The 59,128-nt window shown below is 48.5% G+C and overlaps 1 protein-coding gene across 1 annotated transcript; it reads left to right on the top strand.

The window, feature by feature from the left end:
* The first annotated feature begins 4,898 nt into the window (after positions 1–4,898).
* Positions 4,899–35,477, top strand: MMP17 (matrix metallopeptidase 17 (membrane-inserted)). The gene is made up of 10 exons (XM_010581753.1): positions 4,899–5,012; positions 11,485–11,617; positions 13,583–13,709; positions 20,856–21,139; positions 24,258–24,434; positions 24,569–24,668; positions 26,886–26,968; positions 31,140–31,292; positions 33,623–33,880; positions 35,149–35,477. The coding sequence occupies exons 1-10, from the start codon at positions 4,899–4,901 to the stop codon at positions 35,475–35,477; spliced, it is 1,758 nt and encodes a 585-aa protein (XP_010580055.1).
* Positions 35,478–59,128: the final 23,651 nt, after the last annotated feature.

The raw sequence follows: 59,128 nt of genomic DNA, 5'->3' as shown, positions 1-59,128 counted from the left end.
GGGGGGGGAGGGCTTTTTTTTTTTTTTTTTTTTTTTTTTTAATCTGCCACTGTTCAGTGGGTAATTTCTTCCAGCTAGTGCAGCCTGTGGGGCTTTCCTGGAGTACTTCTGCAGAGTTCCTGGTGTTTGTACCTGAGGGCTGGTCATCTAAGAACTGTGATATTATTGCTTCCTTTGATTTAATAGCCTTGTTCGTGAACAGAAGGCTCCTTTTTTTTCTGTTCGCCAGTTGCCCACAGCATCAATAATTGTTCAAGACACTTGTACAGCTAATAGAAAGAGCCTGTCAACAAGAAAAGCTCATTGTAATACCGCTGTTTTAAAGAGATTGGGGGAAGCAGCAAAGCCAACCAGGTAGCAAATGTGTTGTTCCTATAGTCACATAGATCCAGGGACAGGAGACATAAGTGGGGCTTAATCCTCTCCCAAATGGATGCTCAATTTCACACCCCAGCACAGCTTCTGATTTATAGATTTCTTAACGTCACAATATTTTCATTGCTAAAAACTAAAGGGGAAGATGCAGCTAGGACCCAATCTAAAAGCTGCTGAGGTAAATACAGGGACTGTGGCTGTTGTTAGCAGCCCTTGGACCAGTCCTAGCACAGAGCGCGGTAATAACAGCGTTTGAATTCCCAGTTTGCAGAGGACTAGAGGATTTCTGCAATCTCTTGAAAGGGATATTGAGCCACACTGTCAGCATATTTAAACAGGCAGCCTGTGTCCTGAGGTTATCTTGAAAACCAAGCCTACCTAGCTGGAGAGAAGCGCGATGCTACAAGGGGAAGGAAGGCAGCAAGCCACTGATCTCTGAGCTAATGAGCGGCGGAGAGACGGGCAGCTGAGCTGATTTATCAAGGTAAAATGTTGTTGGCTGCTGTAAAATGGGGAAACATTTAAGCTGTGCTGGAGCTTCAGCTCTGAAGCCTGGGATGGAGGCTGAGGGCTGTGAGCGAGGATGTGGATGGGCCAAGGTAAACTCTGGTGTTAGCGGTCATGCTGCAGAGAGAAAGTCAGGTCTGGAGTCCATCCTGGAGAAGACACTGTCCTAATAAAAGATCCAATAAACGGAGTTAGAGAGAGATTTGTTTTGATGTATAGCAGTCTGCTCAGTTAGCTACCAGACGTGGTTTGTTTAATGACTGAAACCGAAAGAGTAGGAGCTCATCTCGGTGAGACTGGGAGAGAATATAGATTAACGCCATTGTGTTCTCAATGCGTCATTGACTTTCCCTACGTACCATAAGCAAACGTGCCGTTCAGGTCCAATGAGATGGACAGGCTCATTAAGCAAAACCAGGACCTCTAAAGTCACCCCCTAGGAGAGCTGTGCTGTGTATTCTCACTTTGGTAAAGAGCAATTTGTACTTCTTTTTTAAAAGAATTCATCGTTTTCTTGCTCATCTTGGTCCCAATCCAGCTGGAAGACAGGAGTGTTTAGAAGTTCTCTGCACAGTCTGCTTGGGTGATGTCAACAGCCCCATGTCAGCTACTTGGGAGGCTCGGAGATTTTAATTAAATGTCCGAAAATCTGTGTGCTGAGATGAACCAAACCCCCAGAGAGCTCATCTTGCAGAGCCTACCCCTTGTATGCAGGGCAGGCGTCCCAGCTCCTGTGGTGGAGAGGGCTTGGGGACCCTCCTGACGGAGGATTCCCCTTGGCAAGGGACACAGCAGCCGCCCTCCCTGCCAACCCTCCTGCCTTATGGATGAGACAAGGTGGAGGAGGGCGGCCAGAGGAGGGTCAAGGCATGCTCTGTTCCCCCCGTCCATCTCCAGCAGATGTTTCCTGAGGAGCACCGTCCAGCTGGCTCTGCTTACAGCAGCCCCCCGGCAGCTTTGGACTCTGATGAGCCTTGTGCAAAATCCTCCAGGAAACCATGGACATTCCCATGTCCTGTGCCCAGAAAACCCGGAATTTGCAAAGTCTTGGCTTTGATTTTTCTTCATACAGAGAGGATGTGATTTCAGGGATGAGGCAACCTCTCACCATGATTTATTGCGCTGTGTTGAGCAGGGAAACCTCTTCCCTGGCTACGTGTGGACAGCAGCCCAGTACACGGGGAGGAGAGTTCTCCTGGGCTTACAAATGCTGTAAGAACTGTATCTGGTGACATCTAATTTAACCCTGGCACACCAGATCTGAGGTTAGATTTGATCCAGCCGTGCCTGCCGGCATGCTCAGAGCACATCAGCGGGTGATGCTGGTGGGGAAGGGGGGTACCAGGGGGACGTGCTCCCCAGCTCTGGGGACCCGCTGGCTGCTGGGCTCCAGCACGGAGGGGAGCCAGCATCCAGGCGAAACGCCTGTCCTGGGGTTTTGTGCGAGCTGTGAACAGTGGAGATCATCATCCGCAGCTGCTTCAAGAGCGGTGGGTGGCAGGTCTCATGGATTCCAGTTGCTCCATCGCTCACACTGGAATTGGGTTTTTTCCTCTACCCTGCTTAGCCACTCTCCGTCCTACCTGGACTTTTGGGTCGAAGTCGTACTCTGGTTTGTCCTGTGTAAATGGAGCCGGAGCGAGCCTGTGAATTAACCCAACAGCCACTACACTCCATGATGCAGACGAAGCTGAGCACAGCCTGGCTTCCAGCAGCACAGATGCTCTAAAGTGGATTTTTAAAGCACATCCAAACTCTGCTGCCGGTATTTATGTGCCATATGTTGCAGTGGTAATTACTTGTGCTTCTCAATGGAATAGAGTATTGGGGTTGTTTAGATCCCCCCCAGTGTGGTTACTGGCCTCCGGGCCCACCAGAGGACTAGAAGTCATCGCATTTTGGTTTTTAATGCAAGCGCTGGCACTGTCCTATGTAGTGAGCAGGGCTGGGGGTATTCAGGGAGAGCCAAAGTCCCAAGTTTGCTGTTCAGCCCAGGATCTGGCAGGCAGCATCTGTCACCGGGACACGGTGCTGCCAGGTGAGAGCTTCTGGTCTGCTGCAAACAGCCTCCAACTACGCCCGCACGAAAGGAGCAGGGCGATTTTCACAAACTGTGCTAAGCAATGAGTTACATGGCTTAGAGCTACTTTTGCAGCAAGATAAAAGAATGCTAATTCAGTCATTTACCTGACTTCCCCTCACAGTTCAACAGACTATTCTACGCCAGAACTTTCTTCTTTTCCTTCCTAAATAACTCATTGATGACAAAGGATGCTTCAGCTCAACAGGCAGCATTATGCAAAACTAGGGCTGATTTAAAAACAAAAAACTATTCCCGTTGAAATTCTTTTTTGAGGTCATGTGGAGTTTCAATTACACACAGATTTTTTACACTGTTCATTGCCTTTGAATGGAAATCTTCAGAATGTGCTGGGAAACCTCTAGTGATTGAAGGCCTCCCTAAAGTCCTGGTGTGTTAAATCTCCACCAAGAAAAATACACATTTATGTTGAAAATACAGAATAAACTGTACCTTGTTTACATGTTTTGTCACTTTTTCTTACTCTGAAAAGCAACCTAAACCAGCTGTAGGAAACAGTGTTCTGTGCTGCACTGTTCTGCCTGCCTTCTATGGGTGGGAATTGGTTCTTTGATCTTCAGTTCAAAGACATTGAAAAGGCTGTTTCTGTGGTCTGCAGAGAATTTCCTTCTGCTTCTACAACATGTCTTGATTAACTCTGTGTTTCTGGGAATGCCTTCAATATCCATCCAACCAACGAGATGCTTAGACCTCGTGTAACATCTACCGCAGAGTGGATGAAATTTGCTTCCAAATCACGACAGCCTTCTTCTGTGCCCACCTCGCCTGGCAGAGGACGTCATCCCCCAACGCCCAGGAAAGCGGCAACGCAAGCAGAGCCCTTGCAAATGAGCATCTGAGGCTACAAGCGAGACCTGATCACGTCTGAGAAGACCCGCAGGCAGCCAAGTTGGCATCCAGTTGCTGGCTGGGAAGCCAGCCGCGCCGGAGCGGAGGTGCTCTCTCTGCTGGAATTTTAATGACCTGGATGTCCCAGGTCCAGTGTCATCAAGTGGTTTGATCCGTCCCTTGCCAAGGGACCTGCTAGCTTCGGGATGTGTAGGTTGTGGCCTTTTGCAACGCCGCTGTTGTTAACCTAATCGAACATTTAAAGCAAGGGGGAGGGAGAGGAAATCATTAGCAGCTGCATTAACTTCTACCCTGGATTCTGTGCACAGCGTTCGCTCGAATTAAATAGCTGTTTGGATTCAAGCGACTCCTCCAGCGTGAGCTAATGAAACCGGTCCTGCGGTTCAGTGGTGGCGTCAACCAAAATCCTGGTTGTAATCCAAACTGCAGTTTTTTTTCTCCTAATGAATTAATCAGCTGATTACGTGCACGCGATAGCTCATTAGAGAGGTGCATGGCAACCTTTGGAAGGAAATTATTGGCTTTGTGCGGCCCGGAGGCCGTTACATCGCAGGAACACGCTCCTTGGAGTATTGCAGCACCATATGTGTTGCTCTAATTAATGGGCGTTGTTCCTGGGGTCGTTTGATCTCAGGAAAATGACTGTAAAAATTTTAATACTGTAAACCTTCGAAAACTTGGAAGAAAAACTCAAACAGCCAAAAGCAATTTCCCTTTAATCTAGCTTGTGGTGGTGGTGATTTTTTTTAATTTCTTTTTTTATTTTAAAAGCTTCCACTCTATTTAATGGTAGCTGCAGAGATAAAGTGAAGTGTAATTTGGAAATTAGTTCCGGCTGTTTGAGTTGTAGCTTTATTTTAGTAATCTGGGTCATTAATTTTGTTGAATAGTGTGTTCGGATTTTTCCTCCCTTGTGTGCGCGAAGCACAACCGCACCCAGGGTATAAAGGGACTTCGGTCAGGAAAGGGAGGTTTCAAAATCCTCTGTCCCCTGGGTGACCCTACAAAAACAAAGCCTGTTTCTCTGTGGTTATCCGGTGTGGACAGCAGGAGATGAGTGGCGGAGATGAGCGCTGGGGCGGTTTATGCTCCTGCTGCAGCCAGGGACGTTGGACACGGCGGGGAGGGACCTCACCGGGGCTGCCCCCGCCGGAAAGCCGAGGGCTGGATTCACGTCGGGGTAAGGGTTTAGGCTCTCAGCCATGACAAGAGCCTTTTTAAATGATTAAGGAGCCAAGGGTGCACTTTAGTAAAGCTTTTCAAGGAATATGAACAAAAGGGATCTTTTGAGTGAAAAAAACATGCTTCTGCTCAAGCCTTGGACTGCCCTGAAAATTTGGAAATTGGGATATACCAGCATCCTCTCCGTGCAGCCAAAGAGTCTCCAGAGGTGCGTTGCAAGTCACCGTTAGCGTGGCTCCTCGCTGCAGAGAGGCACCTGGGGCAACGCCGGTGGCCGTGGCACGGACCAGGGAGAGGTGCCCACGGGTGTCAGAACCGACAGCTCTTGGAGAGCGTTGTGGGTGCTGCTTGCACCCCGGACAACAGGGGCGTGAATTTAAACCCAGTTTCCTCCTCTGGCGTGGGTGGGGTGGGGAGTGTGGGATGCTGGTGCAAAGCTTAGGGTCCGGTCTAGGAACCTGCAGAGGATCCAGGGACTGGGGGTAAAGCTCTGCTCTTCTCTCTGCTTGGCAATGTGGCAGGTAAACCGAGAACAACGATCTACATCCCTGAGCAAAGGGAGTGTTACAAACTCTGCAGGATTAAGGCTGGTTTTTTCCCCTGTATGTTTATGCAACAACAAGCAAAAAAAAATTTGGGGGCTAAGCTTTAGAAATGTGGTCATTATAATAATACAAGAGTAGGCAGAAGCATGGAACTGGCTTGGGTAGAGTTTTTCTGCTTGTCCTGATTTCTTTTTTGCTGTTTATCCTGTTTATCCTCTCCTTGTTATCCTGAACTAGTTTGTCTTCTTGTAAACGCCAACCTACGACCCTTAAAAAGAAATCATCAGGAAGAAAACTTGCTGACGGAGTCTTTTTTTGCCTGTGGCAGTTGAATAAGCCCATCAGCTTATATAATATTAATATTTGTAAAAGCAAACCTACGGAGCTCATAAATCTTCCATAAAAGAGGGACAATATCTACATCTATTTTAAAATTAAGCAGGTAAGTAGGTTCTAGGAAAAAAGGGTATAGATACAAAGGAAGTGAATAGATGAAAGAAATGAAATTGCCATTTTAATCTGAAAACTGGCTCTGCATAAGTGATACCAGAGGCTTCACTGCTGCTAGAGCCAGCACTTGGCTCTGGGTCATCACTTGGCCCTGGAAAGCCCCAGTTCCTGGCTGCTGCCACAGCAGTGTTGCTCCCTGGTATTCCATTCAAGTGGGTGAAGGAATAAAAAAAAAGTCCAAAATTGAAGCAGGGCTTGTTTGCAGGGGAGAAGAGGACTTAATTAGCATTTTTTTCTAACTTTGTGCCTTTTCCAAAAGAAAAAAAAAATCACGTGAAGAAAAAATTCTGCAGTTTTAGATTCTGCTTACCATTTTTGGAGGCAAGAAGCAGGCTTTTCTCCATTATGCTATGCCACAGCACTATGGGAACCCAAATGAGAAAAAAATAATAGAGCTTATTTTTAGCCAACCAGGTGAGCAATCCGTCTCCAAATACGCACACAGAGCAGCTCCGTGGAGGAACGATGCTGCTGCGTCACCATTGACACAGTCCCTTTTCAAAGGAAAACTGTGCTTTGAAGCAGTTGCCTTAAGACATCTTATATTGGGTACCACCTGCAGTGGGATGGGAGGGGTAAAATCAAACCTTTTAAAGGTTGTAGGGATATAAGGGAAAGAAAAACTCCTTTCAGTTTTTCTTCATTTCTTGAGTTGTGTTGTCCGTGGATGGCTGGTCCCATGAGACCACAGGGGATGGGACATGGGCAGCACCTGCGGAGCCTCCGGTCCTGGTGCCTCGGTCCCGAGAGGTGAACATGTCGCGATGGCTTTTCCCCACTGTCCGGGACACGGCATGAGTCCCGCCATCCCGTGTGGGGCAGGGTGGGATCTCCAGCCCCACAGAGGGATGGTGTTTTGTCAATAAACATCCCGGCTGTGGTTTTTAAGGGGTATGTATGTGCTTCTGCTCAGTGCTGAGCAGCGTGAGGGCTCTCGCCGGCAGCTGTGTTTATTCGGTGCAGTGGAGGGGAGCTGCAGATGGATGGGTGTCTTTGGACATTTTTGCCAGGCATGCAGCTCTTCCTTTTTTCTTTCTTTTTTTCCCCTGGCCCTGAGCACAATGGGAAACCTTTAATTCTGTATTGCTCAGTGGTGGAGCTGGACCAGAAGAGTCATCATGGACTGGGCTCAGTCCCTCCAGCTTCCCCCAGCCCCATCTTTGGGGGTGCTGCTGCTCCCAGCACCAGCGAAGTCCATCGTGTGGGTCCACTTTTGGCGATGGCAGTGAAACACGTTGGCCGGGTCTGACCCGGCAGCCCCCCGCAGTTGAGGATGGAATTCCCAGTGCAGGACCGATAGATGGGAGACTAGGGATGTCTATTGCAAGTATTTTATAGATGAGGAATTGGGGGCCAGAAGCAAAATGAGGTGATTCCCACAAAAACTGAGCTGGGATCCCGTTAGCCCCAGACCAAGGTATGTACTCTGGGCCATGGCATGAGCTATGTAGTGCAGCCACGCTTGTTCCCAGATCGTCTCGGGGCTGGAGGATGGTCAGACTTTGGCTCAATCTGAATTTTTGGGTGAAGCAATTTTTTTCCTTTTAAAACAAGGAGTTGCTGGAGCTGAATCTTCTCATGGGATTAGGTCAATTCATTCAGCACAGCACATTTTTAGGGAAAAGTTCTTATCATGCTAACTCAGGCAAGAAAAATGTTCAAAGAATTTCAGCATTCAGCTCAAATCACTGCTTCATTTAAACATTTTAAGCTAATGAGTTGGGGAAAAAAGCCTTTTTTTATTAAAAAAAAGTTAAATAAGAAGGGAACATGTTGAAGTTATCTCAGTGGAAAATGTTTTCATATTTTCATCTATGGAAGTTTATGAGTTTAGCTTTTGTTTTAAGTAAGGACAAGAAAATATCTGAAAAGCTTTCACAGGGCACACAGATAATTAGCCAGACAATTCCTGCTGGTCTTTCTCATCTCCAAATCCAGCTGCATTTTCCGTAATGAAATTTTCTGCCACAGCAAAGGTGGAATGTGAAAGTTCAATATTATGGATCAGCTTTGCTTATGAGGAGAGAGGAAACAGGCCAGAACCTGTACGCTGGAAAAGAGATGAATGAGAGTAATATCACAGAGGACTATAAAATTATGGAGAATCTGAGTAAGGCATGATAAACATGATGGTCTACATGAAAAATCACATTCAGGAAAATCAGTGCTTGCAAGGTGGATCAGGTGAAGGGTTTGTGATTTTTGTCCATTCCTTCCATCTTTTCTTTTGCTCTGGGGTGTCCAGTTGTGTTTGTGCTTTTTCCGTCCCTTTGGATTAAGAGAGAAGATCTTGCCCCAGCTGCAGCCAGAGCAGCAGGACCTTTGCTGGACCTCACTGTGCCTTTGCTTTCCCCAGCCTTTTGCTGCCACCTCCATCTCCAGGAGGACCTGAGCAAACCTGTGTTATGTACATCTCCAGCATAGCTTCAGCTCCTCTGTCATTAGAGAATAAATGACACTTGTCTCCACGGCTGGGGAAGAAACCAAATTAAACCCCACCATCCTCAGCAATTGATGGGCTGGCTGCCGAGCTCCACGTCGCAGCCAATTTCTCATAAACAATCAAGGGCGAATTGTATCTCTAATTTCTGTCACAAATGTTTTTGCTATGCAAAGGGACAAATAGGAGCAGGGAGAAGAGGAGAGAGTGCTTGGCCTGGCCTTCAGCCTGACGGCGAGGGAAAGCTGTGACGATGCTGACACGCAGCTGGCAAGCTGGTGGCTAATGGAGTTGCATCAAGCAACAAGAAATGGCCAGATAAGCTGCTTTCTCTGGCTGTAATTACACACCACTCTGCTAAAATAAGGCAACCGTGAAGGAGGGTGAGGAGGGAAGTAAATTACCAGTGAGAAACCCAGCACAGGAGACCATGTTCCCCAATAGAGAGCCACACCAAGTGTGGGGAGGTGTGTTATAAAGCTCTGTAAGTGTGACATTCTTTAACTGGGTTTGCCAGAGAGGGACTGGGGATGCTGTGGCATTCGGGTGGCCGCTGCAGGTGACACCAAGCTATACGACATTCAGATTGTAGCGATAAGCAGGTACTGACTTTTGGCACTAATCTGACTACAATGAATTTGTGGCGTATTGACCGCAGTGGAAGTCTAGATCAATATCAGTCTTCAAGAGGCTCAATAGATCAATGTTTCTTTGATACAGATAAAGAAAATAAAGGGTAGGTGTTTATGGCATTCCCTGCATGTGGTATTATTATTCTTTGCTGATCCTTCTGCCGAGGTGGGGGAGGGGAGCGAGAAGGAAGGTAAGAAAGGATTTAGAACGATAATTCACCAGACATTTAAAAAGCAGTTGTAAGAAGGAGATTTATGGCAATTTTTTCATCAGTTTTAGGCTGAAAAGAGGAAAAGAAAGATCTTCATAAGAATGTATCGTCCTTTGAGAGACAAATTCCTATCAAATAATGGTCTTGGGTTTAATGAGGCACCCATGGCAGGGTGATCGCTGGCATGGGGCTGTGCTTGCTTAGGCTTTGGCAAAGAGGGACACACGGGTGTTTCACAGGTCCCCACTGCTTTCTGGTGGTAGAGACGCCCACACCTGGCTCTAAACGCTTTCAGGCAACTGGCAGGGAGATGGTTAAACCAGGGCACATGGAAATGCTGGAGAGGAGGGCACAGAGAGAAAAGCCATTTTTTTCTCTGCTTAAATAAACCAGACGGCCCTGCTCGGGGCTGCGGGTGACTGAGGTTTCAGCTTCGCCAGTAAGCCAGTCCTCACACTTCTGGTGCTTCTGGGGTGAGCATGACTGCAGATTTATCCCTTTGAATAAATAATCTGAAGTTTACAAACCTGCTGCCATCATCAGTGGGATTTTCTTACAGTGTTTTATAAAAAATCCATTTATGTAGGTTTTGGGGTTTGTTTTTTTTTTTTTAAATGACGAGGGCCATCAATCAGCAGGGATGAGTTTTTGGCATTGGCCAAACTTTAGGGGAAGGCTGCTGCAGGGTTTTCCTCTGCTCCCTGTCCCCATACCCCTCCCTGCTGCACTGGAGGGCAACAGCACTGCTGGGAAACCGCTGGGTCTCGCTGGGGCGGCATTTCGGTTCCTGGAAGCTGAAACTTTGTGGCTGCAGCATCATGTTGCCTGGGAACTGGTGGAAGGGGACCAAGTCGAGGTCCCACCACACATGGTGGACTCTGAGGAAGTGGCTTGGCATGTTACGACTCCATGGTGTTTTTCTCCAGAGGGCTCAGTTTTGTATCAATGCTGAGGTCATCCGCCTTGGCTCTCGGATGACTGTATGGGTCAGAGTGGGGTTGGGGACTTCACGGTTGGGTTTGTTTCCAGTCAAAATCCTAGTGTTGTGAATGTCAAGGTAAAACAAGTCACTCTCATAGAATTATTTAGGTTGGAAAAGATCCTTAAGATCATTGAGTCCAGCCGTTAACCTAACGTCCTCAAACTATTAGGGTGCATTGAGGGGACTTGGACCTCAGGGATGTCCTCATCCCTGTGTCCCAGCTCATCTCCACTGGATGAAGGGAGCCTCTGCCAAGCTGTTTGCATCCTTAATGCACTGCAATCTCAAAGCTCAGCCACCCCAGTCATTCATGGACTAGAAAGCAACGGGAGATCGCAGCAAGTCAATTAATGTCACAGCAGGATGATAGTGTTGTGGCAGATTAGCTGAAGGGACCTGGAGAGCAGGCACAGCTCTTGTGCCGGCATGGGGACATGGAAGGACTTGCAAAGGGCACTTGGCCACAGAGGTGTTCCCCATGCTGGCAGGGAGGAGAAAAGGTCCCCTCCTGTCACCCACCCCTCATGGGAAGCTGTGACCTTACTGTGGTGCCTGTGGGGGACAGCAGAAAGTTTAAAGCCCAGCACATATGGTCGGAGAGGTCCGACCAAGACAAAGTTGGGCAAAACCCAGCTGCAGCCTCGGCCAGAGGCCGGCGAGGTTCCTCCATCAGACCCGGGGACCGTCCCCAAGACCCTCGTGGGCCCCCACTGGAAGTGAGGTCCCAAGGGAGGTGGCATTGCCTGGCCCTCACAACGAGCGGTTTTCCTCCCCTTGCTGTGCTCAGCCCTGCAACAAGTTTCCAGTAAGAGCTGCCAGTGTCCGAGGGGAGAATCAAAGGCGCCTGTGTGACCCTCGGGTTGGGGCTCTGCTGCTGCTGCTGCTATCAAAGATGGTCTGCAGCTGGGTGGCAAAATTAGATGTCACCCTTGGAATGTGTGAAGGTCGCCAGATCGCATTACTGAAGTGATGTGTACAGATCCGTCCTGACATGTCCATTTGTTAGCAGTTCGATGGAGAAGTCAGGTATAAATGTGTAAATGGGAAAAGGATTTCCGAGCAGAATGGATGGGACCTTTGGAGCATTTTTCCCTGCGTACGTATTTCCTTCCTTTCCTTTTCTCATTCTGCCCTCTTCTCGTTTCATAGGACTGGCTGACAAAATTTGGGTATCTGCCTCCTCCGGATCCTGTCACAGGACAACTGCAGACGCAGGAGGAGCTCACCAAGGCCATCACTGCCATGCAGCGGTTTGGGGGGCTCGAGGCGACGGGGGTCCTAGGTCAGTGGCTCATGATCCCTTCTCTCTCCGGTGCAGAGGGATGCAGGGATGGCTCCTTGCAGGTCCGGGGACGAGAGGGCACTTGGCGCTGAGTTGTGGAGTAGCATCATCTCCAGGAAAAGCTCACATGGGGGTAACATATGGCCCAGTTTACAGCTGTAAGAGTAATTACATGGCTCAGGTGCTTTGTTGCCTTGTGCTTTCAAGAACCTGAGGCAAGCAATTATTTCACCAGACCCACACACCCTTGGGGTTCCTGTCGTGCTTAAAATAGCTTAAAATAGCTCTTGGTGTATTCAAACAAAAAAAGAAGAAAAAAAAGGAAAAAAAAGAAAAAAAAACCAAACAGAGAAACTAAGGCTGATAGGTTGTCCTGTTCAAAGCCTTAATTGCAGCATCACGTTGAGTTGGACAAAAATCCTAATTAAGCCTCCTAATTTGTACATGTAGATATTCTGATTTCTTCACCACTGGGGCAGAGCGTAGGGGAGGGAGGAAGATGGTGTTGCCTCCCCCCAGCGCTGCTCGCTCCTGCCCATGATGCAGAGAGCCCCCAGGTGCCTGCGGAGCTGGAGGGGGTCTCCTTGGCTCTCGCCGAGCCACGGTGGCTCTGGGCAGCCACCCCCGGTTGCCCCTGGCCAGCTGAGAGCCCGTCACCCTCCCCAGTAGCTCCAGCGGTCAACGGGACAGGGCAGCGGGTGGCTTCTGCCTGACGTGGTGGCCACATCTGGCTGGGAGGGAGCAGCCCAAGGCCAGGCTGAAGTGACACAAGCTTCCCTGGCATGGCCGAGGTCGTTCCTCTCAATGTCCTCATTGAGGGAAAGAGAAAGCCAGCATTATCCTGGCCTTTGGAAGGGTGCCTGTCTGCTTTCCTCTCCTCCCTGACGCACGGCCGCGACCTCCCGCCACGTGGCCAGCTCAGTTCTGCTGCTTGGGACGGAATTAATGAGAAGTTGCTAATTAGCAGGCCAGTCTCCGTCCATCCCGCTGCCCCCGGCAGCCCTCCGCCGGTCCCCCGGAGCAGCTGCTGCCTGAGCAGCCGCTGGCCGCGTCCCATCGCTGAGATTTTTCCCTCTCCGCTCTTAATTGAGTGCATGCAATTATTTCTCTTCTACCTTATCACAGGCCGCAGGAGGCCCGGGAGCAAGGATGGCCTTTCAAATGCATTTGCATTTTCATTTTTGGAGGGGGTGTTTGAAACAGGCCTGGGGGGGCTGCCCCAGGCAGGCTGTGGACGTGGGTTTGCATCTGAAAGAGTGTTTAAGAGGTAAAGCCAGCACGGAAAATGGATGAACGAACAACTTGTTTGCCTTTCAGCAGATGAGAATAGGAGCTTTAAGCTTTCATTCAGTTTTAAAAATAAGTAAGAAGGAATATGAACATTTTCCAAATGAGCTCCTAGCTGAACAGAGATATAGTTTATTTACATGTGAACATCTCTGCTTTGCCAGGGGAATAATGGGAAATTCAGCAAGAGAGAACAAAACAGAATAATTTAAAAAATATGGTTTAATGTGTAATCAAAGCTGGCCACAGGTGGTTTTCCATACAAGTTTTCGAGATCTGTAGAGTGTCGTGCAAGAGGTAACCTGCTGCATTTCCTCCCGAAATCAATAAAATCGTCCATTGTCGCTAACAGCAGAGATAGCACCGTACCCCCTGGCCGTGGGGTGTCATCTCCCCTCACCTCCTGGCAGCCCCAGCTGGTGGCTGCTTTGAAGAAATGGGCTTTCAGCAGGAATTGCTGCCGTCGGTGGGTGCAACCGTGGCATGGAGAGGGCTCAGTGTCCCATGGGTGGCACCACATGGGTGATGCTGGGGCCAGGACCATGCCCCAAGGGCTCCCAGGCACTACCTCTCGCTCCGCTGCTGCATCCTCAGCACTTCCCTTCCCTTCTCCCTGTCGCCCCTGGGATTTCTTAACCCACCATTCCTATGATTTCTTTATTTTTTTTCTAACCCTAGACGAAGCCACGCTGGAGCTGATGAAGACCCCTCGCTGCTCTCTGCCCGACCTCGCCATCACAGAGAGCAGGAGGAAGCGATTCACGCAGGCTGTCACCAAGTGGAGCAAAAGGAACTTGTCTTGGAGGTAGGAATTCATCCTCCCATACCGAAATGTTGCAGCAAAGGGCTGATCCCACACAGACCTGGGTTAAATAGAGCTTTGTGGTGAGTTTTAGGGGGACGTGTTGAAACGTGTCCCTCTGTGCTCCCAGGACCCCACAGACTATTTATTTAAACTCTTCTCCTGCCGATCCTAGCCTTGACTTCTTGGACCCGCTCGGCCGCCAGCTGGGAATGGTGCAGATTTCGCCAGTGGATTAGCTGGGAGCTTTTTGCTGCGTTGCAGCGGTTAGAGCATCATTTCTCTTGAGTTCACTGGGACTTTGCACTCTCTCAAGCAGCTGCCACAGACTTGGCTCAGCACAGATTAGGCTTCTTCTCTTGCCCCACGTGAGCCCAAGGTTTGGGAGCATTTTCTGGGTAATAGAGTCACTTTTTTTTCTCCACAGCCCCATATTCCCCTTGCTACAGGGGAGTGTTTTTCACTTGACGTCAGGGAGCGACATGTGTGGGTCACTGAACCTGTGACACACAGAAGTTCGGGTCCAACCTCGAGAGCCCCTTGCAGTCACGCTGCAGGTCAGGGATGGCAAACAAGCTGATTCCTGTCCCACCAAGACTTGTGCTTTTTGGGACTCCTTTTTCCTCCCTCAAAGACCACATGCTGCAGTGATTGTTCCTCCAAGAAAGGTGAGCACCATGAGGTGCTCGTACTATCCTGAAAACACATGTGGATGCTATAGAGAGATCTTATTAATAATAAGCTTCTCTTTGATCCTGACATAATCCCTAGAGCGGGTCTACCTCCCACTGCAGTAACAAATCTCGACTTGGCTGTCGCTGTTGACATGTGTTGAAACTCTGGCCTTACCAGGGATTTGGTCCAGCACATTCTCCTGAGACCTTATTTTCAGAAAAGATAAACATAATTAAGCCGTTGTTAGCTTCAGTAAGAAACAATTTTGGCTCATGGATGGCTTCTCGTAGTGAAGTGACCCATGTTATAAAAGCTCAGCCTGTCCCCCCGTTGACTAGCCCCGTCTTCATGGGTAAGAGGAATAAACTTCACATTTCAGAGAGGAAAAAAAATCCCTTTGGGCAAATCAGTAAAACCTGCCCTGACGTCCCACGAGCTGCCAGAGCCAGCGCAGGGGGGACAGCTTGTTTGCAGCCCTGAACCCAGCAGCTCCTCTGAGCAAAGCTGGGCTGGACAAACCCAAGCTATGTCCCACAGCAGGGCAGGTGCGGTAGCCAGGCGGTGCAGTCAAGAGCCCAGTGCTGCAGGTACCACCAGGACTCCAGACATGCTGGTCCAATGTCCGTAGTCCCAGGCTGGAGCGAAGTGTGGAGGGGAAACAGGGTCGGGCTGTTTTGGTGGATGCAGCCCTGGGATACTGCCCGCCTCCCACCCCCTCGGAAGCTGTGATGCTGCGGCAAAGATTGCCATAAAACGGGGTTTAGGTCTGAGACGATTTTATATGTATAATATACGAATTCCATCTCCTGACAAAGTCATTTCTGCTTTTTATTCTTTGATCCTTTCCAAGATCTTGGCTTTTGTTCAAGAAAGGTCTGTATTTTATAGCTGGAAGTTGTATAAGCCAACAGAAGGCTATAGCATTATAGAAACTCCAACACAGTATTTACATCCAGCACTTGAGATTAAAATAGCTTTTTGAAACTGCCATGAAAATCTGCCAGTAGAGGCATAACGTTTTACATGCTTACCTTTTACACATTGATTGAAGATTTTCAAAAAAGAAAACAAAACCAAATTCTATTATGGCATGCATTTAAAAATTGAAGAAGAACCTGAACAACTGGAATAAATGGGTAAGAAACTTGTACAAAAGGATGATCTCAGGATAGGCATCTGCACTGATGGAGAATGCAGTGTCTGACAAACAAGACTTTATAGGCATGCAGGTTGCTCAGGTTTCTTCTTTTTACCCTTGCGTACAGCCAGCCTGTGGGACTGGAGAGCTAAGGTGGCAAAACAGTACAGGTTGCATCCTGCACAGCCTGTCGTACAGCGTCAGAGCATCCCGCTACAGCGTCAGACACACGGTCTTCTGTGCCTGTTCTCCAATGGATGTTTCCAGGATATTACAAGACAGCAATCTTTTAATGGGATTTTTTTTTTCTGCATGGTACATAGGTACCAGGGCACTTGGTAAGCTGATGAGGCGGCAGCGGGATGGGTTTGGGATGTGGCTGGTGTGGGGAGCAGCGTGCTGCCAATGCCCTCTGCTGGCTTCAGCGCTGGGAGCTGCCCGCAGCCTGTTCCCCTTTGCGTTTGCAGCCTGATTTTTCTTTTGCTAACTTTGCTTTCTTGCTTCTGGTTATGCCCCGCAGAAGGGGAGTTCACGGCCGGCATGTCCGCCTCTTCCCAGGCGCTCGCCGTCTCCTTGCGGTCATGGGAAATGCAGTGTCAGAGCCGTGCCCCCTCTCTGCATGCCTTGAACTCCCTGGGGCAGGGGGAAGCCCCGAAGCCCAGCTTTCTAAATTTCCCAGGTTTTTTTTCTTGCTAAAATCTCAGCCCGGTGCTGAACTGAGCTGACTTTCATCCATCTTTAATTAAGGACGGGTCCCTGGTGCCACTTCATCAAAGCTGCAGTCTTTGAAACTGCGGCGCTCAGGACACGAGGTGCCGGAGCCGGAACAAACGCAGGCGGCAGGGGAGCAGCGTCGTCTGTCAGTCGCTGCCCATCGCCGCCGGGAGCATCCTGAGCCCACCCGCAGCAGAGGTACGGCGCTGCCTGACCTGAGATATGGATTGACCAAGGCATGGAAGGGCAGCTGCTGCGCACGTACCGCCAGGTTAAGGTGTCCAATCTGGGTGACCCCCAGTACCATGCTCCCATCCCCACGATGGACCTCATCCTCCCGCTTTCCTCCTCTAACCGGTGGCATCGCACAGTGGAGACCTCCTAGCCCAAGCCCAGCTGGTCACAGACAGCTGTGCCCCCCATTCCCTGGGGGTGACAGATGCCCGAGGGGCGCAGGAGTGTCTCCCCCCAGTCTGGAGCTGCTTTAGGGCTCTCATAACGCACCCATTGCAGGCAACTGGGACCCTCGTAGCAAAAGCCCGGAGCGGCTGGAGCAGAGTGCCGGCAGCTGCCCCACTCCAGCAGCACCCCGCTGGAGCAGCTGCTCCTCTCACAACCCAAGAAACCGGCTGTGAAATTTGCTTTCCCCCACCTCTTCTCCCTGGGATGGATAATTCCCTTGCCGGCACCTGTTGCTGGGCTACAGGGAGCTGCCTGGTGCTATGTGCATATTCAAGTGCCGGAAAAGGATTATCACCCCAAAATATTCAGTAATTTTTGCAAAGTGCTGGCAGAGGTGCAATGGAGGGTGCAAGCAGCTCCACTGCTTTCCTCCTGTGGCATTGGGGTGTCACAACAGTGTCGGGGTAGCACCGGATCGGGGCTGCCATGCCACGGGTCATGCCACTGCTTGTGCCACGGGTGGCTCCGGGCAGCTGGGAAAGCATCTTTGCCATGGCAGTAAGCATCCACCCCTTTTCCTCCCACCTCCAAAAAATCAATTTGGGTATATCAGGTAATCCTTAGCCTGCTGTGTTTGGTAGTTATCAGCATTTATTTTATTTCTCTGTGGTTTCAGGGCTGCAGAAGGTGAAGGAGCGCTTTCATTAACCAGCAATTGATTTCTCATACATCACTAATACTCTTCCACTTTTGTCTTTGGGAGGACGAAAACCAAAAAGGAACCTAGAAATCAGAAGAACCATTGGTGTGGGTGTCCCTCAATAGCGAGCAGAGGCAGATCAGCTCTCTCTGGCCTCTACTTATTAACCACCTTGGACCCAAAATCTCTTGGGGATGGGACAAGTGAAGGACAGGACTCGGGGGACATGTGAAGGACTGGCAGCAGCCGGGTGAAATTCAGCCTTCATTTGTCTGCGTGGCGGTGCTGCTGCCTCGGTGAGCTCTAAAAGCAGAGTTGTTCTCCTTGGCATCCAGTTGTGCCGCTTACAGCCAGGTGCTGCTCGGCAGCCGCTGTTTCAAGCGTCACGGCTGACGTTGCCTCGTGCGGCCACGGATGCTCCCCAGGGTGTCCCAGTGCGTGGCTTTGCAGAGGGATGTGACTGATGCCGTGGCTCGGGGCCACCTCGGTGGGGTGGCCGGAGGGGGACCGAGGAGCCTTGTCCTCATTCATCACCTTGCCGGTGGCTTGGCAGGGACCTGCTGGAGGGGAGAGGTTTCTCTCCAATTACTCACATCGGGCTTTTGGCTACGATTGGAGCTCTGTAAGGGGAGTCTCAGGAGGGATTAACATCCAAGAAGAATGAGCACTGCTCTCCGCTGGGTACCTAAGTGCCATTTAATACAAATAATAATAATAATAATCAAGGTAGGAGGAAGCTTACTTAGTCCTGTCTGCATCTGCATGACATTAGAAACGGGCCTCCTTTTCAGTGGAACTGGGTAATGCAGTGCTGACGAACGTCCTATCAGCATAATAGTCTTCTCCTAATCTCATTGAAAACAATTAGCAGAGCTCTGGCAATCAAATCAGATGTTGAATTGAAAAACCCTGATGGGATTTTCTTGAAAAATAACGGTGGTAATGAATAAAGGATGGGGGATTTTTCACTTACACCTGCAGCATGTTAATAAAATGTGGGTCAGCTCAGAGATGCGGGACCTCTTATAAGAAGCAAAATAAGTATTGATACTGTTTCTGCCTTAATCTAATGTTTCTGGAGTCAGGGGTTGGAATGAATATTAATAATGTTTGTCTCTTTAGACAGGGCTTTTCATCCACCATCCTTTTACAAGGGAGATCAGATTCATTATCCTCATTCTACAGCTGGAAAGGGAGGGGAAGAAAAGGAAAGCAGCTCATGTGATTGAGCAGAACTTGAGGAGGGAAGAGCAGATAATGTCCCTGAATCTGAGTCTGTGCCCTAGGTACCATGATCTTGGAGATAGGTTGTAATTCCTGGACTAAACATGGTGTGGTTTACATGTATAATGACTTGTTCAGTAGAGATTAAAGCAGCAAAGGGTTTGCCTAAGTCCAGAGGAGTGTTGTGGAAGATGAAGGCACCTAGTTAAAGAATACCTGGAAACCAGCTGGCCTTTTTTTTTTTGTGTGTACTGTAGAGGTTTACATCCAGCCACAGCCTCTTCTAGAAACTAAAAATTGCTTGAAAATTGTCTTCTCTAATCCTGCTTGTACCTCTATGCTGTCTTTACAAATGTGTTTTGTTTGAAGTCCTATGATCATCTGATGCTACATGTATGCTGGCTCATTTAGTTTAGTAGATAAGGTCTTTCTTTGCCCAGAACAGTTTAGCAGGGATAACAGGGATAGCAAAGGCATGGATGTGAGTGATTTTTGCTCATCTGGCTGTGATGTGTTTTGCCTGATTCACCCATCTCATTCCCACCATCTCTAGGATAGAATTCCCAAGCTCTCCAGAGAAACTGTTAGTAAGATTTCTGCTTGTTCTCATGAGTCCCTTTTTGTTCTGTCCTGGATTTAACCCTCACTAGTTTTGCCCAGGTAAGGAGGTGGTACCCACCTTGGGCTGTGTGTCTCTGAGGGCGTGGGATATATGTAAATATTTGTGGAAGCGAGAGCATCCAACCTCAGTCAGCAAGTCGTTCCTACTGCCCTCCTCTGACCCATGTGTCTCCCAGTACCCAAATCACTACTCATAAGAAGAGCTTGAGTGACATGATGTCACGTCCCTTTCTGATACCTGTGATAACGTCTAGAAGTTTAGTCAGATCATTACTTCACATTGGTGCTGGGGGAGTGGTGTAATACTGAGCGATGCTCTCCCAGCTATATTATGCAGGAGGGCAAGTAAGGCGATCAAAATTGTTGCTTCAGCCTTTAAAAGTCTGTCAAGCCATGAATTTTTCATGAACGTTTTGGTTGGTGTGCTTGTATACAAAAAATAAAGTATCCATTATTACTGGGGTAAAGCTGGCCAGAAATTTTCCAGCAGAATTGGTTTTTGTCAATAATTACTCAGTCAACAGTACATTTTCCTGGAGGGTGTTTATTTTTCTCAAAATTGTCAATGAAAGATTATCTAAACATACTCTTTTAGAAGCCAAGGTGCCTTGTTGCATCTTTGTCTTTTCACCTCCTTTATTAAATCAACAATGTTAGGAATTCTTTTTCAAAGTTTGATTATACAGGAAACAGGGACTTTTTTTTTCATTCCAGCTCAGACCAAAAGGGAGGTTTGAATCATGCAGCTGCAGGGCAAACGCCGGCACACGGCTCGTCCCACCTGGCTTCTCTTCCAGGGAAGGCAGAGCTAGGGACCAAGGGATGCAGTGCTGATAACAGAGAAACTATAACAGTCCTGGGATGTGTGCAGTAGTGTTGTAAGCCCCTGCTCATCACTGCTTTTTCTACCAAGAAGCAAGGCAAGAGCTTCTCAACTACAGTGCTCCATCAGACAGCCTGTCTCCTGCAGGCAATAGGCTGGAGGTGTTTTGAATGAGATTTACATAAAATGCATCCTTTCCTCTTCCTCCTCATTATGAATTGCAGTCTCAGAGATTGCTGGCAGTGTACTGGTTTCAGAGGATATTTTATACCTCCAACAGATATGCTGGGAAATATATGGAGGCAGCAAATCCGTACTGGATTTCTGTGTGTGTAATAAGAATGAGCAATGACCTGCTGTTTGTTGCAGAGAAACTGATGGGCCTGTGTGTGGTGCAAAGGCTTCAGGAGTCAATAATCTTTGCATATTTGGGTTGCATTTGGAACTAATAAGTGGTGAGAAAATAATTGTCAACAGATCTGAAAGGGAGCTTGAAAAAAAAAATGGGCAAGGGACTCACGGCATTGACATTTCCAAGGCTGGGCAAAGGTAGTAGTCCTGGGTTATTAACAGCAGTTTGTGCATGAATTGTGGCTCTGAGGCTAACTGCCACCTGGTACAGCAGGATCGGGAGGCATCAGGATTCAAGTCCTGGTTGTGTTTCATGCTCTGTTGGGCAAGGTTGGCTCGGTATTTCCAGAGGTCCCACACTCAGGAGGAGTGCGAAGAGCTCTGGAGGCCTCACCGAGGCTCTGTGATGCACCAGGCACCTGCAGAGCCCTTCCTGGTGGTCCTCAGAGAAGATCTTTCATGCTACTCATCTATCCTCTTTTTTTGCCCTCTTTTTTTCAGAGTTCGCACCTTCCCAAAAGAGTCCCACCTGGGCCATGACACAGTCCGAGCCCTGATGTACTACGCCCTGAAGGTCTGGAGTGACATTACCCCTCTGAATTTCCATGAAGTGGCAGGTAACAATGCCGACATCCAGATAGACTTCTCCAAGGCAGATCACAATGACGGCTATCCCTTCGATGGGCCTGGTGGGACAGTGGCACATGCTTTCTTCCCTGGAGACCATCACACGGCAGGAGACACTCATTTTGATGACGACGAGTATTGGACCTTCCGATCATCAGGTAGGTCAGGGTGGGAGAGCTGCAGCCAAAAGCAAGGGCTCCCAGTTTCCCTCCTCTGCTCTGGTAGTTAGAGTGGTTTAGCCTCTGCTACACCTTCACCCAGGCTTGGGGATCCCAACACCTTCTCCTGGTTAGAATCGTAGAATCATTTAGGTTGGAAAAGACCTTCAAGATCATCGAGTCCAACCATCAACCATGCCCACTAAACCATGTCCTGAAGTACCCCGTCCACTCGCTTTTTGAATGAGGGTTCTCCCCTCAGCCTTGCTAGCGAAATGACAACAGCCAGTGTTGAGGACCTTCTATGTTCCTGGAAGCCTCAATGGTATCTCCGTGTTTCTCCCCATTGTATCAGCAGTTGCAGAGCTCCCCGTTGCCCACCCCCAGTCCCCAACTCTTCTGGGACCTGGAAGGTCACAGGTTGGGTGTGCCAGCTGTTGGAGCTCTTGGATGGGGACTGCATTCTCCGACTTTGGCGTCTTTTGAGTGGCTTCCCTGCCACACATCCCAGTTTCCTATTTTGAAAGCATTATTTATAAGCTGACCTGCCTGGAAAGGGCTCTGTGGTCTGCAGGGAAAAAGCCCCCTGTGAACTCTAGGTTTTTCCTGCCATCTTGTGTCCGTTACCCGACATCAGGATGGTTACAAGTTACAATTTTAGTGTTTTTTTCTTTTATTGCATCTTGTCTGGCTAGAGCAGAGTTTTAATAAGCAGAGGGTCTTTCAGAAGCGAGTGTTCCTCTGCTGCATGAGCCATCTGTGGGGATCGGGTCCCCAACCTTCGTGTCAGTTGTGTTTTGACAGAGTGTCTCCTCTGCAGTCACCAGCTGCTAATTTACTTGTCGTGTCACCTTCTCTGCCAGCCTCCCGGGGGCTCCTGCTGCCTCAGCTTAATGATTCTGTTTAGACCTAACCATCTTCCCTGAAACCAGCTAATACCTTCTTTCTCCCTGCCCCTCTCCTCCCTGCCCACCGGTTGACCTCCATCCATCCCTGCGGAGTGTTTGTGGGCAGGAGGTTCGCCAGATGTGCTGGAGGAGGTCTGAGGTTAAGGCTAAAGGTCTGGACAGGCTGATTCTTCAGGATTCAACCTGGTCTTTGGTTCATGCCACTGTGCAACCCCAACCGACGTCTCTTATGGGGAAGAAAAACAGCAGCTCTGCTCTGCAGACGTACAGGGCAGAGGCAAGCGCTGAGGTCTGGTAACTTGCTGTAGCACATGTGTTATGTGATGAAGTAAGGAGTGGTGCCCCTTTTGTAGCTGGTGGTTGGGAATGCTTGTTGTGAAACAGGCTTGTGTGGAGGAGCGAGCTCGGGGCTGCCGGCCTCGCAGGGAGGATCCCTCCAAGCACCACCAAGGGATGAAGGGATGAACCAGACAGCGAGAAAGCTGCCCTCTATTTTGAAGGTCTTGGAGCTATCCAAGCTTCATCTTTTATTTATTTTGTTCTCCCTAGCGATTCAAAAATAACAACCTGGTAGATGATATAAAAATATCCCCAAGGTTGTCAGTTTGGCATTAAAATGTCAGAAAGCATATGTCTTGTTCTCTTCTAGTGCTGGGGAAAACAGCACAGGTTATAAAAATCCTGGCTGTTTACAGACACTGTAAATAATAGTCATCAAGGAAAAAGCAGAATTCAGCAAAAATATGCCCGCCCCTACCTCCCTAACCCCCCGCAACAACCCAAGCCCAGTGGGGAGCACTAAGGACTGTGCAGGATCAGCCACAGCTGCTTCTATGCAACATCTACCTCCTCAGGCCCCGACCGTGGCTCAGGGAATGTGGGGCTCCCCCGAGCTCTGCAGAGACCTTTCCGACCTCACTGCCTTTTTATTACAATACTGCAATCATGATCTTGGTAAGAACCATACTTAAAATCACTGCCGCCCTCTGGTATTGCTCTGCAGGGCATTGCTGTGCAGCGAGGGGCAGCAATTGCATGGGTGCTTGATCCAGCTAGTCTGGGGCTGGGTGGTGAGAATGCACCGAGCAGGATCAGTCCCGTGCAGGTCCTGGAAGCAGTTCCTCCTTTGCTTTGGCAGTGGTGGTGTAGGTTTGGAAGCGGACATTAGCCCCTGTTGAGATCTGACCTGAGTGTCTGAGGCTCTGGAGAGTATTGGATGGGTCTGTGTGTGGGTGCAGTGTGAGGCACTAGGGGTTGGATTGCAAATACAGAAATCTGGGGAAAGAGAATAGAATAGAGATAGTCTAGACTGAGGAAAAAAAGTCATCGAAGGAGGTATCAATGTTCAATAAAGTCTCCCTGATGCCCAGCATGGTGTGTGAGGATCAAAGTGTTTGCCTTAGGGAGGAGACCCTGGAGCTGCAGCCCCACCAGCACAAGGTGTAGAAGGGGAGAAGACGACCAAGTCCTCTGGAAACAAGCTGGATATGGTCACTGGACAGCAGTTAGATGACCAGGGTTGGTGGCCGATGAGCAGGTGAACAGCTCCGCGTTTGTATGCATGCAGGAAGGCGTTTGCAGTGAATTTGGCCAGGGCAGAGGCGTGCGATGCCAGCGTTGTGCAGGCAGGGAAAGCCCAGCAGAGCACCATGGGCAGGCGGGCACTGCCGGGCACTCGCCGGTTCCTTGGCGTGTGGCTTTGCTCATTATCGCAGGCTTTGACAAGCTTCTGGCTAGCGGCTGCAGAAATTTGGTATTCTGGACATCACGAAGACTGTGTCGGCAGCTGCTGCAGGGCAGGCATAAGGTACAGGAGACGACCACTCTGGCCCAGCTCCTGCAGCGCTGGTTAGTGGGGATGACGGATGGTTGTGCCAAGGTCACTGTCTCAGCTCTTTGTCCAGCTCTTTGTCAGGTGTCATTGGGGATCTGGGAATAAGAGGGGTGATCCCTATGCTTGTGTGGAGCTGAGGACTTGCAGTGTGGGCTGATGTCTGGCTTGCTTTCCATTTTCATATGATACACTTAGGTCTCCTTTTTTCCAACTGGAGAAAAATGTCTTTTTTAGACTTTACCTATTCCAAAGCTTTTCTTTCCAATTTATCCAACATATACCTACATTTCTTCTTACAGCCCTTACAGCCCACCCAAACCCCCAAAACACAATCAGCATGTAGCGACTTTTATTTCAATTTTGTCTCTATTTCCAGACGCTCATGGGATGGACTTATTTGCTGTAGCTGTCCACGAGTTTGGCCATGCCATTGGCTTGACCCACATCTCTGCCATAGAGTCTATCATGAGACCCTACTACCAAGGTCCAGTGGGGGATCCTCTGAAGTATGACCTACCTTATGAGGACAAAGTCCGAATCTGGCAACTCTACGGTAAGTTTGTTTCCCTCACCTGGCTACAGCCCATTTCTGCCATGAGGCATGCTGGAATAGCTGTCTTCTGGGGTCAGTGGAGCTGGTGGGGAAGATGGTGTAGCCCTCTACTGCTTCTTTGTCTTTATGCGCAGGAGTCAGGGAATCTGTGTCCCCCACAGCCAAGCCTGAAGTAAGCAAAACCGATGACCATCCTATCCTGCCAGAGCTGCCAGAGAACCGCTCCACTGTCCCGTAAGTCAAGTTTGTTTCTTTTCAACAGTCGCTGATGTTCCTGCAAAGGACATCTAGTAGTGAAGCTCCACTCAAGCATCAGTATCTTGCCCGCTCACTCTGGCTTCAGTATTTCCCTCTGGACCTTTTGTCTTCTGGAAAACACAGACACACAGAAAGTGCACCTTCTTCCTCATGTCTCCTGATCATCTCCTGCATACACTGCTGCTTTTTTTCAAGCAGTATGTGTGGAGACTGGCCAGCCAGCCCACAACCAAAGTGGTTAAAAGCAGGAACAAGTGATAGGTTTTATCTATCCCTTAGCTACTTTTTATCATTCAAGGCACATCCAGAAATCCTGTATCATCTTGGAATGCTTTGTGTTTCCCTAAGACTCAAAATTTTACTCATGTTAATGGAAATTTGTCCCCACCACCCTTAGGTGAACTCAACCTTGCTGAAATTTTAATCAAACTTCGTCTGCAATATCCTGATTTGTGCAAGCCTAACTTACCTGAATCTTTCCACGGTGAGCAACTCCCTAATGTACCTGTGGGGGGTGAATATTGGAACAAGTGGACCGATAGCCTGACTCCAACGCAGGTTTGAATTGGCAAAGGACTGCTTACACTGAGTGTCATCAAGCAACCAGCGTGCCCTCATTAAGGGAAGTTCTGGATCTAGCTCATTAATAAATGTTGGAGTTACCAAAGTGTTTTACTACCAGGGCAGCAGGACAGTTAAAAGAGGAAGGGACACTGAACAAAAAGGCAGGAGTTCATGGTCACGCATATTTTTGCCAGATACCAGCAGTGCCCCAGGTGAGAGCAGCAGAGATGGAGCAGGTCACCTTCGCCTCCTGGTCTAACCTCACCTGGGGTTTGACCTTGAGGAAGTCACTTCATCCCTCTGTGCCTCAATGCCCCATCTGCAAAAAGGGGATAACAACACTGAAGCATGAACAACCAGATTATTCCTACAGGAATGGGACCAAGAAGAATATAATCTTGAAAAAATGTCCCGGTGCTGCAGTTATGTTTCCCACCTCAGCACCTTCTTCACGCCACTTTGCCCTGCCTGGTGCGATGCCCACAGTAGAGGGGTGCTGAGCACCTGCTCTTGGTGGAGGTGTCCCACCTGCCAGGGGTTGCAGAAAGCCTATGAGGGTCCTAACGGACCCTTTTCCCTTGAATATGCTGAATGCCATTAGTTATCTTTCTTCCCATGTAGCTTCTAATGGAGCTTGTCCACAAGGGTCTGTATGGCCATGTTTTGACCTAGAGATGAAAGTATTTCTCTCTGCTGCTGTAGGAGACCATCGTCTCACACCAGCAGCAGGAGGAGCAGGGCACTTGTTCATACCCTCCCCTTCTTCCTGCCCCGTGTATGAATGGGAGGGTGGATGGGGTTCACCTCCCCATCTGTCGTTTTGCGCCCAAAGAGAGCTGTGAAATGGGTACTGGCAGCCCAGCACAACTCTTCTATCAGCAAATTAGATTTATGCTTTCCCGTCACCCACAGCAGCTTTTCTGTGCATGTTCCCAGCATCCTCTCCTTGTCCTCCATCAGTCGTCATTTCTCACGTGGGCTTTGTAGCTCTTTCGGTCCTTCGGACTCTGTGCCTTTCCCACCCACCTGGTTAAAAGCAGCTCAGTATCTCAGCTGCAACTTGCCGGGTGGCTTTCACCACACGTCACACGGCATCGTCTCGCATGTGGCATCGTCTCCCTGTGTTTGGTCTCATCTGCTTTCTGCTTTGCAGCTCTGTCACCTCTTGCGGGCATTTCGGAGCTCAGCGTCAGAGCAGCAACGTCCCCAGCTGCCGGAGCAAGATGCTGCTTGGCTCTTGCCCACCACGTGTCCTGCTGCCCGGGGGCAGTCGGCTGAGCCACGCTGTGCCACCGGGGAGCGGCGAGCCAGCTCTGCCCTCACCAGTTATGCTAGCTGGTAGATGTAGAGCGTGTCCCCGCTTGACTCCCAGCGATGGCCTCCAGCGGCCCAGGGAGCGTGTCTGCCACAAAGCTGTCTTCAGGCTAAGGGTTTCCCAATCTCGCCTCGGAAATCCCCGTGCGGATGGCTGGGTCTGAGCATGAGGAACGACAGATGGACGCAGCCTGTGGTCTTCTGCTGGGGGCTCTGGGGGCAGGGGAGATGTAGTCCGCGGGATGGAGGACACCAGGGAGGACGTGGGTCCCCGCTGCCCGCCTGGGCTGTGCTCACCTGGGCATCTCTCCGCAGGCTCAGGCGGGACGTGCCCAACAGATGCAACACTCACTTTGACGCGGTGGCCCAGATCAGGGGAGAGGCTTTCTTCTTCAAAGGTAAGCGCCCACATGGTCTCTGTGTGCATCGCCCTGCGGTGAAGTTGGCATGGGACGCTGCAGCAGCAGAGTGGGACGGGCTGGGGCAGGCGATGAGGATAAGCTGGCTCGGGGTTTGCAGGCTGCAGGGTCTGCAGACCCAGGGAGATGTCTCACATGCCGCCGACTCCTTTTGGCTCAAATCAAAGGGCTCAGACCTTTAATCAGCCTGCTAAGGCTGAGGACAGACGATAAGGAAATTTTAATGTCAATGGGAATCCTGCCTCCAGTGCAGAAGGAAACCGCCCGGCTTGTGCACGGTCTGTCACGGCGCAGCGGAGGAGGTGCCCACTCTGCCGATGGCTGGGGACACGCGGTGGCACTGCTGGGGAACAGGCAGAGATCACAGCCGAACAGGGACCGTGAGGGAGCAGGAGGAGGGAAAGGGATGTGCTAGAGGTATCCAAAAGGCTGCACGGTAAATCGACCATTTCTTTTATCCAAAAAGAAGGCGAAAGCCAGCGAAACTGAAACACAATTTATTTTAAAATGATAAAAATGGATATTTTTAAACCCAGCACATAATTAACCTGTGGGACTTGCAGCCAAGAGCAGTTGGGTGGTCTGGCGGGTGGTTAGGAAGGAGAGACCAGAGGAGAGACCAGAGCTGTGCCGGTGGCAGCAAACCCTCCTGCCCACCGCAGGGCACAGCCGGTGCGGCACCCACAAGGGACGTGTGTCCTAACACCAGGGCAGACGTGTGTCCACGTGGCACATCCCAGGGTTTAACGCTTCCCTCTGAAGCGGCGGGCTGGTGAGAATCCAGCACAGCACTCTGTACAGCGCTCTGCCCCATCACGCTGCACTGCCCAAGTTGGAGGCATCCAGGAAAAAAAGCAGAGCAACAACAGCTCTCCACTGCTTTTTTTTTTTTTTTTCCTGGATGCCTCCAGCTTCCCTTTCCTCCCACGTTTCACCTTCCCTAACGCTGCTTGCCGTGCATTGCTCAAAGACAACGTGCGTGCGATTGCAGAGTCTTCTGGTTCCGTGTCAGCAAACACTCACTGGCAGCGTGTCCCCGGGCTGCCCGGCTGTCGACAAGGATCCCGTCGGTGCCTTCTCAGCTGTACAGAGCCCATGTAGGCTGCACTCCATGGGCTTTCTTTCCCATCTTTCCAAGATGGAAAAGTGCCCACTGGGCATTTCTTTCCATCCCTGGCCGCCATTTGGCCACCCCAAAGCCATTCAGCGGGGAAGCAGAAGCATCTCCCCCAGGGACTGGGAGCAGCGTCCAGGCATGTATAACCCATCTGGGTATCACAGTGTGAGTCTCGGGTCGCAGGCAAGAATGGCAAAAGAGCTCCAGAGAATTCGATGTTGTCTGTGCCCTTGGGGGAGCACAATACAGAGGCTGTTCCCCTGTGGTATTTGTTCGGATGACGGCTCCAAAAAGCCACAGTGAAGAAGGGAAAATAAGAGACAAGAACTGGTATCCAGGATAAATGGCTGTCTGTCTTTCAGAGGGGAAAAAAAAAAAAAAAAGAAAACTAAAGAGAAATCTATCTCGGTGTCTATTTTTGGATATATTTATTGTGGGCCAAAATGCAAATGTAAAGAGCACAGTGTCAGTGGGTGCCAGCTGCATGGCTGCCTCCGGAGCCCAGCATCTCCCTTGGAGCCCCCATTGCTGCCACCAAACCATCCTGGGCACCAAGGAGCGGGGATGTCACCTCTGGGGCAGGATTTTAATGACCTCCAGTGATGAGCTCCCTCCATCGATGGATGTTTTGTTCTGAGCTGGTCCAGCTGGTTCCCTAGCTGGAGAGCAGCCTCTCCCACCGGGAAGACACCAGGACTGGAACTCCCCAGGGCTCCCAGGTTTGTCATATTGAAGGCAACAGCAGGTTCTCCGCACTTCCAAAACACCGCTTGCTTTGATTTAGGTGCCTTGCTCCAGACTCCTGAACTTTTAAAACAACTTTGGCCTGTGTGTGTGTCTGCACAGTACGTGCAGCAACCTTGCCAGAGGCAGCCGAAGTACGGAGAGCATGGTACACAGCTGGGATCAAAATCGCCTGGTATTAAAGAAAGCAATTGCCTCAACCCATCATCCATATAAAACAAGATGCTTGGGAAAGCAGGACTTTACACTTGGCTTTCATCCTGCTCTGTTTGCCACCTTGGTGGGTGGTTTTAAATCCAGCTTTTTAAACAAACAGGGGGTGGAGTTTTTTTATTTTATTTTATTTTATTCTATTTCTGCATGATAATGGCAGCCTGCGGCTCTGGCTTTGGCTGATGATCAACCAAGTAAACGCAACACTTTGGCGAGCAGGCTTGGCCATGACAAAACATGAGCGCGGGCAGACTGGGGCCGTTGTGTTAAAAATTCCTTGCTATTTAATTGCTATATTTTTTTGCTTTTTCCTGATAGTTTATCAAAAAACCAACCAACAGCCCAGGCTATGCCTGACTTTGAGGGTAGATTTAAAGCTTGCTTGCTGCAGTTGCACACCCGCTGAGCCCATCACTGGCAAAAGGTTGAAACGTCAAAAGCACTGGGGCTTCCCTCCTTGTCTCAAATGAGCCCAGGGCACTCTGAAGTTCAGATACTTATCTACTAAAGAAGGAATTCTGTTGAGCTGTATTTCTTGTTAAAAAAAGTGAAAATCTGGCTTTGTCTAGTGCTTCGCTAATTAGAGATGCAGAGATCATCTTTATTTAATTACATGTGTTTCCATCGATGTACAATAGCCACCAAATTTGAATCCTATTTTTTTTAACGTTCTTAAAAAGAATCTGTAATTATGGCAATTCCTGCCACATTTGAATGTATTATTCATTTGTGGGTTTCAGTCAGATAGAGCAAATATGCAAACTGGAGCAGAAGAATAAGAATATGATATAAATCCTTATAATTAGAATAAAACCCCCTCTCTGCAGATGTTTAAGTGTTAGAGTTTCGCCTCCTGCATTATTAGGCTAAGATCCAATTTCCATAAAATTTTAAAAGACGGTGTCACAATCTGCTGGCTCTGGAGAAGGGGCTGAGCGTCGTGAATACAAATCTGAAGACGCATCTTTGGTATCTGTTGCTTATCCCCCCTTGGGAATCCGTGCAAGAACAGATGTAAATAACATGCAATAATTTCTAACAGGCAATAACAAATATGAGATGAAGTTGAGACCTGGCTTTTAGACATCTTGCTCCAGCTCAGATCTCACTGTGTCGAGCTCTCTGGGGAAGATGCAGCGGAAAGCGTGCTGCAAAAACTCAGGCTGGGAATCCCAGAGACAGTGCAGAGAGTCGGGTTTTGAGTTGCCCCCAAAATCATTAAGACTCCATGGAAAATCCCACGTAAGGCTCCTTTGTCAGGAGAAAGTTTGGCATCCTTCCCACAGAGGACAAACCTGTTTCCTTTTCCGCTACCCAAAATATTCCAGAAATACCCCAAGCCAAACTTTTCTGGCTGGGGCAGTGTTGCTGCAGGTACTAGAAGTGTGTTTGCTTACACCACCGGTGCATTCAGCCCCTGGGAGCACCGCAGGACTGAAGTTCCCTGCTCACCCTACACCTCTAGATGTGCCTAATTGTGCCTCCTTCCCCACCTCAATCCCTTCCAGTTTTATGAATATAATTTCCTCCTCCTCTATTTTCTTACTCCCTTTCTTCATTTAAAAAACCCCTCTGATATTTCCATCTTTCATCGTAACATCATACACATTTCTAAATACGAAAGCAGCTGGGTACCCTGTGTGCAGGAAGCTGCGGGTGCTCCGGGAGAGGAGAAATAGGGATGTTTTTTTCGGAGGCTCTCACTAAAGGCTGCTGGTGCCTGGTGTAGCTTCAGCTGCTGCCTGGTCCCAGGAGGTCCCATGCAGAGCCGGGTGGGAGATGAAAGGCTCCTCTCACCCGATCCGGCTCAGCGGCGCAGCTTCACACTGCGGCCAGGAGTAGAACAACTCCAGCCAATGTCCAGAGGATTATTTTGATCCCCAAAAGAGGATTTCTTCTAATGGTCTGCCAGACATAGAAAGTGCTAGCAGCTGCTGCTGGAAAGCAGGATGCCTCTAATTCATAGCTCCCATCTCACGCACTTTGCTTTCTGCCGCTGCCACGTGCCTGGTGCTCGTTTCCCCCAGCGAAGGTGGGTTGCAGTGTGGTTCAGTAATGTCTAGTCTGTTCCTCCAGGCAAGTACTTCTGGAGACTGACTCGCAATAAGCACTTGGTCTCCCTCCAGCCGGCTCAGATCCACCGTTTCTGGCGAGGCTTGCCGCTCAACCTGGACAGCCTGGACGCCGTCTATGAGAGAACCAGCGACCACAAGATCGTCTTCTTCAAAGGTGAGAGCAAACGCGGTGCTGGAGGTAGCATGCGTGTCTCCCCGGTGTAGAGCCCGGTGCCAAGGTATCTTGGCAGCGTTTTGACCTCTCCTGAAGGCAGGAGACACCAGCGTCAGCCGTTGAGCATCTCCCAGGGCAGGTCCAAGACCTTTTGTCTGTGAGCAAGGTCAGGAGAAACCAGCTTGTAGGGAGGGCAGGCAAAAAGTAGCAGTCACGTTCCCCAGAAAATGAGGAAAACGTCATTGAAGAAAAACTTCAGCCAAATCTAACTGATATCTTAGCTTTTCAAGAATTAAATAAAAGCAGGAACCACCCAGGCACACACTACGGGTTTTCTGTTCCTTCTTTGGCCTTTTCACTCTTTAGTATTTGTTGTTGAGAAGAGAAGCAGCAGCAGAGGGGACAAAAATCAAACCTGAAGAGCTTGGTTTTGCTAATTATGTGTCTGTTACTTTTTTTTTTCCTTAAAATAAGTGGTATAATCCTCTCTTTTTATTTAAAATTACTCGCAAGTTTCTTTCAGAAGAGCTGGAGGAAAGAGATTAGCTCTTGGCTCCTCTACAAGTGTCCAAGTCCCCCACAAACCACTTGCCTGCGCTGGTTAGATGCTACCCATGTGCTGAATGTTACCCAAGCCCCTGGCAGGCACCGGCTTTTGTTTTGGAAAGGTTGTGCACTTGAAGAGCTAAATACATCCCAGCCCTCTGTACTCCCCGGCTGGAAATTGCTTTTTGTCTCCCGACTGTTCTACTCCAAGCGTGGTGCAATTATCGGTTTCAGAAGTGCTGAACCAAGCACTTCTGAAAGCAATAATTCGGGTTTCGATTCCTCCAGCAAGGCTAGAGGAATGGCTTACATCCCGCGCAAGCCCCTACACGCGCAGAAGCGTTTCCAATCGCAGCCGAAGCCCTTCCAGGCTGCCCGTGTGCCGAGCACCGCAGAGCTGCCCCCAGCCCTGCACCTCCCCGAGGAACGGGAGGCAAAAAGCTCCGCCGCATGTTTCCAGCTGCCTCGGGCAGCCCGCCCAGCACTGCCTTTCTGCTAATCCGGAGGGAACTGGGCCAGCTGGAGCGTGGCAGCCCTTACGCCTGGCACCAGACCTTCCCAGTCAGGGCTGCGGACCACAGCGGCACTCACTTGTTTCCTTCCCTTCTTTCCTTCTCTCCCTGCTGGGGATGGACAGGCCCCCGGCACCTCAGGTCCAGGGGCTCCTCCTGGCTGCTTGGGAGGCCAGAATTACAGATGTGCCACAGCTGGGGCCTTGCCCCTGCGAGGCACAGCGCTCCATGGTCACGCACGATGTGTGTGTTAGTCCTGCCTAGCTCTGAAGATTAAACTCAAGATTTTGTTTCTAGCTATAAAATACTGTCTCGTTCCCTCTCTCCAGCACTGTTTCATTGATCCCTGGACAGAAACCAAAGCACACAAATTACCTCAACCTCTAAGGTCCTGCTGCTGGTACATGGGCATGTATTTAAGTGCCTTTTCAGATTTTCTAGAAAACCAAGGGAGGAAAAACTCTGATCTTTAAAATAGGTCATCTGATACCTAAAAGGACGCTGCAGGTTCCCAAAGAGACATTGTACAAACAGAAAGACTGTCTCAGTGGTTAGAGGATTATGTAGGAATTGCGAGATCTGGGTTCATTTTCTTGTTCTGCCACAGACCAGGGGCCAGTTGTTTGTGCTTCATTTTTATTGGAAAAAAAACGTGTTGACGGTTCTTTCCTGGCCAGGGTGAGGTGGCTGTGTAGGATGCTTGAAGAGCAGTGGGCTGCTCCGATGGGATTTGTCCAGCCCCTGCACATCCTACTCACATCCCTTAAAATCCACAGGTCCTTCAGCCCAGCTGGCTCTAAAAACTGTGGCGATTTCTCTTCCAAAGTGGGACTACACTTTGCTTCCCAGGAGTCAAAGAACAGGCAGAAAGTGCCCAGTTTGCCCACAAAAGCTGCATGTAACTTGCCGCTTCTTGCAGTTGGATATCAGGCAGAAATCAATGGGGCAGAAAACCAAATGCCACTACCAAACACATAAAAGTGACAACTGTACTAATGCTGTCGGCATGTTCATGTCCCGGGACTGTCACGCCTGCAGCCATTGAGGAGCGAAAGGGGGCTATGCTCCATGGAGAGCCTGACACACAAAAAAGCAACTATTCAAAGATCGAGGTTCCCCACTGGGCTGCTGCCTTCTCGTCCCCATCCTTAAACGCCAAGAGCTCGGTCCTGAGAATTGTCACGGCAACAGATAATGAAACAGCAGCTTGTCTGCCGGAGAATGCTGGTTTTGACAATGTGATTTTGCTCCGTGCTTCTTTCTTTTCCACAGGAGACAGATACTGGGTCTTCAAAGACAATAACGTGGAGGAAGGATATCCACGGCCGATCTCAGACTTCGGTCTGCCACCGGGAGGAATCGATGCCGCTTTCTCCTGGGCCCACAATGACAAGACTTATTTCTTTAAGGACAATCTCTACTGGTGCTACGACGACCATGAGCGGAGGATGGATCCTGGGTACCCTTCAGAGACCATCCTGTGGAAGGGAATACCAAGCCCTTTAGATGATGCCATGAGATGGTCAGATGGTGAGTCCATATGCCAGTTCAAAACAAACACAAGAAAAAAAAAAATCAGTGCTTCATTTGCACTTGAGCTCTAGCTCCTTCTACCCTGCCTGCCGACATAAACTGCTAAGTCCCTGATGGGACAACAGTTCCCAGTGTCTGAAAGCTGAAGAGGGAGATAGGCTTCCAGCCAGAGCTCCCCGCACTGCTCGCTAAAAGACTTCGTACTTTCAAGCAGGCAACAAAAATATCCTGGGGGCCTAATAATTTGATTTTATTAAAAGAACACAGTTGATGTTGTTTCGCAGTGATTTTTATCCTAATATGTGCTGATTTGCTCCTCACTGAATTTGTTGTCATTGGATTTTTAGCTATATATATGAGGACGTGGACAGAAAATATTTTTAAAGGAGACGTTTTCCCCAGAGTTACGACTTATTTTCTGGGGATGAGATTTCTCAGTGGTTTCTTCCCCCTGAAAAGACCACAAAAATTTTGTCACAGATGTATAAAAACAGGCATTCACTCACAACAAAGTGGCACTTCCAGGTTTTATTTACTGACGACCTAACAGTGTAATAGCAACCATTAAACTAGGCAGAGGGGAGGGACATTTCCAGAGGCCTTTCAAGCTGAATTTCCAAAGCTGTTGAGAGCGACCAGCCATTTGCGTGGGTAGGAGTCCTCCATGAGCTTGAGACCTGCTTAGAGAACTCACAACCTCCCAGTTCAGAGTGGAAAACATGCACCCGAGAACAGAAAGTTCCCAGGGCCCTGCAAGGCTCAGGTTATTTATCTGAGCCCGGGGATAGCAGCATGCACCCCAGGTCATTTACAGGTAGGTGAGGTCTTCTTCAGCCTTACCATGCCCTGTTAAAAGACCATCCACTGACGGCCACTGGGACGCGTACAGTGGATCCAGCCGTGGATTTACTAGGGTTTTTATCCTGCACACCCTCGGTACTAGGGGGATGCATCTGCTCTAGGACCCACCATAGAAGAGGTGACATCTCACCACCCGCCTCCCATCTGTCTGGTGGCTCCTGACTGGTGTGAGAGATCCCGGCCGGGCGTAGCACCATCTTTTTGAGCATCCCACCAGCAGCCGCCGTGCTCCTGCAGTGAGAGAGGGTACGGGCAACAAGCAGTGGTATCGCCTGTGCCTCCGCTCCCTGGGGCTCAGCAGGGGTGGGATTGCTCCTCTGCTGCTCCCAGTGCTCCTGTGCCCTTTCCGCTGGGAGAGCACCCATCGCCACTGATGTTGCCTTTGGGTTTTGGTCTCTTCACAGGTGCGAGTTACTTCTTCAGGGGCAAGGAGTACTGGAAAGTGCTGGACAGTGACCTGGAAGCCCAGCCTGGTTATCCCCAGTCCATCGCTAGAGACTGGCTGGTGTGCAGCGACATGCAGTCTGACTCTCCAGAAGCAGCTGGGAGCAGCAGGACTGGGGCACGCTCCAAACCAGGGCAGCACGACGAGAGCCGCTCAGAAAACGGCTACGAGGTCTGCTCCTGCACCTCGGCCTCCCCGTCCCTCCGGCCTTGCCCCGTGCTCAGACTGTCATCCAGCCTCATGCTGACGAGCCTGTGGACAGCAACGCTGCTGTGTGCAGCCCTATGACACCTCATCCCACAGAGGAGACAATGCCACGGTGCTCCAGGGAGGGGAGGGGGATGCCATCCCGTGATGCTAACTGTTGCAAGCAGAAAAACATTCCTAGGAACATGCCGGTGAAGGGTTTGAATTCTCCATGAGAAATGAACAGTGGTTTCTGTTTTTTTCTTTTTAATTTTAGTTTAAAGGTCTAATAACAGATTTTGAGTTCTGCACCTTCTTATTCCCCCATCTCATTAAAGATGAGAGCAGCCTGACGCTGAATTTATAAATGTTCCATAGAGATGTGTTGCTTTGGATGTTTAAACACAGCAAAGAAGGGAGGAAAGAGCTACTGTGATTGAATGGGAACAGAAGAGATGCTGCTGAGACATGGCAACATCCCGAAGGAAAGGCAGCAAGGCTATAGGCGAGAGGCGGTAGTTATATGCTGACACAATGTACGCATCCTATTGGATGTACTAGGTAGAAAGAAACTTTGACTCCACTAAGATTAACTGCAAGGTGATCATTTTACTGTCAAACCTGCTGTGGTCACTGATGTCTCGGTAACCTGTATCAGTTTCTATGGGTCAGAAACACCTTTGCCTTTCAGAAGGCAGTGCAGCTTATCTTTGTATCCGAGTCATTTGAATTTAACAATTTCTCTAATAAACCTTGGCTGCCTACACAGAGATGTCCCAGTCCTCTGCCAGACCAAGCCTGCCACCTGCAGTAAGGTGCTGAGTACTGAGGCTCGGGAGCAGCTTCACCTCTATGCAAGGAGCAACCTTGCCGAGTGCAGCTAAATGAGATGCAATTACACCCACCACCCCAGCCTAATCCGTGCACGTGAACTCCTGCTCTTGGAGTTCCTGTTTCAGGTTGGTTTACGTTTTGGGAGGGACCAAGATGTATTGCATTCATTTGTGACTCTGTGATACCTGGCTGTGCTGCGGAGGATGGGCTGGAGGGAGGAGGGATGCTGCACAGCCTCAAACTCTTCTTGATGCCTCTGCCAGGAGTTTGGAGCGACAGAAGCAAGGTCAAGCGCTGCATTAGGATGTTCCTGGGGTTTTTTTCTTGCTGCTAATCCATTTTCTGCAGTATAATTTGGGCATCTGAGAGTCCTGGAAAATGGTGAGTGAGAAGCTTTGCTAGGAACTGCGATAGAGATGTCAGGAAGGCCAGGGTCCTCCAGGGTGGTGTTGTCAAGGGCTGTTAAAGGAGAGAAATGGGCAGCAGCCACTGGGACACGCTGTTCTTCTCTGCCCTGCTTCTGTAAAGCTCCTACAGAAATGCCTCTTGCTGCCTCTGCCAGGGCCAGCTCCTGGGAGAAATCTGGCCGCAGGCAGCGTCACTGTGGGACCCAAGGCTGCTCCACTGGCCCCGGTGCCAGCCAGGGCTTTTGCCACGGGGCCGGGCATAACACAAAGCCCTCCGGGGCAGAGTGGGAAAGGCAGAAGTGCACGGTTGCCTCCTGATAGAAAAAAGGGGTCACCTTGAGTTTTCCTCTCTGCTGTTTGCATTTTTAAATAGTCCCAATCATTCACAGGGTGCAGCTATTTTCAGGACGATGTGCTACAGTGTGATTTTATGGGACATGAGTCAATGGAAACCTCCCATTAAAGCATTAAACATCCTTTTAAAAAAAAAAAATACAAACCAAAAAATCCTCATGCATAGCAGCTCCCTCTGCTGAGTAAAGCTGCCTCTGGTCTTCCCTCTGCATCAGTCTTGCTCTGCTCAAAGCAGGTCCCCATCCCACCCCTGCCGGCTGGGTCAAGCGGAGGCTGCAGAGGCAGGGCGTTGTGGGTTGCCATCGTGGGAGCTGGGATTTTCCTTTGGTTCACATCACTTTTCTTCCTCTCCCCTCTTGTGTCAAGAAAGCATGGCTTTTAGTCCTTGCTGGGGTGACACTGCATGAATGTCAGCATGTTACAAATTCCCCTTGGAGATGAAGCCAGGTAGGAGCACAGCATCTTGGGGAAGACACCCTCTCTCTCTTTTTTTTTTTTTTGTCTTCTTCCACAAAAGAACTATCCAGAAGCTGCAACTGAAGGATCAGAGGAGGCGGGGACATGGCTAGCACTGCTTGCATGGCTTCTCCAGCCCAACCAAGGATCCTGTTGTGGTGACAAGGACCAGTGGCCCTGCAGCCATGCTGATGTGGTCACAGTGGTGCTGGGACCCACACTAACAGGACATCAAGTTAAATTATGTTTATTTAATGTGGGGGACTCTGATTTATAAATAAAGCCTCGCCTGTGGAAAGGCTTTCAATACGCCCTTCTCTACTTCAAATTATGCATTTTGATAATCAGAAATGGAGCAGGAATCGGGGCTTTGCTGCCGCTAGACAACCCTTGGGAAGGATGGAGAGATGCTGCTGTCTCCTCCCAGCGTGTGGCTTGCTTGGTCGTTCCCCCAGCCACTGGCAAAGCTGCCCTGCCGTTGCCATCAGCTCCGGGTGCGGCCGCAGGAGGCTCAAGCTCCCCCAGGATGAAAATGGGAGCTGGAGCGTTTCCCATCAAGCTCACTGGTTCAGTGTGGGATTGGCTGGGCTGGGGCATTGGGAGCAGACGACCATGGCACAAAGGCAGTGCTACAGCGAGCGCCCTGGTGCTCAGGGTGCTGCATCATTCCTCCACGGGGACACAGCAGTCCTGCGTGGGTGAAGCAGTGCGCATCTGTCGGTGAAGGGGTTTCGTGCTTTACAGACCCAAAGCAGAGCGAGCCCTGTGCCCAGCAGGGTGGGGGGCTCTGCGGTACCCGGAGGGGGCTGTGAAGGCCACGAGGGCCCCGGGGCTCCCACGCGATGCCTCTGCAGCCACCCCTCTGGGCACGGTGTATTCGGAAATCCCTGGCCAGTTCCAACCACATTTGCGGATCGCTCGTAGGGTAGAGGCAAGAGGTGCAAATCACAGCACGTGCCTGGTACTTGGGGAACTTGTTCTCCTGGGTTTTCCTCTAAAGCCAGGCTCACCCCCCTCTTTTTCTGGGTCTGGGGGAGACGGGCACCATCTCCGAGAGGGGCCGAGCGGGTGCAGAGCCAGCTAAGGGCAAACACAGCCCTGGGTTGGGGGCTGTACCGCTGCCAAGGGCTAAGAGCCCTCTCCCCGGGGCACAGAGGAGGTCGGAGGCAGCGGGTCGGCTCTGGGCCAGCGGCAGCACCGGAGTCCCCGGCACGGCCGCGGGATGACAGCAGAGACAGCCGCTGGCTCCCGTTCCCGGCCCGACAGCTCTGCCTGCAGGGACACAGACGTGCTTCCCAGCAGCTTAAAAATAAGAATGTAACGTAAATGCGGTCTCTGGACTCCGAAACGTTGCCCATGCTCTGCCGCCGGGCTCCCTGGCACCGTCCCTGTGCTTGGATTCCTCCGGTCCTACCCAGAGTCCCTGGGCCGGCTCTCCTCCACAACAACATCCTTAGTCTTAGCTGGAAAAGCCACCTCCACCCTGCGAAAAAATAACCTGAGCATCATATTCCTATTGCATATTGCCCAGTCTAGATATTTTCCAACTATTTAAATTCTCAGAGGATTTTGTGAGGTCATTTCAGAGTTGAAATACTTCTGTGTAATAGGAGGGATGGGAATTTAAAGGGGGGGGGGGGGGGGGGGGGAAAACCCACACGACTGGCCATTTGAACCCATGAGTATTTAAAGCTGAAAACCTGAGTTAATGGCAGCTATGCCTGCTGGGGCTGGCTCCAGGGTCCAGTCAAGGTTTTTCCTGGCTCTCACTCCCGCCCATCCCCAGGCTCAGCCAGCCCTTGAGGCCTTTTCTGTTTTGGTACCATAAAGAAAAGCAGAAGAAAAAAAAAAAAAGAGTAAAGTGGGCAGGAGCAGTTTTCAAATCACAGAGCCATGGCAATGCCTGGATTTTTTAAAAATTAATAACAAGTCATCTCAGACAAGACCTGGGACTTAACAGCTTGAGAAACACAATAAAGTTATTGAAAAGAGACTCATCGTTACTTGCTGACTCAAATCATAAGACAGGCGTGTGTGCTATAAAATGTTCCTGCCTTCCACAGCCCCCTTATAGCTGAGGGGAAGACCCTCAGCCCTTGCCCCAGATGGTTTTTCTAATATGGGACTTTCTGCTTTATTAAGAATGACCTTTTTCTCCTCAACCCCCAATTTAATCAGAAAATACCCTTGCACAACTGTGGGCCAGGAGAGGAGGTGGTGGGGATCAGCCCCATAGCTCAGGTGGAGCTGTTCTGGATGATGCCCTATATCAGCAGGTGGGTAGATGCTCCTAAACCCTTCCTGCCTTGCTGCAGTTCTTAGAGATGGAGCTGCCTTTTGCTTCTCAGATGGCTGTTTGGGAGAGGACAAATACCAGAGCTGCCTCCAGCCCTGCCGCCTTGCTTTTTTTCATCCTCTCTGCCAGGTGAGCATAGTGTATGAGCTGGGGCTGAGCCTGATGCTGCTGTAAGCAGCAGAAGCAAGCCCAAGGGATGTTTTGTCCAGGGGAAGGGGGCTTGTCCTGGCTCTCTATGTCCTAGCAGTTCCTGGTAAGCTTGGTGCTGTGGATCACTTACTTTTCTCTGAAATTTCTAGGCAGGGGGAGTTGGCTGGCCTTGTGGGGCTGGAACAGGCCAGGGGAGGGATATAGGACAGCCAAAAACATAGCTGAGTAATAGTCTATAAGAAGACCAGCTTGGGCTAAGAATAGAAGAGGGTATTAAAGCTGGATGGTATGTGAAGGATTTCTGTAGGCATGTGCTAGGGCTGTAAATGGGAAGCAGAGGGGCTACCTCTGGATCTTCTGCAGTACCAATGATTACTGACTTTGTGGCACTAACAAAACTACCACAAGAGCTGCCAGAGCAGTTCCCTGTCCTCCACCCAAATTTCTCATCCCTGGTTTAAAAAAAACAAATCCCAAACCTCTGGGATTTATGATCCTGTCAGCAGTGAAACTCTAACTCAGCACTAGGTTGCCAGCTCTGGTGGGCTTATTTGTCGGTGACATGGAAGGATCTGGGTTTCACCCCTTTTTTTTTTTTTTTTAACGGGTTTTGAGCTTGACTGCACACCCAAAGCAGTCTAATAAAATGAGACCCAGGCCTGGCTTTCACTGGGACAGTGATCAGTCTGCTCTGAGCAGCTTTCAGCAAGCACGGCTTGGCAGGGGAAGAGCTGCATTGACAACAGGGCCACTTTGTTGCGGTGAGGACAAGACTTGACAAGCTTCCCAGGGAACTGCGTCAAGATTTATGGGTTGTACTGCTTGGGTTGTGGCAACTCGCTGCTTGGGTTGTGGCAACTCGTCGTTGGGCTTCATGTGAGGAAACGCGCATCCTGGGGAGAGGCCTTCTCACCCCACATCTGACAAGCCAAACTGAGACAATGTGTTGTGCAGCTGAAAACCTTGGGAGCAAAAGGGTGTCTCGCTCCAGATCAGACATGTGGTCTTGTCTTCTCTGTCAGAACAAGAGGAGGGTTTTGGGGGGAGCACAGGTGATGATTGCAGAAGCCTGTTTGTATGCAGGGCCCCTCCACTAAATTTCAAAGAGTGGAAATACCCTATTTTGCTTCCCACCCTGTCTGTACTGCAGAAATAGCCAAGTCAGGATGGTCCCTGGCATGCTTTCCCTGGGGAGGAGGGCAGGGAGCTCGGTGGTTACAGGGCAACTCGGCAACAACGTCTCCTTCCTCTTCCCAGCCTGAGGAATTGATGTTTATTCTGGATCTGAAGCTGGGTTTGTCCAGGGAATAGAAAATGATGGTGTTGGGTGGTCTTTATGTGGCAATTGTCCATCGTCAGCTGTCTTGAAGCACCATGGCTATCTCACATCCTGCAACTCCTCTGCTCCTGGGCACTCGCCCTGCTACTCCATGTTTACTTGGATGACAGCTACGCAGTGCACACATCAGCTCTTGCGTGTCAGTAAAGAGGCAGCGCCGTGGGATGGGTTTGCTTGTTTCCAAAGTTGCCAGGTAATGGAATAACTGGGGCCAATAAGGGCTTGTTGTGATGAAACTGTGCTCCTGCCTCGAAGCCCTGCCTCTGAGCAGAGCTCGCAGGGAGGGGTTTCCACACAAGCAGTGGTAACTCTTTGCCCCGCTCATTTGCATAGCTGTGCTTGAACTTACCTGAAATGTCATCGCTAATGCTCAACCCAGGCTCTTAACTGCTCTAATTTCCTGACCATGCAGTGTTTTGCAGCAATTATCTGCTTTCACCCTCCCTTTTTCCACTGCTGTGTTCATCCTCTTTTTTTCCTCATCTGCTGCCATGAAGTTCTCCCTCCCCGTTGCAAAAATGCACAGGTCAGGCTGGCATCAATGGTCTCTTAAGGAAAGAAGATCCTGGAGCTCTGCAGGCACCAGTGGTTAGAGAGCTTCTTATATCTGTGTATAATGGATGACCACCACCCATTAGAGGATATCATGACCTCAGCCCAGGGTCATGAGGATCAGAAATACCACAACGTATTTGGTGAATCTCCAATAGTCTGACCTGAGAATACAAAGTTGGGACAAAGCAGGACTGGAGTGACCTGGGAACATCTACAGAAGGGAGGCTTGCATGACGGGATTTGACAGATGTCTGTGGTGCGGCTTGAAAACATCTGTCCAGATGTGCCTGCTGGGCAGCAGGAGACATCCCAGGCTGCAATGAGTATGTGTGTAAGGAGACCATGAAGAAGAGTGGAGCGATTTAGCTGTAACTCCAGATGCCCAGCTGGCTCTTTCTCCTGAGGCACCTCTGCAAGCAAGTGAATTCCTGCTTTTCCCAGCCCTGTGTCTCAGAGGGGTTCAAATACTTGACTTCCCAGGGAGGAGAGAGCATTTCTAGTACTTAACAAGAGGTTGCACAGTGCTCCCATACCCAATCTCCCTCATATACTCCCTTCTGTCATGGGGGATATGAGAGGGGGGACTCTGAGGTGTCCTTGCCATGTGCGCGCAGCTTGCAGTAGGTTTTGTCCAGAAACAGGCCATGGGTCGTCTTCTAGTCTCATAAAACCCACGATGCCTTGTGTCGGCTGCTGAGTCCTCTACTGAAAGAGAGGGGGCCGTCTCGAGAGGGAGCAGCTCATCAGGAATGCACTTCCTTCATCTCTGTTGGCTCTGGAAGGCTTTCACAATCATGTACAACCAGGATAAACAAGTGAGATCAGAAACCCCCTAAACAAAAGCCATGCTCAGGCGAGCAGAGCTTTGCAGGGCCCATGCTAATCCTGTTCGGCAAAGCACATGCCAAACACTTGGCACTTCTTGCATTTATAGGAATGAAGTCGTGTCCCTACTGGCCTCCATCTCCTTTGGGGGTACTGATGGGCCCTACCTCTCAAAGATCTTCTCCCTGTGAGCATGCCAGGGGAGCAAGCTCATGGCTGCCCTAGGAAGCCTGTCTCTAAATAGTTTCATTCTGGCAGCCTGAGGCAGTGGAGCCTGATTGTTATTCTTAACCCTAGGGTCAAGCAAGGTAGCAGTGACGTAATGGAAGAACTTTGCTCTGCACGCTCTGTCACAGCAGCTCTGAAGTATGGCTCATCCATCAACCGCCCATTGTGATCTGCATCGAAACTTGTGTCATTCTGTTAGCTGCTGCAAAGGAGGATGACCCCGGTGCTCCTCTTCCACTGGCATAAGCCGTTTCTCATTAGCAAAGTGAAACATTCTTCTCTACGCTGTCAAAGGCGATCTGTTTATTTACTGTTGTCTACCCTGCTGGAAGCCAGCACAGGCTTCCTTGCCTCCCACGTTACAGTAAGTGCAGGGCTTTGTGCATTGCCCTGTTCTACCAGTCCCTTTGGCGTGGGCAGGACGAGGTGACTAGCTGTGTGAGCTGGCACCTCTACAGGTCCTGGGCAAAGCCATTCAGGGATAATGCTTCTCCTTCCATGAGTATCTGAAGACTGATACAGGCTGACTTGGCAAGTGCTTGCCAGGAGATGTTGATCCCTTACTAATTTAATTCCTGTCTCCTTAGGTCCCAACAGGAGGCTGGCAAGAGAAACGGGCTTGACAAATATCTGAAGGGGCTGCTTTACCAACTCCTGGGAAGTATCCCTCTCTGCTGTTCTCCCACAGCATAGGAAGTGCTCTAAGGCTATCCTGTGCCTTGCAAACACACTTAAAGTGTTGAGTTTTAATTCAACTCTGCTTCCTACTTGCTTGTCTGTGTCACTAAGGATAAGCAAACAAATGCTGGCCAACAGACTCCACCAAAAGGAGTAGCTGTGCGACTGCCTGCCTGGCCTTGTAATGCACATGTGTTTATGTACATGTTATCTCCAGCTTTGTTTGGACTAGGCTGGACTGTGCAGGTGTGCCCAGTGGAGGTCCTGGGGGTGTAATCATGCTGCAGATAGCAGAGAGAAAGTGCGGTATTGTTCTCTGCCTGCCGTCAGGGCTCTTGCCTCACTTGAACCCAGCTTCTGAAGCATATTGGCATAGATGGATGTGAAGAGCTCTGAGAAGTGTTAGGAATAATTCAAATGCGTATCAGCGAACATCCATCATAGCACCAAACTTCTGAAGGCTGATATTTTGGGCTGCTGTTCCCAGCACTGCAGAAGAAGCTGAGCTGCAGCAGAAGACCAGTTTGTGCAGCTGCTGTGTCTGGCTGAGCCCGTCTTTATGGGCAGAGCAGCAAAGACGATGTTGCTATCGGACTTTCTCCTTCACTTCTTTCCTCTTGAAGCCATGAGTGCAGAGCAGATTTTTATTTTGTTTTTTTAAATCAGAACAAAAGCCTAAATGCGGTGTTTAGCAAACCACGCTGAATTAAGGCAGGGTGAGCAGTAGGAGAAATATCAGAAGTTAATTCTAATCTTGCCTTTTATATTGATTACAAGTTATGTCACTAGGGACTCGTACTCTAAACCGGACACAAGCAGCCCTTTGTGATTGCTGACAAAATTCAGGACCAGGAGGGAGAGGTTACCTTCACTGGTGCTCCTCCGCTCAGGCCTTGTCCCCTGTGGAAGTGCAGGTCACCGGTCACTAATCTCTGTGGCAGGTGTTGGACTCAAGGGCTGTCTTCTGAATCCTTTGCTCAGTGCTCTCGAGTTTTTTCTCCTTGGGCCATGAGCCAGGGAATCAGGCCTATCAACTGATGGGCTGCTTGTTTTTCCACAGGCTGTTTATATTGTGCCAGCGCTATTGGCGAAACCGAGTCTGCTCGTGGTCTCTTGGTTTGCAGGTGGTAGAGGCCTCTGATTTCCTCCTCCTGTGCTTTTTGAGGATGGGGGAACATCTTGTATGAGTTACCACGGCACCAAACACAAGGCAACCATAAAGACAAACTAGCCCTACAACAGCAGTGCTGTGTATTTGGACCTGCAGCAGACATAAAAATGGGGTGGTGGTGGGGAACAACAACTGTGTGGTCATGCAGCTGGGGTGACTGAGCTTTCCAGTGGTCCTGCTCTTGCTCTGAAATAAGGACAGGAAAATGCCATTATTTTGGAGGGTGCTGTTTGTCTGGTTAATGCTTTGCTCTGGTCAAGTGTGACGTGACCAGGCTGGAGCAGTTTTGAGGAAGGTCCAGGTTTGGACCACCTGGATATTTGCTCAGATCTAAAGTCTTTTGGTGCTTGGTTCAGTTCTGCTCATACCTTCATAGGTGGAGGATTTACCCACTGGAGTTTCTGCCCTGTGCTGCTCTTCATGATCAACAACCATCCTTGATCTATACCCTGATAAGGGTCCAGGAACCAACTCACCCGGCCTTGATAAAACTGCACATGCTGGTGCTCCAGCCCTGCGCACATGGGCACAGCCCTCGGAACAGCATCTGCCTCTCCTGCATGCTGGATTCGGCTCGTACCCAGCTCTGTCTCTATTGCTTCTTCCATCCTAGCAAAAACAAATGCAATCTGCTCGTGTGTATGCTGCAAGAGCTCTGCCAGGAACAAAGAGAAGTTCAAATATTTGCGTTGGGTTGTTAATCTTTCCATTCAGGCGATAAATGACAGGCTTCAGCAGAGTCTTTTGGTGCTGAGTGCAGGGTTTCCACCGTACTGGCTCCAGCTTCGCAACCCCACCAAGATGCAACACCTACAATTAACAGTTGAGTTTTAACTTGGGGCAAAATGACTGAGGGTGATTGAAATATGGCCTTTAAAAAAAAAAATAAAAAAATTTGAAAAAATCACCAGACTTTCCCTGTGTGAAATAAGAAGTGTCTGGTCTTTGTGTGCAGTTTCACACAGACAGCATTTTCGCCGTGAACTCTAGAGCTCTGTTACCGATTTCTGTCCTAGTGCCTGGGATGCAAGCTGTCAGTCTGCGTGCAAATATTTCAGAACTGCCTTTCTTTGGAAAATCCCAAACTCAAGGTCACATGGAGGCCTGACGTCCCCTGGAACTGAGCTCTTATTTCCATTTGGCTGAGCTGATCAAGGAGCCAAAGATGTTTGCTAATAAATTAATTCATGAACTTCAGATCTCCAGTTCTCTGTATCTGGGAAGCTGCTGTGCTTCAGCACTTGGTAAACCAGGGAACAGAATGGTGAAACAGCTCCAGGTATGAGCTAGCTCAGAAAACCAGCTGTTTTGGTGTCACTGGGCCTGTTCAAAACTTGGGGGGCTAAAGAAAGGAAAGGCATAATCCAGTCTTATGGAATTTCACATGCCAACATGCCAGATCAGTAGCAAAGCATCACAATGAGTGCAACCATCCAGCTACAGCAACACAAAAATGTTTTGTAGGTTAAATTCTGTCTTAACACAAAAGGACAAGGTAGGCAGCAGTCAGGGCAACAACAGAGATTTTTTTTTTTTTTTTTTTCCCCTCTGTCATACTAAAATAGATGTTGCACAAGGTACTCAGGAGTTGAGCATCCGCAGTTCAAAATAAATCCCAAGGAAGCCCACGCTGCTCTGTCCTGTGGGGTCTGCTCGGCTCTGTGCAACTCGGGGTGTTGGTTCCAGGGCACGGCTCCATGGCAGGGGAAGCGGTGATGGATGTTTCTGCCCTGGGGCACGTCTCTGCCTGGCTCACTTCAGAGGGATGGGCATGCTGTACTGATGGCACTTTGGCTGTAAAATGAACTGAGAATGTCTCCGGGTTTTTTTTGGTAGGATTTGCAAGTAGTTTTTGCCAATTCTTGCAAAAAATTACGTAATTTGTGGCAAGGCTTGATCTCTAACCAGATGGCATTTCTCAGTAGCCCAGGCCTGGAGATCTCCATGTGCTCTTCTTTGTGAATTCTACCATTTTTCTTTTCTTTCTTCTCTCCATCTGCTTTGGTCTCTTTCTCTGTATTACTTTGGATCTTCCGTCATGCCCAGAAAGTTACAGTGCTGTCAGCTTTTTCTAGCACTAGTCTGGACTGGATAACTACTTGTGCTTGACAAATTGTGATTGTTTTCTCAAGTTAATTTGGTATTTTCCATTAGTCCCACCATGAGTTTTCTAGCTCAGAAATTTCTTATCAGGAATTCGTTAGCCCTGAAACTTAAAAGGCCTGACTCTTCAGGCTTAAATACTGTCTATAATTACCTTTTCTTTGTGCTGTACTTTGGAAGATATCTCTAGTGTTTCATTTTACACAGCAGGCAGTAGTCCCCTAATATTACAACATGAAGTTAAATCATCTCTACTTCAGGTAACTGGAAAACTATCAAAAAACCTCAAGAGCTTCAGAAAAAAGCTAGTGTCAGAGATGAAGCTTTTTGTGGCTTCCTTTTTTGTCCTGTTCGTTGAGTCTGCTCCAGCTGCTGTCTGTATTTCCAAAAAGGATCCATTTTGGCAGGCTCTTTAAGCTCCCTCCTTCTTACTTAGGTCACTTCTGAGATCATGTAAGAGCTGAGGAATCTCCCAGTAGCCTGCTTCTCTAAGTGCTCTGTCCTGTTTTGCTTCTAGGCTCAGCCTGACGCTTGACAGTCATGCCTATCGGGGCTGTAGTAAAAGTATGTATTAAAATGTAGATATTCCAGGCAGAGAGTAGGAGGTGGGTAGACCCTATATTGTCCACATTGGAAATGCTTAAATTCAATTTATTAGCATAGCCTGACCCTAACATTCACGGACTGACACCTTGGAGGGGTAGGCAGCAGAGGGCTAAATCTTTTACTGCCTTTGGGTCTTTAGCACTGGCAGTGGGTAAAGGTCAAGGACACAAGGACATAACTTCACCAAACATATTTCCTTTTTCAAGATAAATGAAATACAGGTTTAAAAGAAACCCTTCGCAGAGGCTATGTATGCATCATTGTCTATTTAAAAACAGTTGATTGATAACAGTTCTTGCAATCAGCACAAGGAGTACGTACCGTTGGAAACTTCCTGGAAAACACATGTACATAGCAAACCTGTTACAATGCATGATAAGAGATATTACACTTTAATGAAGTTAATGGGTAAAGAGCAAAGAGGCCTTGGTTTATTGGATAACAGGAGAAAGGAAAAAAAAACCAGTAGATGTTATGTATATCAGCATTGTATATAAGCCAGTCATTTTGTGCAGTTACAGAATAGGTTTAATCCTGGCTTTAATCATCGCATGCTGTGAACCTGGAACATCTCCATTACTTACGTCCTCCTGAAATTTTTCACCTCTTCTCCCCTGCTAGAAGTAATGAGGCAGGTATTCTGGCAGCCTCGTAGTCTAGCAGCCCAGTGGTTCTTCATTCCCACTTGCAATCTCTGGCGCTCCAGTGAGGAGGCATTTGTATTGAAATAGCCTAACATTGGCGAGTCTGTTCTTAAAAGCTAAAGAGTTGGCAAGAGCTTTGCTGAAGAAAAGCAATGAATGGCTAGCCTACATCCAGAATATGGTGTGCTGTTCAGGACCCGTCGGCAGGGATGCTAAATAACTCGCTGCTGTGATGCATAGTGATGCCTTTACATGGCTGATGCTGTGCTGATAGCCAGGGACAGGCAGGACATTTCCTGTGTGATGCAGATGGCGTGTGTCTCCTCTGTATCATGAGGGAACTGGCTAAACGATTATAAGGAGGATACTTGATTAATGGTGTAACAACAGATCCTCTATGATTCAGATAAGAGTATACTTACGTTGTTAAAATGGTATAATTTGCCCCAGGGCCTATTTGTGCATGGTCTTTCTAACTGAATCCAACCACAAAGAATTTCTCTGATCAAATTAGGCAGGTTGTTTTGACGTGGGTGGCAACTCTCATCCTCAGTGACAGTGCTGACTTGCAGTGCCTGGTAATGTTCGTGTTTTGATTGTTGCTGGTATATTTCCTTTTTTTTATATATTTCTTTAAATGTTGTTGGCGTATCCTGTTTAGATATGGGGCACCCTTCCTCTGAAGTTCATGGTAAGAAAACCCAAACCTCTCATCTACAAAGACCTAATCCTCCCAGCTCTCACTCCCATGCAATGATCAGAATGAATATGCATGCATGAAAGAAAATGAGTGTGCGTCTTGCTACGGCTATTCTTCCTACTCATGTACAATGGCTTTTTCTGTGTCAGAGTCACAGGGATAGCCTTTCTGTGCCTTACACAACAGTCTGTACCCACACAGGTATCAGCAGATTTTTTTTTTTTCTTATGGTCTTAATTGGTGTCCTGTGACACATTAAACTGATGCCACAGTGGTTACACATGTCTTTCAAGTTGTTTCTCTTCCTAAGCATGTCGGCTGGCATTAGCCAGCTCCTCTGCTGGTGCAAGTCAGTATAATTAGAATTGTTTCATCTGGCTGAGGCTCTAGGCTCCTATATGAGTGTGATGTTAAATTGAGAATGGTTGAGTATAGCTTTAAAACATACAACCTGAGGACTATGAAGTGCTTGGAGTTTGCTTGGAGTTTTTAATGAAAGATGCTATATTAGTTTAAAAGATTAAGACTGTTGACAGAAAAATCTGATTCACAATGTAAACCCCGAGTTCTGAAGGAAGCTATGCCAAGTAAATCCTAGTCTTATAAACTACAGGATGATGTCATCAAAAAATAAAAAAGTTCTCTTAAAACAAATAGTTCCAGTGTTCCTCTCTTTCCCCTAGATCCATTTAAACTTTATTCTTCTGCCTATTTTTTCTCTTTAGCTATCATAGCTTCTGAAGGAGTAAATCTCTAACTTATAATCGGTATTGGTGGAATGATACAATATATGTTATTGAAGCCAGACTGACTGTGGCATTTTAAATACAAAATGTATTGTGTTGCTCCCTAGACTTAGGTCTGTAGTATTATGTCTATACAAGAGAATTCAAACAGACCATTAGGATCCCAGATATGGTAAGGGTCAGGCCGAGACTGAATGCCAAATTAAAAATATAGGGGATAGAAAGTGCCCCATTATTCCCACAGTGGACAAGCTTTCCACTGCCAATCTGTGTTCCTCTGGAATTTATATCTGTTGGACCGCAGCATCCCAGGCCTTTCTATGGCCTCTGTTACTGCAATCGAATGCTGGCCCCACAATATTTAGTGTATTTCATCCTCTCTACTCTGCAATTCTACTCACCCTATTTTTACAGAAAGAACAGAGGTATAGTGGGGTTAGAGAGGTTTGTCTGCCCTATTTAATTTACCAGCGTGATTATTGTGTAGTTGCAGAGGTACCCAGAGCTTCCCAGGAAATTTGTCGCAAAGCAGGGAGCATGAATGCACCCAGGAGTTTGGAAATCTACATTCAGACTCCCCTTCCATGCCCTGTCCATGGGGTCAGACTATTTGAGTTACAGTGTTAAGCAAGCACATAACATGTTGGCAGAAGTGGAGACAGTTAACCTTGTTTACTGTATTTTATCTTGTGGTTCATTTATGGCTACATTCTGGTTTCTATGTATTTGATAGATTTTGTTTATTTGCAGTAGAATGGAAGGGAACTGCATTTAAATATAAGGTAGTATTAATAGCGTGTTGCATGTGGTCATGCTTTCTGTAACTGGATTATATTAATATTGCTATTCAAGCCTCGAAGCTGCAAAAAGTGTCCCATCCTAATTACATAACCTCAGCTAAGGTCCCTTGGTAATAAGTGAGTGGATAAAACTCTTCCTTATGAGTTTCTCAAGAGTCAGAAAGAGGATGTTGGTATCCTGCTTATTATGCCATGTTAATTTTAACAGGCTCTTGTCAACCAACAACCTAATAGTTTTTCTTCCCTCTGGGTTTTGTTAGGTTAATCCGTGAGCCATGGAATATTTGACTACAATTTCATGAGTCATGGGAAAGCTCCATAGCCCTTATAGTTCTGGATGATCTTGCTGTCCAGTACTGCCAGGTCAGGTGCTTCCCAACGCCTGGACATACATCACAAATGCATCCTGCAACATTTTATAGTGTCAATAAAAACAAAATCCTCTACTGGGAAACATTAGGGTTAACCTGGCATATTAGCTGAAGAGCTCTCACAGCTTTTACCTAGCCCTGGGGAAAGCATTAGCTATGGACAGAGAATTCCTAAACCAGGGTTAGCCTTTTTCCTCTTGCTTTCATTCAGGTGTTTGGTTTTTTTAGTGATTGTACCTTGTTGCATTTGACAAAGGCCAAATGACAAATGCTGAGATGTGTATGTTTCTGATCTTTAATTGGATGTAACCATTACTGCATTACAGTCACTACCAAATTCAAAGTAGTACAGAAATAATTATGAGAAAGTAGGTCTTCAAAGACCTTGTCGTTTACACAGACGAGGGAAAGGAAGAGACAGCAATCTAGGGGAGTTAAGTACCTAAATACCTCTCAGAAATGCACCTCTGATTAGTCAGGCAGAAAGTCAGCAGCTACAGAACTTCAGTCCCAGCCAATAGCTTCACCTAAACTGCATTCCTGGCCAATTGCTATGTGAATTTACGGAGCAGAGAGCTCAGATGTGCAAAAAAAAGAAGGAAAGGAATAAAAAAAATCAGATTAAAAATAACTTATTTCATTATCTCCTTGCCCTTAGGTCTTCCTCTTTGCTGTGAGGCAGCAGGTGCTGGGGTACGGATACGGGTGGGTCTGACATCTTAGCAGATCAGTGGCTTTTATTTTTTTCTAAAACGAGTTTGAAAGCACCGAACACTAAAGAAACTCTTCTGTTGCTCCACTGAAAACTTTTCCTCCACGTCACTCATTGCTTCAGGCTTCTGTGCTGGAGCATTGTCCCATCTGGTTTCCTAGAAATGTGTAAGGACAAGGGATCATTGCTTTGGAGTGTTGCAATGCGGGTACAGATCCCAGCTGCTTGCCGCTGCAAACAGCAGCGTCCAGACTCACTGCAGGGTGCATCTGTGCCGAATTTTAGTTCCTGCGAGGCAGCCTGTCCTTGTCAGTCAAAAAAGCTGGCTGATAACAGGTCTAGAGGACGAGCCTGAGTTTTTTTCCCAAGTGATCTTTCTTTGTATCCGTAGGCGTGGGACTAGGATGATAACTTCCAAGGCCTGAGTTGGGAGTAATTGCTCATCTTGGGCTTTTAGGGAGAGAAACTGCCAGCCTCTGCCCAAAACCAAAACACTGAAAACAAACCACTGAAAGGGGGAGAGAGCTGGGCATGATGTATCTTGCTCGTCCAAGGCCACGGTCTGACCTTGCCTGTGTCATTCTCACCAGATGTTTGCCCAACCTGTCCCAGAAAGGCTCCAGCAGCGACGGTGCTTTGCTGCCGGGGCAGCTCGCTCCTCTCCTGAACCCATCAGCAAGGGGAGAGATCTCCTTCCTCGCTGCTGAAGCTCATTATGTCTTGTTGTATCTGCTGTGGACATTCCTTACTGTTACAGCTGTTATTTACATATGTCTGTAAATAAAGGAAACTATCATTTCTGCCCTGGCTTTACATGGGATGAGTAAGAACTTGGCTGGAGCAATGCCTGCTTGAAATTGTATATGCTGCTGGTCTACTTGAAAACGCAGACACCTCCAAGCTAGTTAGTCACAAAGAGGAAAGTTTCATTAACAGTTCCTTCCCGAGGTGAGGCTGAAAGCTTGCTGGAAGCAGTCAGCCAACCCGAGGGAGCTGGTCCCAGGCGCGGGGTGCTCCGGGCCAGGCCTCCCCTCCCCAGAGGCAGTGATGCTGATGCACCAAACCCCAGAAAGAGCCCCGCTGCAAAGAAAATGCCTGAGAATCCCATTTTTAAGTCTTGGACTTCCCGGGTTTGTGATGAAGAGGAAGAAGTGACTGTTCCTTTAAGCCTGCATGCTTCTGCAGTTATTCGCTATAATCCAGTAGGGAAAGGGTGTTAAACCCACTCTCAGATGGGCAGGTTCTGGAGCAGGAAAAAGAACGAGGCATCTGATTCATAACAGGACAGATACAGGTTTCTCTGGGAAGTCACTGCTGGCTTCTAATATTGCAGCTTTCATAGGTGATTTTGTCTTAAGGCTGCTTTTGAGAAGGCTGGAGACAACTGAGGTGGTAAATGTGACTTCACTGTCCACCTGGCCTGCTTTGAAAACACTTTCTTAGGCTGAGAGGTTCTTTCTGACCATGATTTTCAGCACTCTCCTGGAGAAGGATATGGTCCTTACACCTGGAGGTTTCTACTGTATGAGTCATGCCCCCTCCTCACCCCACCTTTGTCCTGCCCTATCTGGAGAGAAGCCCAGGCTGAAGGCTGAGCAACCTTCTTCTGGCCTCCTAAACTCCATAGATCTGAAAGATAAGGGACATGACACTCCTCCTCCTCCTGCCGTGAGATGAGCAGTTATTTTTAACATGGAGGTCACCAAAGCAAGGGCTAGTGCTGAAGCATGCTGGAGCTCATGCAGAGGATCCTGTTGACTTGAGTGGGCATTGGAGGGGGTCCCAGCGAACCAGAGCACAGGCTAAAGCGAGGCCCGTGTCCCCTCCCAACAAATCTTGGCTTCCCCAGGACTGATGCAAGGGGCCCCATGGATGGCATGGACCAAAGTGTGTGTGCGGATGGGGAGGGAGGCTGAGGGTGGTGAGCGTGGGTCTGTTCTCATCCAGGACAGAGATGACATTTTGGAAGGAACTGCATAATGATACCTGCTGATTTATGGACAAGCAATGTTTGTTCTGGCAAGAAATAGCTTCCAATTAGCCTGAAAACAGACTGCTCTGGGTGGAGGGTTTGCAGACTCTCTCTTATTTATTGGCAAACCTCATTTTAATATAATCAGCTGCTTGACAGGCAGGTTAGGTAATGGTCCTTGATGTGAGGACTAACAGATTTGAACACTGAGTACAGCCTTTAGTGCCCAGAGCCCTCTGCCAGTAGCTGAAATGCATCTGATATTAAAATGCAAAGGGAACCTAGGAAGCCCCTTGCCAGAGCACCTTGCCGAGTACATTAAAACACCGCCTTCAATAATTCATAGAATCTGTTCAGTGAGCTGGTGTATACGTGTGGGGAGGGGGGTAATAAAACATCTCAGACCTGGCCTGCCAGGATAATTCAGTGGCTAGTTAAATCTCTCAACAGTATTAATCAATAAACGGGCCCACAGTGCAAATAAATCCAGAATGTAATATGACAGGGCTGTGGAAGTGCATGGAAAGTGATTCCTCCTCTCTGGTGCGTGATGCTAGATGCCATACTGCTCCAGCAACTGGTATTTGAATAACATCAGTGCTCTAATAGTGTAAACATCCAGTCTTTCCACCTGTGTTATTCCATGTTTAGATGTCACCTAAATGTCCTCGATTCAGCTGTGTGTGCGATGGAGGGAGCAGTTGGCTGTGAAAGGTAGGGAGCAGATTGTAAACTCCATCACTTAATTGAGTGTCTCTAGTTTCACTGATCAACAGCTGATGTCATGAGTGGAGGATCAGTCCCTTTCTAAGATAAAAGCATTTTACCAGAGTTGGAATGCTGTTTCTGCAGATCCTTGCTGAGGTATGAACAAATACTCTTGACATAACTTACACCACTGCTGTAAATTTACAGATGGTTTCAGGGTTCCAAATTAATCTACTCATTGAACCTCTCCAGGAATGCAATGCAACATGGCTGTGTTCAAAACTCACTTACCCGGGTGTGACTTTGGTGCAATTCTACTGTAATCTGTGTCTTACCCTTACTGTAACTGAGCCAGAATCTAACCTACTAACAGACATCTGAAACGGGTATGATTAAAAGATGTAATTTTAATTTTCCCTTAAATTCAGCCTGCAGCTTGCCTTCCAGTCATTAATGCTAGGGTAATGTTTACTTTTACTATTTACAGATATTTGTAGACCTTCCACATATTTCTTCCACCAACCTGATTTTCAGCCAAGTACTGCATATTCAGTTCCTTCACTCCTTCCTGATGAATCTGGCAAAAATTCCAGCATTCAGGTTACTGTTGGCTCTGCCCAGATACTGGCAATTATGCTCAGCTATTAGGAAGTTTGTGGAAAGCGGATGTGTAACTGTCTTAACATGCCTGAATTTGAATCAAATTTTGAATTCGCACGAATACAGTGTCCGCTTTTCATCCAGATGTACTCTGAAACTAAGCCATACCTGATCTTTCCTCTTGTGCTACTCTCTCCATCTTTTTTGGCTGTGAAGTACCCAGAATAAGTTTCAAGCATCCATTTCTGTGAAGAAAATTAACTACCCAGCAGCAGCACTGCCTACGACTATGTACCTACAACTGCACTACAGCTCATGTTAAAGCTCATCTTCAGGCTTAAGCATTCATTTCACTCAAAGAGGAGATGTGTGGCCAATTATAAGGCTCAGCCCATGTGCAGCAACTTGTTCAGTCACATCTTGCTCATGTGCCCAAGCCTCATAGCTGAGCATTTCCCTTCCTCTAGAAATACTGATTTGTTTTCCTGGCCCTTAGTGCCTCTGTCTATGAGGCAATTGCTGTAATAAAAAGATTACACAGGAGGGCCTTGGAGATTCCCTCTGCATCGAGCAGAACATTGATTTCAAAGTAGAGATACATAGCAAGGGAAAGAACTTGTTCTTTGTGATTGTATCTGGCCAAGGATTTCCCCATGCCTTCCATATGCAGTGGTTCAACTTCATGGGTGGCTGATCTCTCATCGGACAGTGTGGGGAACATGAGGATGCAGGTGCTGAACTAGAAAAGCAAAAACATTAAGATCTTGGGAAATACAGCTGTCTGGCCCACAGAGGATGCTTGTTGTAAGTAGCTAAAACTGTCTAGAAAGGCATCAAGGAACATGTCACACATCTGACCACGGGTTCTTTGGGATATGAGAACGCAGGTCTTTGCTGTATAGGAGCAAATGTAAAATGTCACTTGTCATAGAAGACACAGCCAAATGGATACCTCTTGCTCTTCGGGTGTATCAGGATGGGACTGAAGTCTCATGTGAGCGTCCACGGAAGATTTGGTACCTACAGCAAAGTACCCATAGCAGCAAGCACCTGAGTATGCACCAGCGTTCCTTAGCATCCACCCAGCTTCCAAGTCAGGCTTTGCAGTCCACAATGAAGTCTATGTTGCTCCAGGTTACTGGTAAAAGACTTAGCTTTTTTAAAACTAGTGTAGTTGTACCTACATGAGCTTCAGTCACACCTTGAGCTACTGGTTAGGTACATACATAATTTATTCCATAGGCTGGACTATGATGAGAAGAATTTAGCCCTAGATGGAAATCTTTATTCTGAGTTTGCTTGTTCTTGCATAATCCCCTCATATTTCTGTAGCTTTAACAAATTCCACAGCATAGAGGTGGTATCAGAGATAATTATACCGTACCTCTGCTGCCCAGAGGCAAGGATGGCACTCAGATTCCAGTAGGTGGAATCAGCCATATTTATGACTACTGATTAAAACATGGTATTAGAAAAGAGTATCATTTGATTTGCCAGGATATCAGTTGTCTGTTGCTTTCCTTCATGTGTGAATGAGAAAAAAAGAACAAAGTTGCATTAAATTAAATAAAGAATTTCGAGAAAATATTCGAAGGTTTCCCACAGTTGCGTGCATGCTTATATTTTTCTCCACCCATCGTAAATCACAGCAATAGATCTTCCCACAGTCATGTTTTGCATTAGTAAATTGAACTATATACTCTGTCCCCTCCAAGATTAATGCCTCCATCTGAGGAAGTAGTTGAATATGTGCTGGTGGTAGTACTTTCATCATTAGCAAATGGGAGGCTGTAGGAGGAGAACAGAATTTGCATGTGTTGGATGTTGGCCTAAACATACTCTCACTGAATTCTGGACATCAGAGAAGAATTGATAGAGCATAAGCATTTAATCAGCAAACCACAGAAAAAAATCTGAGGAATCCTACTTTTAATTAAAAAGCTTTTCAGCCCTCTTTGTACCAAAACGAACAAATGTTTTGCTAATACCACGTTTCTGCAAAGTGCACTCCAAATATCTCAAACCTGTGTATGCTGTCAAGTGGCATTACATTTTATTAGTTGTCCTTGGGTAAGTTTTTAAATCTCTGTAGAAGTTTCAAATCTTTTCACTAGTCTATTTTTGGAAGATATATTTGAGAGGCATTTAACTGCTACAAATGTTAAACTGTCAGTTCAAAGAAAGTGTGGTGCCTCGAGTGTGCACATAGCATCCAGTACAACTTGGTCCTGATCCTTGTAGAGACCTCTGAGTACCTTCACAATTCTTATGCTACTTTGAAGTTCCACATACTCACTAGAAAGATACCCAGTGAGTCTGCTTAAAAACACACCCAGTTTGCTTAGAATAAAAATAAAATGTCAACAGAGAGGAGGCTGACTTTGCCACCTGGCTCTGTATATAGCTGCATGCAGAAAGGTACCTTAGAACCCACGTTTAATCAAAACCAATTTAAGTGAAACATTTTTTTCACAACCAACAGCACGTGAAGGAACAAATAAGCACACACAGTACAGAACAAAGAACATTCATCACTGTGATATTTTGGCCTGTAATTGAACAGCAGTCATACCAACTTCCTTCTTCGCCCAGCACTAGGACTGCGTGTCTTTGCTGTGCTAGGAAAATAAAAGGCAGAAACACCTGTGGTCACTAGAGATTTTACCGCAGTTCTTGCAAGAGTACACTTGCTAACCATGGTGCCCTGGCTATTTTCCAGTGAAGGGGGATGCAAGATTTTGCCTGCCTACAAATCATCTAAGAAGTTTCAAAATACTTTCGTCACTTCCTGCCTTAAACTTTTGCAACTGTGATCTTCTGTGTTAGAGACAGCGGCTTTTAACAACTGGTAAAATAAATTCCTGTGTCTGTCATTTACCAAGTAGCTTGATTTTTTTGCAAGTGTGATGGTGTTTGCCATTTTTACTGGTTTCTGTGTTAATTTTTGAATTAACCCCTTGTGATCATTGACAAAAGCCTGAAACTGTAGACCTCATGGATGGCACAGGCCTAGAAGTGAGAAAGAAAACAAGTAGTTAAGTATATTGTATTTTTTTAAAAAGTAGTTTTTAAATTCATTTCCGCTGAAATCACAAAGGTACTGTGGTTTTGTTTTGGTTTAAGGGCTACTTCAACAGATGCTGTTCTTAAATTCCTATTGAAGAATACCCTTATCACTTTTACAGTTCCCACCAACCACTAAATGACTGCTGGAATTTGAGACGGAAATTACTACCAGTCAGGCACTGCTACTTTTGTACTGGTGTTTGGTATATGCTGTCATTTTTTCACCAAAGTTTTAAGCGCAGGATTGTACCTGAACATGACTTAGCTAGCGAGCAAGGGCAACAGACCACAGGCCAGATGCTGTATCAGTCAGCCACTGCTTTTGCGTAGAAAACAAGGCCTGAGGCTGCGAGGTGCTGCTTGTTCCTAATCTTTGCTGAAAACGGTGATAACTGCAGACACTCAGTGTCATGACACTGAGCACCCTCCACACCGGGTATCTGCAGAGCCACCGGCATTGTAAGAGCAGCAGGCGTTTGGTATCGCAGCGCTGATACAGGTCTATACCGCACAACTGCGTAAAAAGCAGGCTTCGGACTGGAGCCTGTGAGCAGGGGCGCTGCCCGTGAGGCGCGTTGTTTTCTCTGCAGCTGGAATACGATGTTCCGCTTTGGACATTTTGAGACGGATGCAGGTAAACTGGACCAAGCGCACAAGTGGTCTAGATACCACCACAGCTGGCGGGAGCGGGTTTGGGCAGCCCGGAGCAGGAGATGGGTCAAACGCATGAGAGGGTCCTGCAACGGAGGGAGTGACCTGCGGGCCCACAGCCACAGGGCAAAGCTTGTGGGTTACTGCACAGCGAGAGGTCGGCGACGGCCAAAACCGAGTAGCAGGCTTAGGCTGGGAAAGGTTTGTCATTGCAACAGCAATTGCACGTTGACCTCCAGTAGGGTGTTGAGGCAGGTTTCTCTGAGGAGAGCTTGACGGAGATGCCCTCGCACGTTGACCTCTGGAGTAGGGTGTTGAGGCAGGTTTCTCTGAGGAGAGCTTGATGGAGGTGCCCTCCGTCACTCCTCAGGGCGAGCTGGAGGCCTGGTTCGCTCCCCCCTGAGGAAGCGGGGACGGAGCAGCTGCGGGCCCCCAGCACAGGCGCGTGTGGAGGCCGGAGGACACGGAGGAGATGGGCCATCCTCTGGGAGAAGATGGGGTGCCCCTGTGCCCCCCCAGCCCCTCGGGTCCCGCCTGGGCCCTGTCACGGCCCCGGTGGTGAATTTTTAAAAATTCACCCGAGGGGACCCGTTTCTTTACTTGTGGGAAACACCTCTCAAAGGCTCGGGACGGGGAGGGTTGGCAGGAGCCCTCCCGTCCCCAGCCGCCGGAGCGGAGGGCCACGAGGACCGTGCCTCGCCGCTGACTCAGGGCCGGCCGCCGGCGGCGCCTTTAAATGCGTCGGGCTCGGCCCCCTCCGCCTCAGGTGGCCGCCGCTGCC

This window comes from Haliaeetus leucocephalus, unplaced genomic scaffold, assembly GCF_000737465.1.
Source record: "Haliaeetus leucocephalus isolate CR32 unplaced genomic scaffold, Haliaeetus_leucocephalus-4.0 Scaffold802, whole genome shotgun sequence".
NCBI lineage: Eukaryota > Metazoa > Chordata > Aves > Accipitriformes > Accipitridae > Haliaeetus > Haliaeetus leucocephalus.
The sequence above is the reverse complement of the archived record's forward strand: the minus strand, read 5'-3'. Positions and strand labels throughout refer to the sequence as shown.

Excerpts from the sequence above, each read along its gene's own strand:
- MMP17 (XM_010581753.1), top strand. The coding sequence starts at position 4,899 with ATGAGCGCTGGGGCGGTTTATGCTCCTGCTGCAGCCAGGGACGTTGGA. Across the intron at positions 13,710-20,855 it reads AAAAGGAACTTGTCTTGGAG|AGTTCGCACCTTCCCAAAAG; the intron begins GTAGGAATTCAT and ends TCTTTTTTTCAG. Across the intron at positions 24,669-26,885 it reads GAGAACCGCTCCACTGTCCC|GCTCAGGCGGGACGTGCCCA; the intron begins GTAAGTCAAGTT and ends ATCTCTCCGCAG.